This window comes from Hetaerina americana, unplaced genomic scaffold (genome assembly GCF_022747635.1).
Source record: "Hetaerina americana unplaced genomic scaffold, ioHetAmer1.1.p SCAF_16, whole genome shotgun sequence".
Classification (NCBI taxonomy): domain Eukaryota; kingdom Metazoa; phylum Arthropoda; class Insecta; order Odonata; family Calopterygidae; genus Hetaerina; species Hetaerina americana.
This window is the reverse complement of record NW_027286719.1, coordinates 5,060,425-5,132,513: the sequence shown is the minus strand read 5'-3', so window position 1 is coordinate 5,132,513 and position 72,089 is coordinate 5,060,425. Positions and strand designations below refer to the sequence as shown.

General features: G+C 37.3%; 1 protein-coding gene across 1 annotated transcript; it reads left to right on the top strand.

Annotated features, from left to right (window-relative positions):
* Window positions 1–20,251: 20,251 nt before the first annotated feature.
* LOC139687036 (cytosolic 10-formyltetrahydrofolate dehydrogenase) lies at window positions 20,252–56,461 on the top strand. The gene is made up of 16 exons (XM_071584140.1): window positions 20,252–20,347; window positions 20,481–20,622; window positions 21,206–21,440; window positions 25,709–25,874; window positions 25,951–26,055; window positions 28,676–28,900; window positions 29,869–30,080; window positions 33,558–33,834; window positions 34,707–34,822; window positions 39,534–39,755; window positions 42,288–42,481; window positions 43,607–43,800; window positions 46,717–46,836; window positions 50,671–50,921; window positions 51,329–51,528; window positions 56,355–56,461. Exons 1-16 carry the CDS (start codon window positions 20,297–20,299, stop codon window positions 56,408–56,410), a joined length of 2,766 nt encoding a protein of 921 aa, XP_071440241.1. The 5' UTR covers window positions 20,252–20,296; the 3' UTR covers window positions 56,411–56,461.
* The last annotated feature ends 15,628 nt before the right edge of the window (window positions 56,462–72,089 follow it).

The following is a 72,089-nucleotide window of genomic DNA, read 5'->3' as shown; positions in this document are numbered from 1 at the left end:
TCTGATCGAAGAAATGAAGCGTTACTCTTAGCATATCAGGAAGTGGAAGACGTGGAAAAAAACTTTTTATGTCAAAGTTAAATGAGAGAAAGAAACGTTCCCCGGAGGCAAATGACTGATCGTGGTGGTGGCGCCTGCATCAGGGAATAGCGAAGACTTTCGCCGGTACACAGTCGAAGTTCATTGAATGAGCCATGCTCAAAATTCAAATAAAATAGCATCTATCGTCATATTTACTGTCTTCTCCATAAATGGCATATTTAGCCAGCTATCATTTATTGCAGTTACGCATAACTTAATCAATTAAGTAAAATGGGATGTTATCACCAACTTGAGTTGTCGTCAAGGAATATGATATTCCAAAGGTTTTCTGGATTGTGGCTGGCATATAATTTTTCCTTAACAGATCGGGACAGCTCTCGATTTACAATGTATTGTTTTATTCTTTGGATGGTTATAAGAAAACGCTGTAGTACACATTAATGGTGCGTTGAAAATAAATGTAATAATTTTGGTGTTGATTTACAGAAGATAAGTAACTATGCCGATGTTAAAAAAATGTTTATGGGTAATTTTTATCGTTATCATTCGCACTGTTTCCCAAATACTATTTCGCATTTCTTTTTATGCATGTTTATATGTTCAGTGGATATATTGTTGTCTGTTTTTCGAAGGCAAAAGGTGTTTTTTTGTTATTAATTTATTTTATATGACGACGCTAATTACCCACTGAGCTCAAGGATGCCAGCGGATATTCCCTATTAAACATTGGGTAAATTTTCGTACTTGCAACTCATATTCAAAATTTACAAAATTTAGTGGTTTATAAAATGAACTTGTGAACAAAGCGAACACATTCATAAAGTAATTGTATATGATTAACTTCGGAAAAAATGAAAACAGTTATTCTAAGATTGTGAAGGATAAATTTTGTTAGGAGGGTAAATGTATTAATCGCGATATCATATTTATTAGATACATTGACCTGTTGCAGTATTTTCAGATGATATAAAAGTTGTAATTTTGCTAGCATTTACTGCTACTGCATATATCTTATAATTGACACAAAGTTTCCATGCGCACTTAAAATCCTTTTACAAGCAGTTTCACCTCTCTTTGTTAGGTACTTGAATTAGCAATGTGTGATGTTTATACTGATATTCTTTATTTTTGAAATCATGTACAAAGTCTTTAATAAATATTATATAACTATAAAACTCCTTTTCCTCCTCCTTAATTCCTCAGCTCTGCTGATATTTGCACAGTTTGTACCAACCGAAGAAATGATTTGCTGCTGTAATGAATAGTGAAATATATAATTTATTCGATGAGTTTTAGCCAACTTGAGCGTAGAATCCATGGTAAACTAAACCTAATTCTAAAATGCTGAAAACAAATCTTTTGATTCAGTCCCCGGAAAGTGCGCCAAATATATTTTTTTGGTTTATACTAAAATTGATATAAAATGCCATGTCTTGAGACCAACTTTGGCAGGATTCCGGATTAGCGAGTTATGGAAAAGGGTACGCAGGGTTAGAGGAATTGAATGCCCATTAAAAGAGCCTGCTAAGAACTGCCATTTTAAATGCAGGAATTTTACGGCATGAGAATCACTCGCCTTGGCCGGTATTCGAACTTGAAATCCCTCAATTTAAGGCCGATCGCGGTAAGATCTCGGTCATGGCGAATGATTTTTACACTGTATTATTCTTGCATTTTACCGTATACTAGCGGATGACCCCGTTCAGGTAACTGTTGCGGCGTCTCCCACAGTTGTTTGAAAATGCCATTTAATCTAAACCATCAAAAGAAAATATATCGATGCTTGCAAGTATAGAATAAATATAATAATAAATCGTTATTGTGACACTTATTCTCCCACGTGTAATACACGTATAGTACGATCACTGACTATGGGAAGACATTCATACCATTTTGATACCTGTTACCCGACAACGCAATGCGTTTTTCTCTTTCATTAATTTAATAAAATATGAGTAATTTTACAAAAGGCCAATTTACTCCTTGTGTTCAACAACCGAGGCCTCTGCAGACCAATTTCAGGTTGCACTCTCACAAAGCTCAGTCCGCGAACAATTTAACGGAGTCATTTCCCATATTTACACAGCCACGCTCTGTTCAAGAACTGTCCGCGAATTCTTTTATTGCTGGTCACACGGCGAGGGACAACTCCATTTGCTGGGGCGAGAGCCTCCGTCGCTGAAACCCGGGCGGAAAACTGCTGAAGTCGGCTACCGGCGCACGCTGACGCATCGCTGTTATCGCGAGTGAGAAAGCTGTGATCAAAATGGATACGAAATAGTCGAGAAGCAGACCTGATACGCAACGACAAATGCACAATGCGGAAACCACGAATAATATTAACAAATGCATTGGTTATGAAGGCGGTTTTTAAAGCAGACAAACAGTAAGTAAGCTTTGGTTTCATGGATTGGTTGGTTGGATGGAATAGTAATTTGGTTTCGTGAATAAAATAATCTTGTGGTGATGTCCAACCAAGTTTCCTGTTAACCCTAATTAAGTTGCGACGGAAACAGTATCGTATTCACTTAGATACATGCAGAGAATACGGTCGCCAATTTGGACGAGAAGCAGTTTTGTCAATTATACACATTCTCACGCAATCTCCCGTGCCCCAAATAGAAAACCAGTCACTCCCGACCACAATGAGATGAATGGTTTTCTATTCAGTCGGGGAATGACCCTGCGGAAATATACAAAGTATCTATCGTACGTCATCGAAGACTGGACTCGGGACGAAGTTCGACGATCGGGTATCCGGCATCCCGTAGGGGTGTGAGCGTCCATGAGTCAAGGGCTGTTCTCACGTTCGTCCTGCATGAGTAAGGATTCGATGGAAGGCATTGCTTTGCACATATAGCCTCTTCAGGCAAAAATTTACAACCTCAAAACTATTTAGACCAATTTTAACGACTAGTAATTACCCCTTGTCCCCTCTTCTCAATTGTAATCCTTTCGCTAATTGACTAAACATAACAATTTCAGGTTTACCTTTGTGGAATTCCTTCATTATGAGGGTAAAGAGAAACTTATCACTTCCACAATAAAGATTTCATATCTCACGATCATGGTTTCGATGCCGCGCAACATCACTAGGTGGTGATGATACGCGGCATCGAAACCATGGTCGTGAGATATGAAATCTTTATTGTGGAAGTGTTAAGTTTCTCTTTACCCTCATAATGGAGGCGAATAAGTTTATATTGTTTCGTAAATCCTTGCCTCAAGTCTTCAGCATTGTAGTGACTATTTAGGCCCACAAATATTTGCTAAAACATAATATCGAGCCATCCTCTTTTCGCCTATGGAATGATAAAAATTAATCTTATATTCTTCCTGTAATTGCATCGTCAGAAAATCAATGTAACACCCTGAGTGAGCAAAGAAGCGCCACAAGGCCTTGTGGCAGCTCTTTGGGTTTGTGTTGACTCGGTTAACCAAGAACTGCCACAAGATGCATGCCCCAGGAGACCGCCGATAAAAAGGGAATGGAAGGCCGAGACTTTCGCTTGGGCTTATTCAATTCTGCATCGGATCGAGTACTTAAATCTTTTTGACAGCCTATCTATATAATTCCGTCTCTATTTTCGGGCGTGCTGTGATTATTTCCTCCTCCTCGTAAACGAACTCGCACTATTGATACATATATTTTTAGAACATATAATCTAGAATTAGACCTTGTACTATTCTGGGACCTCTGTCATATATTGTATGTAAACTAAAATTATTTATTGTTAAGACATTTTTTGATATCATATTATTTTTGCTCAATTTTGTGGCATTGAACAAAGGTCGTTTTTTGGCAGACTAAAAGGATATAATTTTTTTAACTATTCATATTAGGCCATTATTATTTCTTGAGCTTGGATGTTTTCCACGAAGGTGTCCGACCCTCCTACCAATGTTGGCGAACTCGCTGACCTCCCTGATCAGATGAGGGTATTGGAGGTGCATTCCTATTTAGACCGTTGCCTCGTGGAAGTTTATTTCGCGCCTCGGTTGCAACATGAAATGTTGTGCAATGACCTAAGCCTTCCACTGCCGTATCTCATTTACTCTCCCACACTCTTCCAAGGTGTTCTTAATAGGCCGTATCTAACTTCAACCACAGGCAAGCCACATTAATAAGGGGGGGGGCAAGTCTTTTTTTGAGAATCGGATGTCTCATTTAGCAGAGTTAATGAGTCACCTAGTTCTTTGACTGTCATAGGATGATCACATAAACAACATTTTGGTGTAGGACCACCATAGGTGTCAAGTTAATGTAGCAATAGACATAAAAGGTCTGTCCCAAAAGTAGTAAAAAAAACCATAAACGCAGTAATCAACCATAGGTCGGTGTGGTAGGTGACGTTTGAGTTCACCCAGTACTAAGCCAGACGGCGTGTGAAATTCACACATCAAGGTAGGGGGGCCAGTTCCTTTCCCTGTGTCAGTTATGGTTTCCAAGGAAGATCTGGTACCGGAAAAATCACATAGCTTGGGTGGATCTGCAGTTTCCCAAAGAGCCTTGGCTGGGAATCGAACCTGGGCCGTCCGGTCCAACGCTCTACCCCCTGGACTTCCGTGACCCACCCAAAATTGGCATGACTTTTACGAGGGCAATTCGAAAAGTAAGGTCTCCGATTTTTGTCATGAAAAATCAAATTTATTCTCAACTGTGTGTACATCGTAGGAAAAGCTGAGCATTTAGCTATTTACTACATGATCGCCTTGACGATCAATCACTTTTTTCATCCTTGTAACCAGCTTTTTAATGCCGGTGTCGTATCTTTCTCCCGCCACGTCACGAAACCAACTGACGATTGCTCCTTGCACTACCTCGTCTGACTTGAATGTCTGTTCTCCAAGGTGTTTTTTGAAAGCAGAAAACAAGTGGTAGTCACTTGGGGCAACGTCCAGGCTGTAACGAGGGTGGTCGATGATATCCCAGCCGATTTCATTGAGTAGGGTGGTCGTTTGATGTGACACATGTGGACGTGCATTGTCATGATGCAAACGCACTCCTTCGATGAGACACCTTGTTGTAACCGAGGACCTCCGACACAATATTCTGCACGGAGAGGTAGCCACTCTCTTCATTAAGGCCTTCCTTTATCTCATGAAGGGTAATTCTCCGGTTATTGCGCACCATCTCGTCAATTGGAGCCACCGTTGATTCCGGCAAACTCGGCCGCCCCGACCGCTGCTCATCCTGGACGTTTTTCCCGGCCATCAAAAAACTCCCTGCACCACTTTCGCTCGATTTTGAGGTCCATACACTTCTCACCGTATACTTCCACTAAATGGCGATGAATTTATATCGGAGAAGCAGTCGTCAGTTGGCTTCGCGACGCGGCGGGAGAAAGGTATCACACCGGCATTAAAAAGCTGGTTACAAGGATGCAAAAAGTGATTGATCGTCAAGTCGACTATGCAGAAAAACAGCTAAATGCTCAAACTTTCCAACGATGTACGGAAAGTTGGGAATAAATTTGATTTTTCATGAAAAAATAGGAGATCTTACCTTTCTAATTGCCCTCGTATTTTCCCGGATAAACGGACGAACGTGCGGAGGTTTCCCTGGCTGGGTTCGAGGAAGGTGAGTCTCAGGAGAGGCTGGAGGCCGGTGGAAGTTGGCTTCCAGCCGTTGTGGAGAGCGGATCGTTCATTTACGTAACCTCTATAACGTGACCTAGTTACTCTTCGTCATGAAACGGTTATAGGAACAGCGCTACGCCATCAAATTTTGCATGAAACTGGACAAAACTTGGAAAGAGACTCATGGCATGCTCAAGGCAGCTTATGGTGACTCCATGGGCGTATCAGGTGTTTTTGAGTGGCACAATGTTGTTTCGAGAGGTAAGAGAAGATATTGAAGACGTCGAACATTCAAGACGCCCTTTGACCTGAAAAGGTGGTGATTATCTTGCCAGAGTGAAGTCTTTTTGGACAGGGATCGCAGAGCAAGTGTTCGCATGGTTTTTCATGAGTTTGGCCACCCTAAAAGTGATGTGCATCGACTTGCGACCGAACACATGGGCATGAGTAAAGTGTGTGCGAAGTTGGTGCCGCGAGTGCTCTCGGACGAACAAAAGGAAACTAGCACGCGAATCTGCCAAGAGCTTCTCCACCATCTGAGTAAGGATCCAAATGTTGTAGATTATGCCCCACCAGACTTCTTCCTCTTCCCCCGCCTCAAATCCGTGCTCAAAGGACGTCACATAGCTCGGTGGAAGCGTTGCAACAGGCCGTGACGAGGGAGCCTAGCAGGATTCCGGGCGACGCTTTCCAGAAGACGTACTAGGAGTGGAAAACCCGCTGGCAGCGGTGAGTGGACGCACAAGGCTGATACTTCGAAGACTTTTGAGTCAATGTATCAATTCTGGCAATATTTTTTTAATCTGCTCAGTCCTAATACTTTTGTAATAGACCTCGAACAAATTCGAATTATTTCAAGCATACTAGATGATAAACAACGCAAAATAACCTGGTAGGTATTTGAACGAGCTGTGAAAGTCAAAAAATTTCTTCAGCCTATGGCTATTTTAATTTTTTTTAATTTACTTTATAGATGGGGAAAACGATTCGTAATCTTATGCTACTCAAGTTAAGGGGAGGAAGTTAACACTCCAGTCTGTGCAATGGAAACAAATGCATGGTCTGCATTATACGACTCTAGGCCTTGTAGGCGGATTCTGGAAGGTCCTTACGGGTACGCTTGCAAGCTTCTTTGACGGCAGTTAGGGTCCCTTTATGATGTCCTTTGAGGAAGGGTTTTACTTTTGGGAATGAGAAATATTCGGCTCTTATCATTTCGGCACTGCAAGGTGGCTGGGGAATCGTCGCGATGTCGTTGCGGAAATTCCTCACAAGCAGACACTCGCCTCTGCTCTTGGTTGTCCGTCAAGACCTTAGGGAGGAGTTTAGTGCAGATCTTTCGCATCGCCAAATTTTCAGTGGTTATGGTGTGCACTGCCATCTTATTAATGCCAATGCAATCGGCGACCATGCGAACAATTAACTGGCCGTCTGAATTCAGCACTTCACGCACATGTCGAGAAAAAATTTGGACCGATATTTTTTGCAGAAACCTTGCATTTTGAGGTTTATCACTGAAACCAATTACCGCGGTTACAAGCAAATAAAAGGATAACTTTGAGAGATTTTGGCTCAAAACCACGAAAGTAAAATGCCAATCTCTCTTAATTTTGCATTTTTCAGGGAGCGAACTCAGATTAAGCGCAAGTTTAATTTATCGCTGCGTTTGCAAGTCCAATATAATTGTTTTTTTGTAAGTAGCAAACAATTAGGTAAATTATTGGAAAATATGGTTTAAACGTTTAAAATTATCATGACTTGAGACCACCTTTGGCGGGATGCCGTATTCGCGAGCTACGCGCAAGGGTTCGCGAGGAATGAAAAATGGTACGTATTCCCATGTGGAACTCGCGAAAATATTTTACTCTCTCTCTTGCAGTTTAGGTCGGAAAAAATGTTCGGAGGAGAGTACTAATAACAGTTGAGAACCCAGTCATATTTCTGGGAGATATTAGGCCTCATTTCCTTATTTAGCGACCCAGTGAGCCAGATGAGCTCGCGCTTGATGGCTGACATAATTGAAATAAGTTCGTATCCCGCCTCGAACATGGATTTGGTGGCCTCAAATGATACCCACGCGTCTTAAAAATCCAATTACTAATACATTTCTCCTTGGAATTCAGGTTAATGATGTCTGTCTAGATTATGCATTTACTTTTTGAGGTAGTCAAATGAGCGCTGCTGTTTGAAGTGTTCAGTTGCCACCTTCTTATCGGAACAATCGTGACGAGTGCATGCTTACATTGTTCCGCCTGAGCACATAACACAGACGGATTCGGAGGAAAAATAGCGAAGGAAAATGGAGGGATTCTCAATTTTATCTGTAGTTAAAATCAAACATCGTATACGCTTTGAACATGTGGGATCCATATGAGGAAAAAATTGGCTCAAAACTTTAACAAAATAGAAATAAGACCACTCGATTCATGAAAAACTCAAAAAAAGAAGACAAATTACCACTCACTCACCCAATAACCCGGAATGGTTGGCCCTGGGGACGCACAGCTACGATGTGAGTTTAGAAGTGTGACCGAAACATCAACCACGTATCTAAGCTGGCAACAAACGACGGAAATGCAAAGGAGAACATTATCCCTATGAATCACCACATCAGCCTTTCAGGCAATAAGTATTACAGAAATACGACAGGCAGTCTTTCGCCATGTTTCCCAGAGCAAATAGACTTCCAACAAAGGCATACCGTTAGGCGCACCTTTGGGTGGAATGTTATTTTGAAAAGGGCTCGAGGGAAGTGAAGGGGAGCTGATTAAAAAACTGCCACAAGATGATTACTGTCTTTGTACTCAAATCTATTTCCATAAAAGAACGAAAAGCAATTCAATACGCTGCTCAATAATCTTCTGTATTCTTTAATGATCTACGAAATCTTACCTGAGACACACCAAGGAAAACTTTATCCTAAAGGCACACCCGACAAAGTGGTCAAACCAAAGAATTGTGTAAAATGTGGTCTCACCTAATGGTTATTACCTGTAAGATTATCAATAAATGAAATGGATGGTTTCAGCTTTGGAAGGCCCTTCTCCCCTGCCACTTGAGATCTATCCCTCCGTTACATGAACAATCACACTGCTTGAGCTAATCTGGGAGTGTCTGAAGTCATGAACGGAATACCATCTCCTTAAATTAGTGCATACGTAATAATAGGAAATGGTGCTGCTTAATTTTTATGGACCACTATTTTCTCTGAGTCAATAAATATTTTCCCCAAAGAAAATATTCACGTTTTCGCTCATACGGCCCTAGTAAAGTTCAAGTGAGCACAAATGACAAGCATCTGAATTTGAAAAATAATTGTCCATAAGAGTCGAAGCAAAATGCCTCTCACTCTCTCTGCCACAATGCTTGGGAAAGTCCTGGGTACCTTCAGCATGAGAACTTTCGGAGTGTTTTCGGAACGGAAATGAGCATTTACCTAACCTCCGCCAAACATTCTTCTAATAAAGCTACCATTGTAATTTTAATCTTGAAAATGTTTATCTTGAGTCAACAGAAGGAAAACTTGCTGAATCGGAAACCCTTGAGATTTTGTTAAGACCGACCAGCGACGTGTAAGTCAACGGCATCGTGTTTCCCTCCCTATCATCTCTGCTGCTGCATCTTTCAAAACCCTCAACCGCTGAACATTACCTCGGTCGTCGACTCTCCCCAATTACCCCAAATTCTGGTCCGTCCCTCTCTCTCTCATTCGCTGCGTTTTCTTGCTCATATTACCCAAAAGACTTGGTACTCTCTCTTTTTGCTAAGTACGTGCACAATCTCTTTTAAGGAATCAAGGTACACAATATCAAATTTTTATTAAGTCTTATTCCCTTAATTACCTCTCATTGGCTCCCTCTTGGGGGGGGGAATATCATCATTTGCTGCACCATTAATGTTTCCAAACCATCTTCCCTCTCCCTTTTCTTACCTGAGGATTAAATCGATTCGATTGCTCCACAGGGAAATCACATTTTCGCTAAAGAAAGCACACTTTGTTTTAACACAAATTCACTTACGCGCCGTCGCCTTCGGTGCACGTGATAACAAATATCCAGTGAAATGGCAAAACGTTCTTTAATATATTATGATTAAATGATTTTCAGCAATTAAAAAGATAATTACAGCGAAAAATGCTCTAAAAAATAAACACTAAATAAATGCACAGAAACTAGCGAAATGGAAAATCCAGGACGGGGTACACGAAGCGTACTAGCGTATTTGTATTGAATAGAGTCTCTTCAGGGAGGGAAGAGAGATGAACCATTTGACATTTTCTTCTAAGCTCAAGAGCAGCCGAAGGTGATATTTGGAAGATGATTGCATTGTGTGGAATTAGCGAATGGTGGAATTGGTGCGTACTGGATACGATTTCGGCTGCTATGGGGCAGAGCACTCGGTTTCCGAGTAAAGGAACATATTTTTAGGCGACGTCATTCGGCCATGTGAATATAGAGTTGGTATGTTGACAAATGATTGCATTAATTCAAGGACTGGATTCGAATCCCGGCAGTGGCGAGCCTGAAAATGTCGCCCACGTCCTTCAGCATCCTCGTCTGTGCTCATTTCCCGTTTCAAAATATGAAATTGAGCGAAACGCAACCCGGCCGAATGCTGTTTTTGATCAGCCGGGCGAGCACGAATCAAAAAAATACGCAAGAAATTTGCATACGATTCCACGAGCAAGCTTCACTCTTCGCCAGATAGAATGTGAAACGCGGGTTGCTCTTTAGATGAAATCCAATTCGAAGAATAAGAACCGTGGGACTTACGCGTTCTCCTTTCAGAAAGTCCATACCCACTTACAAATTGAACGCAAACGGAATAGAATGCCATTTTGTCAATATTTTAATATTTTCATCTCATTTAAATAGCCAATCGTAGTTATTTTTGTTGTCTGTTTCCATTTTAATTGTCGTTTCGTGAGTTACCGTTTAGGTGACGCACAGCGCGGCTGTTTTCCCGGGAAAGGTTAAAATATATCTGGAAAAACAGGTTTACTAAAACTTTCTATCAATTAAAAGGCGTAAATAATATAATTTTCGACCCAGCGGCCAATCATGAGCAGTATTCAAGAAAATAAGGAAATATTACGATAAAATTTTGATCGATAAATTTGAGAAGGCATCGAAATGGTAATTAGTATTGTGCCACTTCCCCCTTGTTTAAAACCTAATAACATGCTCTACGAATAAAAATATTAAATATAAAATGTTGCGTCGGTCTGATAAATCGTTTTCTTTTGGATTTCCTGCCAACAAAACCTCAATTGTAAACTCAAGAGCTCTCACTCACGCAGTCAAATGGACATGCGAAAAATAGGCTGTAAAAATCATAACCCCTGAAACAAATAACGTTGTAATCTTGAATTCACTAATTGATTGGGGACAATATTTCACGATAAAATGTTGACATATTCCAAACCACAGTAGGTAATCAACTTGAAGGCTTGCCTTATGAGTGAGGGATTACTTTGAGGCAATTTGCGAATTCAGGGCAGAGAGGCGGTTTCTCTCCCTGTGCCACGTGCGGTTACGTCGAAAATGAAACATCTCGGGCCGCAGTGGCAATAGTACTATCTACGGGCTTTTATCAGATTTGAAACCGGGAACATCTGGAGCCGGGCGCTCTACCTTCGTGTAATTACACCACCTATGTACATTATGGGAATGTGAAGCACTAATTATTTAACAGTTAAGTCAATGCTAAAGATGGCGAAATGCAAAGTTGCGTTTTGGACTAACCCGCTGGGATTTAAGTAGGGCGTCATTATAAGGAATCTAGAATTTCTGTATGGTCAACACCCTTTTCCAGAACTTCACTGTCAAATCTCTTGAAAACTAAGTCTCCATGCCCGACGTTTTTCGTTGATGAAGAATTCAAATGTACGGTCATTCACAAGATTTTTATTACTTCTGATCACGAGAAACGCTTTGATTGAATAATTTGATTCTCAAAGCAGAAAATTTTGGAAAGATATTTCTGAAGTTTCACATTGGAATTCCATTGTGTTGAATTCTATATGATACGGATTTTCGGAACAATCAAGGTATGTAACGGAGCAAACTATAAACATTAAAGTTGACTTCCAATGCCATGGAGGCATTGGAGTAAAGAGTAGGATATCAGCGGCTATGTATTAGAATAATTAAAGGTGCACGGTTTAATATTGATTTACTAGCGTATGTGAGAAATACCCCGTCTATTTCTGTGGATAAAAGTAAATATTATTTAAAGTTAAGAAAACTTTTTTTGACGTAAAATTCAAAATATAAACTTGAATGAAGTTTCTCTGAATATATCATAGTTTTAAAATTAATTATTTTCTGCTAAAAAATACTGCTCACTGACGACTGAAATCTTCATACATTAAAACATTTTGCCAAAATTCAGTCGTGACGTTGAAGCACAGTATTATTGATTGCGATCTGCAGAAAGTTCGCTCCGCTTCCGCTCGGACTTTACTCGAGATTGCTCGGAAGTTCGTGGGCTGCTAGTGCTGTCACGTCGTGCCCATCTGCAGAACTAAATCTACGCTAACCTTGCGCGCGAAATTTTGCGATTTGTGTCCTTTAAAATACCTTTTTTATTCGCAAGTTTATCACACTCTAATGTTCTCGGCGAGTGAGTGCCATCATGTGAGCATCGGGATGATAAAATATACAGTGACATGAAAGTTGTAAAAATCAAAAGGCGAAAGGGTATTTCAGGTCAGTTTCATGGGATTTACACAGAGAGGAAGAAATTATGGAGATAATTTCATTGTTCCTCTCTCCTATTCTCCAGCCTGCTCTTCCAGAACAAAATTATCCCCTGCAGGCGGTCAATAAATTAAACCAAAAAGGAATTGCTACGAAAGGCGTCTAGATCGCACCCTAGCAAGAGCATGCCGGCATCTCAGAAATTTTCTCATTTACACATTCTTCAATTGGAGTAATATAATTATGAAAAATTATATTATGCGTTTATTCGGAATTTTATATCATAAACTTAGGCTTTCAATACAATACAATCACCGCGGTATCAAATTTTAACGATGAATTTTTAACACAGCTATAAATTCTCGTGCTGTCGATGAAATACGTAGTGATTGAGTACTTATTCATATTCAGAATCTGCATCGCTGCGATTCATTCTCTGCTCGTAGTCGGTGTCCCTTTGTTATTTCATAGAATCATCTTCAGAATTGCTCTTGCATAAGGAAAATGGAACTCGCCTTTTTTTCGAATCAATAATCCACCTTCAGCTCTATACTTGATGGAAAACGTTCGTACAAAAAGAAGAAAACCTGTTCACCGTTCAATTTAAAAAAGCAGAAATTCAAATTTTCAATCGCATTCATCGCCTCTACATTGACGGCTCTCATGCTGTGCGGCTGTGCAATTTCTAACTATGATATTATCTGCCTCAATTATGCTTAAAAGGTCGTCTCCCATGTGATTTCCTGGAAGGAGAGGGACCTTAATAATTTTGGCATCGAATCCGTAGCCCCTATAGGTTGTTGCATTTTTGGGAATTTTTCCCAACGCACTGAAAAAATATCGCGATAACCGGGTTTCCCTCTCTTTGGACGAGATTGAAGCATGAAAGGAGCAAATATAAGTCAGATGAAAAAGGCAGAAGTAAGCAGTCTCCGGGCATTAAAATGGACGAGAGCGAGAATTGAACCTTGGACCGATTATCTAGCTCATCCACGGGCAGATCGAATCCAAGTGTTCCGAGTCTTCGCCTATAAATTGCGAGGTTTGCAGAAGTATATCTGAGTCTGAAAATTGACTCCTGCATAGTATTTAAGATTTAAAGTATTCATCTTCCATGAGAAGGACATCTTTGAGTAGTTTCGTATCAAGCGCAGAAGACACGGAGGTTATGGAAATTCTTACGTCCTCTCTTATCGCTGGTAGTTCTAGGGGGTCATGCAGAGGTTAAACTGGTCCTGAAATAATCTTATTTCGATATTCTTCTGTACGTATATTTGGGATGTTGTCATTTGCGAAAAAAATTATGGGAGCAAAAGTTTACATTAATTGGGCAATTTCAAGCAGTGGTACAATGGCATCGACTTAAGCTGACACATCGCCAAGTTGCAAATTTGACGATGCCGCGGTTTCTATCGGCATGAATGCGTTGCATCTCCCAAATCTCATTTTACTTAATATCCCACAAACCCAGATGGTTAATCTCCTCCCTAACACATTTACGAATATAATACTTTGCAGATATTGGGGTTTTGCGAGTTCACGGGCATGAAACGGGAAAGTACAAATAAATGGAACCTAGAATGTGGAGATGAACATCACCTTAAAAAAGAAATCACAAAGTTTCCTATTTCAGCCTATTTAAACTAAAGGCCTGTAATGGCCTATCTGGTGAATATCACCATCTTGAAAATCAACAATAATATTACACAAAGTAACATATTCATTAATACCTAACTCCAATCTTAACTTTTCCATAGAGTCATTTCACTGATAAAACTAGCGTGAAGGTATATTTTTTCCGTAATCCACCCATCCAACTCCAGCTCAATTCATCCGCTGATGTACTTCCCGTTCCCATTCTTCCTATTCGGAGAAAACTTCAAAAGGATTGGATTTGGAGACAACTTCCAAAGTTTTGGATTATCAATTTATCTTTTCGCTTCTATTATTCTTCTATTAGCTTGTGTCCATCGGCCATGCTCGTATTTCTCTCTACTGCTGCACCCTCACGGAAATCATATCCGTGGAGAAGTTCGCTCCATTTGCATGCTTCACTCAGATGTTTGCTTGAGGTTTGACTTGAGGTTTCCGCCTTTACACGTTTTTACTTTTTGCTCTGAGGACATTTTTCTTCCTTAGACTTTCTACCTTCTTGGCTTTTTTTATTCCGCTAAATGCGCTTTTCTTCCTCTGTCCATCACCGGTGATCCTTATTGCCGAGGGGCAAAACTGCTTCATTTCTTATAGTGTTCACTCCTCAGAATCCTTTTCGTGTTGCATCCAGGCCTCCTGAAGCAGAGTACATCTCAGTTAATCATCGGGCGGTACCCATGTCTCGTCTTCGTCTCCTTTGCCAGGGAAATTCTCCTGGTTAGCTCAGTTTTGTTTCCTCCATCGTATTTGCTTCGAAGATAGTAAAATTTCCATTTCATTTAATTTAGATATATCTACATTAGATCCTTATTTTACTTTCGATTATATTCAGGTTTTAAATTCACGGGCATCAATAATAGGTACCACTTTCCCCTCCCACTAAAACTATGCCATCGGAAAAAGGCAACGTGCTTTCCTCACGAGTAGATCAGCATTCCCGCAGTGTTTGCTTTACGTTGCATTTGACGCTTCCTCTATCTGGACGTCGAAGATACAGAGAAAAAATAGCATCCCCGCCTTAATACTTTCTTTCTTACTATGCTCCAGATGCTACACTCATTCAGATTTATTACAGTTGCCTGTTTATTACACAAACACTATTGTCACCAGACACTCTTGCGGACAATGTAATTTATCCATTGGCTTCTCTAAAGCTACATATGACATCGTGTTTTTTGTCATTCGCTGACTGAAACTTTTGCCTCAGACTTTCAAAAATCTAAATTGGTGTTACTCTAATATTACTCTAATTTATGTTTTACAATTATATACACAATTCTTGTTAAGATTTTAGATGCATATGCATCGAGCTGTAAACCAAACATTTTTTTCGATGATCTTTCGTTTTTTTTGCTTGGGAATAGGTACCATGCTTTTCTGAAAGTCGATCAATATTTTTCAGTTGGATCCATCCTTGTCATAGATTAGGTATTTTAAAGTTCTTAATAGATTTTTAATTGATAATGCATTACCTGAAAGAATGAGGACTCGAATTCTCTCCTTAATAAAGTGTTCAGAGGTTTGGTTCTGAGCACTCCTATTTTCACAGTCACGTGTGTTTACATCAACAACGAGTTCTCATCTGCTTTTAAGTAGTTCCACATACCTGGAGTCCTCCATTCTTGATTGCATAGTTGCTTTCAGTTGGAATAACTTCGATTTGTTTTCCACACTGTTTGTTCGATGACGTTTAACCCTCTTCCATCCATCCCACGTTATCCGCGTCATGACGCTTCCGAGGTCGGCTTCCGCATTTCATTTTCGCCAACGAATTTTTCTCCCTCTTAGTGCAAAAACGACCTTCAATAACTCTTTGTGGCGCATAGCAGATATTCGGAAAAAATTTTGTTTTAGTAGGTAAGTACACTGGTCACGATTATAAATTACTAATGGTAGACACTTTGAAAATCCTTTAATTAAAGAATACATAGAACATGTTAGGAGATAAAAGAAGATGTTGATCTACCTACACTATAGTGAAGTAGAATTTCGTAAACCAAGATAGCACTACTGCTGGAAAATACTGGGACTCGTATATTAATCGTAACTGCTACTTAGTGATGATGAAATCATAATCCAAGGCTGCGAAGCTAATGAAATCGTTTAGGCGAGTAAGGAAATAAGGCAAGAATGGCCTTTTCATATCTTATTCTAATCCAAGGAACCAGAATTTTCTTTACTTATTTGGTAATCTACCAGTTAAGTCAGGATCAAATAAATATCTTGTCTCTCCTAAAAAAACACAAGCCAAAATCCCAATCTACAACAAGCCCCTCTTCATCTCCTTATACTTCCTGCCTCCCTTCATCCTATTCAATATCTCTCTTCTATCCCTGCCCTTCCCTCGTTTGCCCAACATTATCCCCTCTATCACAGTCTACAACATTCCATTTCTGATCAATATGCCCTTCATCCATTTTTCCTTATGGGTCCTCACAACAATCCCTTCTCCTCGCCCACCATACTGTACTGTACTGGCACTTAATCATTTGTTTTCCTCTCTGTCCACTTCACCTTCTCCATCCTTCTCCACACCCTTATTTCAAATGCCTTTAATCTATGGCTATCATTCTGATTCAATGGCCATGTTTCCGCACCATGCATGAGCACGCTTCATATCAAAGTTTTAGCAAGTATTTTCTTAACATCCTTACTAAATGACCCTGTCACCAATTCCTGCCTACTTGTAAAAGCTTCTTTGACTATCGCAATTCTTCTCCTTATACCACTGTGACCATTTTGGCCCGAAACACTTACGAGGTACGTAAACTGTTCTACCTGCTCTAGTTTTTGCCCTCGTATTTTAATGCTTAACTCAGCCTTTCTCTTTCGTGAAAATCACATAACCTTTGTTTTATTTATATTGATTTTCATCCCATATCTATCGCGCTGAATTACCAAAACTCAGCAATGCTTGTAACCCCTTGGCTGACTGACAAATTAGAGCTTGGTCATCGGCAAACCTAACTGATTTTACGAATTCCCCGCCCACTTTCATTCCTACCTCCAGTTTTTCCCATGCCTTTTTAATCATTTCCTCCACACATACGTTGAACAGCAACGGTGATAATGGACAACCCTGCCTTACACCTCTTCCTAGCACTGCCCATCCGGATTCTCCGTTCCCCACTCGCACCTGAGCAATCTGAGACATGTACAGGTTGCGGATTAGCCTCCTGCCCCTCCAATCTATTCCTATTTTCTGCAATATACTCATTAGTTTTTCCCAATTCACTCTATCAAACGCTTTTTCGAAATCTACGAAATAGATTCCTGATTGAATTCTATATTCCTCTCGGTTAGTGGTCTCATTGCTGCAATGGCATCACGCGTGCCTCTCCCCTTCCTAAACCCAAACCGAAAATCCCCTAAGTAATCATTTGCCCTGCTCGCCATCCTTTTGTTGATGATCATGATAACCGCTATATCTGCTAGTGAAATCAAACTTATTACTCTGGGGCTTAGAATATGGTATGAAAAATCATCCGTGAAAATCAAATATGAAATTCAGCCCACGGTAATTAAACTCTCAACGAAGTTTCAAGTGGAAGGAAATCCATCGAGAAGACGTCATGGATCATGGTTTTCAGAATTATATCCTCTTCCACCACGAAAAGGATCAGATCTGTATTCTTTTGGGATTCATGGCTATCGTAAATTACCTATTGGGTAATCCATGTTAATTATTTTCCCGAATCCCAATTTTTATATTTAATTTCACTGGTGGTACCTTAAACGACATTATTGGGATACAAAAGTGATACGAGGTTGAGGAAAACGAGTCGCAATTTGATAAGCTTCCGAAGACGTAATTTAGAATATAGAAATGGGGGATCGCTTTAAAGCGCAGTAACCAACCGAAAGATTGGCATGATAGGCGTTGGTATAACTGACTTAATACGCACAATGCGGAAAACTGTGAAAACCACACGTGAGGAGGCCAGTTCCTTTCTCTGTGCCGCCGATGGCTTCCCAGGAAGTTCTGGTACCTGAAAAGTCACACATCTAGGGTGAAGCTGAGGGTCCTCGAGGGTAGTCATCCCGAACGGTCTTTCGATCAGTATCCCAGCGCTTTACCCACGGGCTTAACTAGCCCCTCTATTTTCCTTTGGACAGTAAAATTGATGATAGCAAGGGATAAAACATTCCTTTATCGATATTTCGGTCTAAATAGGTGGATTAGAGGGTGAAATGTGTTGATGAATCGACAGTTGGAAGACATCAATGCAGTAGTACTGCCCACTGTCAAGTATCACCTGATAGCGGTAGGCAGTAGCACTAGTGTAGCCACAGTTGGAATTCGACAGCATTAATGTCAGGGCCGGTCCGAAAGCGATCTCACGCGGCCCAGTGCTTACCCTGGCCCCGCGCGGCACGGCCAGTTTAAAAATACATTTTGCTGATATTTTTAAGAAATATCTCACATTTTAACGACTTGGTTCGTACATCCAGCTCCTGTGGATCTAATTTGGGAATTGCGAATCAATTTTCAATAGATTACCCTTAATTTTCAAAATTACGTATTGCAAATATTTTGAAAGCATATACTTTTGTTTCAGCATTTCATGCAACTTCATTTCCCTCTTTGCCGTCAGGATCATCTAGAGACCTCACGCATTTTATTCCCCTGCCTCATTTGTTTATATCTAAGCTTTTGTCAACACTCCAACACCATTTCTTTGGCGAAAATATTTATAGATTTGAGAGAGACAGCATTCCTGCCTAACACCTCTACCTCAACCAAAACAGTCTGGCCTTTCATATCCCAATCTCAATGATACCGTATACTTCATTTATAAGCTTTTAATTAGGGGTCTGTCCTTCCGATGCACCTATTTTATCTTCAATGTACACATCAACATATCCCACTCAATCGAACATCTTCGCTAAATCTACAAAACACATAATCATTCCATTGACTTTTCCCAGACATCTCCGTCCAGTAATCCTTAACATGTCATCAGCATCAAGAAACAAATGAAGAGGAGATGGAGAAATTCCAGTTACTTGGCCAAAAACATATTAGAAAAAATGGAAAGGACGATGCATTAGCATCCAATGGTACAATAGATCTCTTCAATTAAAGCGCATACCTTTTCATTGAGGTTTGGGTTGGGTAGCATTAGAACGCATCGGATGAGCGGAACAATTGTTTTGAAAATGTCCAATTATTTTATCGTTCATGTGGAATTTTACGTGCCCCATGAATATGCAATATTCTTGAGTAGATTAAATACAAAGCCAAAACAGTAGTCTTTACTTGATAAAATTATGACTTTGATATGCAACTTAAATATGTTTATGCTTAAACTGCTAGAAATACTAATTGCACTAAACGGTATTGTCCCGCAGTGCGACTATAAGTAGGATGCTTCACCAGGGATAAGGCTACCCTTGACATGCACACATTTTGGATGAAATTATTTAATTTCTGTTTTGAAAACTTGGCGCGTGCATGATAGCATTCTTTTAGGGTAGCAGATTTTCCTAGGGAAAGGAACACTGTTATTCCCCTCTCCTGGCCTGATGGGTGCACCTGCTCCCCATGCCCCGGTTTGCGAATTTCACGAAACGTTGGATCTCTCCGCTCGACTATCCAACAAGCTATTGGGTTAATTACCGGTGATGTGATGCAACACTGTGCATCATATAATACCCGTCTCAATCACGTCTAATCCAAAGGGACTCAATCGTATCGTAAAATCATTTAGTTATTGCTTGTTTCATTTAGTGGTCATCATTATAATGAAATATTATGGCTTTGCTGGGCAGAAGCTCTCAAAAAGGCATGACTAAAAGATTCAATTCAGAAATCAGAAAAGGACACGAGCTAAGGAAGAATTCGGGAGAAGGAATGCTCTTCCTCCCTAATTCACCTACGAGTGAATTCATGATTAGAAAACAAAGGCAATGCCATATGCCATAACACATGCGGGGAAACAGAACTGTGGCCCGAAACAGCGGATAAATTTTTGGAAGAGTTCAAGGCAAGCAAGCAAGCTTGCTCAGCTTTTACAGACTCTGACGCAGACACGGGTAGGATAAGAAAAATGACTTCAAAATAAAAGCCTTTGCCTGTTTTCTAACTCATACAGCATAGAAACATAGCATATACAAACGGGTTAATGTGCTTCCCGAACTAGACCAAGGATTCAAGATTAGGACAGACGAGGAAGCCAGCCGTCGGAGAAACTGGTATTTCATTACCAAGGTCAAGGTCAGGATAAAGGCAACGAACTAGTTTGTCAGTTTTCGTCGTTTTTTTGTGGCTCTGCCACCACGACGCTGTGGTAGACGTCAGACTTCGAATACCGTATCGCATGATGTTCGCTTCGTCTGCACTGTTTAATAAAAGACTATTTATTTCTAAGGTAAGGGAACTTACTTTTACTACATTCTAGGCAATATAAACTGTTAAGTAAGGCTCTTTCATCCAGAGCAATGAATTTATTGATTATGTTCGTGTCGACGTGGTTTAATGCTACAAATATTTTCTAAATTTAGATACCTTTGAGGGATTTGAACATCGCTGTGATTGGACAGTCTCTATTTGCTGCCGAGGTATTCAAACGTCTAAATCAATGCGGCCACAAAGTTGTTGGCGTATTCACCATTCCAGACAAAGGAAACCGTGAAGATGCATTAGGTGTCGTGTTTATTATTATTTCTATTAAAATGTAATCAGGAATTTTTGACAAGAATTTGTAATATTTATGTTTGAATGAGGTTTTCATTATATCCGCGACCAATTACTTGCAGCCGTATTAATTGTCGTCGTTAACCGTAGTTCACCCGAATCCTTTAAATAATTGGCATTCCTGATGCCAAGTACAAATACGGTAATTATTTCGTACAATTATGTAAATTAGTGGATAAATCAAAACAAAAAATCTATGTACCATAATACTCCTTACTAAACCCGTATTTATTTTGCTGTTGTCCATTGAAAGTGAGAAAATAAATTGATTTCAGCTTGAGGAGAACATTCAAATTTGCAAAAGAGGAATTTAAATGTATCTAATGAAAGTCGTGGAATAACCATGGTGAAAAATTTGCATTATTTTCGAAATGTTACGAGTATTGAATCCACAAATACAATTTATGAAAAATGTGAATTTTAGGGTAAATATTTACTCTTAGATAAAACGGTATCAGGAAGGGTTAGAGGTTCAATAATTTTGGAAATTTCTTAATAGTCGGAAGAGTAATATCATGCTATCCAATTGCAGCTGCTACTGCAAAGGAATGCAATACCCCCGTTTACAAAGTGAAAACATGGAGAGATGGAAAACAAGTCAAACCAGAAGTGTTTGAGCAATATAAATCTTTGAATGCAGATCTAAATGTGCTGCCATTTTGCTCCCAATTCATTCCTATGGATGTAATTAATCATCCAAAGTTAAACAGCATCTGCTATCATCCTTCACTGTTGCCCAAGCATAGAGGAGTGAGTGCCATCAATTGGTATGTATTGTATTTTAAAATTCAATTGTGACTTTTACATTTGCTCAAGTCACATCCTTAGTTTTGGCTTAATGTAAATATATTGGAAGACCTAACATTTATACCTATTATTTTCTTTTAAACAGTGCATTGTTTTGTAATTCCAAATATGAAGGAAATATGACTTTTAGACAATCTACACTATGGAATGCATAATCAAACTCTGCTAACTGATTGAAGGCTTCTTTATAAATGAAATAAGTAAAATATGTTGTAATTCCTTCGTTGTGATCATAAATCACAGATTTATTGTTTTTCTTAACGCATGTCCTTCAGAAAATGTAAACATATTCAGAATATATTGGAAGGATTAACTCTATATATTTATAGTTAAAGTGTGCTTGTTACATATCTGCAAAGTTTTGGCATTCAACCTAATAAATGAAATTCTAAGAAAATTGGCAATTAATAATGTTGAATGAAAGTCAGAAATCGTTGTTTTTTTACCGGTAACCTTTTATCATACTGAAAGTTGGAAAAGTATTTTTCCCCCTTTGCATGGTTCATTCATACCTGTTACAATTTGGTAAATATTAAATACCATGCTTCAATTCAAATATCTATTCAACTATTTCTTACATTAAGTACATATATCCAAGTCATCGTATGTTAAAAAAGATGAAGCACACCGAAAGCATGAATGAAGTACTTTCTTTATCTCACAAGGATAAATCATGTAATAATAATTTCATTAAGAAACTCAACAGTATCTAATACTCACTTGTTGCATGCCCTTGTCTTACTATTTGGCACATGTTCAGTTCAGGGTCAATTATGATGAATATTCAGGGAGTGATTGAAACATTTCTGCCCCATTTAAATGGAAACTCCATGACAGTTTGTTGCCTTGACTCCCAGAATTGGCATTTGTTCAAATTATTGGATTTTGTGTGAGTAAAAACTTTCCTGTCATGTTCCTTGATATGATATGACTTTTGCACCTGATACACAAAGGAAAGCACAACATGCAGATCATATTCATGATAATGTTTCTCCAGCATATTTCTAATGATAAAGAGGTAGCTGAACAACTGTTACTTCATCTGGGAAAAAATGATTGTGTTATTCACATTTTATCTTTTCTGTTGCAGCTTTCAATTTTTCAGTTATTTTCATTAGAGAGTACTACATCTAAAATCGTTACAAACTAGTTAATCCTTTGAAATGAAATGAAATAATTTACTTTGTAATTCCACACACTTTATTTAAAAAAAACACCACCCAGGTTTCAACGTTGAATGTCATCACCAGTGTGTGGAATCACAAAGTAAATTATTTCATTTCAATATGTTATGCAAATTCCATAAAGTTATGCCTGAGACAACAAATTTTAATAGTTCATCCTTTTTTGAGAATATTGCATGTAATTCCAGTGCATTCCAGTACATTGCAGCAATGGCAGTTCTTCCATTGTATTGAAGCTTGTTTCTTGTTTTCAATATAATTGTGAATAATCTGTGTACAGCATCCATGACTGCCTTCCATCCATATCAGAATGGCTTATCTGTTATTTTATATCCTCCTGGTACTCTATTATTATTCAGTTTTTATATTACTTCCTACTTCTTTCTATATGGGCATGCTTGCATGTTTTTGATAATTATCTTTACATATTTCAGTATTGAAATCATCCATCACCATTTTCGTGTTATAATTTTATGACATGGTTCCTCAAATTAGTCTTAAAAGTTTTCCCCTTCTCTCTGTTATCCTGTGAGAGCATGTTCGGACATTAAAGTTCTATTCCTGGATTGTTCTCTATACCTTATCTTGCAGATTCTAGCATTGATAGTTCCAAATATTTGCAAACCTTTCCTGATATCTTTGTCTAACATGTGAATCTCATGCCCAGTGGACCTGTTTTCTTTCTATATCTACTACTATACATCAAGGCATATTCAGGTTTTTCAATCTCCATTATCTCATACATCAGATTTATTTCAATTAAATCATATCTATCTAAAACTTGTAGATTTAATTAGCTATATCTTGCATTCTCCTAGGTTATGCCATCATTTGAACAGTCCAAGCTGCCATTTTCACTTTCCTGTTCCATTTTTGATGTTGTTCCTTATTACTTTTGCATGTTTAAGGTTATTTTTACCATGTAACTAGTGCCAATATAGTGCACTCTAGAAAATATCAGATATACTGGTAATTGACTAAAATTGTCACATTTTTCCCCTTACACAGGTACAATATTATCTTCAATTTTAATATTCATCATTATAATTCCAAAGCCTAGAGGCTCTTACCATTTCCTATTGCACAATTTATATTCTGCCTAGTATGTTCATGCAAATGGCAAAGGAGCAAATCAATATGAGATATGTCTTGAGGCATGAAAATCTATTTATAAATCTGCTAGGTAGGGCATGAAATCAGCAAACAAACTGAAAACGCCAGGGCCTTGCTCACTGTTCCAGTGGTGTTTCTCAGTTCCATTGGTTTTCCATGATGTTTGATCATCTCCTCTTGAAAAAATCAGGATTTTACACTCCATTCAGGCTTAATGTATCCCTCCTGCCCATATCTATTGCAATGATGAATTTTCTTCATGAGCTTACCAGAGTGGTTCTGCTACGGTTTCTTGCTCATCTTTCCAGATGTGTTCACTTAAGAATATCTTCTAGAGAGTAATAAGACTGGCTGACTACAAGCAGTACCTGATCTACTGTCTTGCGGAAGTAACTTAGTTTGGATAAACTGAGAGATTATGTGAGCTTCTGAGTTCTCCGATTTCATTCTGTATGGTTCATACTCTGCTGGTATTTTTTGCAATATGACAATGGCTATCACCTCATCATCTAATCTGTAATCAAAGGTGCTGTAGTTTCTGGACAGTATTTTAAACTGAAGTCACATACTCATGCATACTTGGATGCTAATCTTGCCTCTCTTCCTGAAGCAAATCTATTCAGGGATTCTCACCCTTATCTGCATAACCTTCAGTAATACATGCCAATTTACCTATTATATGGGCATTGGATCAATGGTATTTGGATCCGGAAGATCAATGGAGCAACTGGCCGAACTAGTGCATTCAATTTTCAGAACATACTTGGATTTTATTTACTTATGGTCTCAATCATTTCAAAAACAAAAGTGTATTGATATGATGTCAATCAATATCATCAATGAGTACATTTTTTACCATTTGATATGGTGGAGTCCTTTTCACCTCTAATGTGGAGTGTCTTAAGATGGAGAGAGACAAATATCCTATTGTTCTTTTGGGATTCTTCCTGCAAAATTGTAATATTCCATTTTCCACATAAATTGAACAATTATGGTCAAATTGTATTTGGGTATTTATTTGTCATTAGTAGGAGCTTGAAAACTTCTCTTGGTGATGTTATCCTAGGAGTTGCATTTCACTGTATAACCATTGTCAGCCACATTAGTTTCTGATCATTTACAAGTCTTTAAATTTTTTTACCTGATGACATATTGGAGAAGGGTAAAATCTCATTAAATCATGGAACCGAGTACATCAATGCTTGCTGCTTCCAGGTGAACCCATTGCCTTCATTTATATGATCATATCAGATTTTTAGTTTTCATCTGGTGTAACTGGAATGGCTTCAGCATACACCCAGATTCCCAAGCCCAATGTTTAGTGTAGTTAAATTATCAATTCTGGATGTCTTTAAATATGTATCAAACCACTCCAGTTTATATATTCTTAAAATATTCAAATTCATCGATAATACCTTGAATCAAAAGGCCCCAAACTCTATTCTGTACCATTTTTTATAGCTTACTGGAAAATTGTGAATACATTTTTTTATTTCTCATATTTCTTTCTCGCCATCAATTGGAACGAATCACAGCCTAATTTACCTTATCATATTTCAATTCAACTGAAATAATTACTCAAATATTTTTAGTTTTTGTTTCTTTTATTATGCAGTGTCAATAGTTCTTGCTTGGGAGAAATACATATGAAATTCATTCTAATGTTTCAAGCTCATAATCCTCTGTGAAATATACACTAAAATGATCCCTTCCAACTCCCTTGCCCAACTATATTGCTGCTGGATCTGACGCCTCTGTGATAAGCTTCACTGTATTATGTCGGAATTTTATGTGCATAAGGCTGCCACCTAGCTAGTATTTGGATTAATTTTCACTCCAAAAAACTCCCGGCATCCATTTTCAAAACTTCCACATAATTGTGACAACAGTGTATTCACTTGAGGTTTTATATTTTTTTTATCTATTTACAGGACTTTGATAAATGGAGATAATAAGGCTGGATTCTCCATTTTCTGGGCAGATGATGGCCTTGACACAGGCCCTATTCTATCACAGAGCTCCTGTGACGTTGACCCTAATGACACTGTTGACTCAATATACACCAGGTTTTTATATCCAGAAGGGATTAAGGCCATGGTACGCATACTGGAAGAGTAAATAGTGCACAAATATCATTTGCTTCAGGCAACATTAATTTTTGGCTCTCATGCAGGTTGAGGCTGTCAACATGATAGATGCTGGAATTGCTCCAAAAATCCCACAAACTGAAGATGGAGCATCGTATGAGCCATCTTTAAGTAAAAAGAATCTTCAAAGGGTATGTTTCATCATAGTTTTATGGCATGGTTCTTTACCTGATTGGGATGGGGTTGCGACAAGGAAGCCCTAGGAGAAATAAAGAATCCATATTGTTTCATCACAAAAATCCTTAAGTTCAAGGGCAGTCCTTCATCCAAATGGGAGTGGGGCCACAAGGAGGCAGCCCAAGACAAAACGAAGAATGAATATTGCATGTGATCATTTGCCTGGATGGGATGGGTCAGAAAAGGAAGACCAAGACATCATCTTTCATCACAAAATTGCCCTAATTCAAGTATATTGTACTGCACCCCATTGGGAGGGATGCTGTAATTAAGAAATCCCTGGTTATATGAAGAATGTATATTCTGCCATCATATACTAACTTGTTAATACTCTAATTCAGGTTTATAGTACTTAATACACACAAGAGTTATTGTGCAATGAGAAAATCCTAGGCATAACATTGAATAATTATTGTTTCATAATTGTTTTTCATAACTTAGCTTGTACCAAATTTAATTGGTGAGTATGGCTCACAGACATTCAGCAATCAGAATGAATAATGTTGAATCAATATGATATAGTTTTGATTTGGGTATGAATAAAGTCCTGCCTTTTGGCCTTTTTTTCTTCTTTCCCTCACATGACTCACTTTAAATATGGAATTATACTTCCTCTGGAAAAAAATCAGCAATTTCATGCACTATGAAAACACACCTATTTATTTAAAGTACATAAAACATTTTTTCCAGAGCAAATTATTATTCATTCATTTAAGATTGTACATTACATTTCCTGGAATGGCTAAAATCAGCCCCGTTCTTACCAGATACTAATATTTAAATGACCAATATTGATCCCCATATCCCTATAAAAATCCCTTCCCAACTCAGAAGGTCTCTCCCACCTACAATACCTCCTATCCCGACACTATAGGCCACACATACCCAGGACTGAATTTCTTCTTAGCCTTTCTGATTTCATCCTCACTTGCAATTCCTTTTCCTTTATAAATAAATCTACCCAGAGATTAAGGGTTAAGCCATGGGTAATAGTTTCAACCTTTCCTGTATCTCAACGTCTTTCTTGGTCTTGCAGAGAAAGACCCCTGCAACTTCTATTGTGGCTTATATACATTGGTGATATTTCCCTTCTGTGGTCACATGATACCAAATCCCTAAAAACATTCACTTCCAATGCTTCATCCTGTGTTCTTTACCTTTACCATTACCGCCACCCAAATCACGTTCCTAGATGTAAACATGTTATTAATAGACCAAACATTCAACACTACCATGCATATGAAACAACCAGCCAAGATTGCTTACACTAATACAGTTGCTGTCCTTATCACACCAAATGTTCAATTGCATGTGAGGTCACCAAATCTGCAATCATCCTGACTCCCTTGATAAATCTTCTCAAACCTACTCCATTCCCTCCTCCAAAAAGGACATTCCGAACCCATTCTATACAAAGAAATCCGAAGACATCCTTACTTTCCCAAACTTTCCTCTACCACAGAAACCCACCCCATTTCAATTTTTACAAGCTACTTCTCTGGCTGAGTCTCTGAGATGCATCCTAAGAAACCTCTGAACTATCCTCAAGGACCACAGTTCCACCACCAATATTTTTCCCAAATGTCCTGCCAACCTATGAGATCACAAATCAAACAACCCACTCATTAAATCCTCACCCCATCCCGAGGCCACTGCCATGGTCTGCAATAGGCCAAGCTGTAAAATATGTTTTATTTCCAAACCCGAAATTATGTCCCTCTCCCTCCCACTTTTTAACTCCCTGCCACCATTTCCCTACTCCTCTTGAACCTCCACAAATACAGTCTTGTCCCCTTGTCCTCTCCTTTTGAAACCTTCTCCTCAGCTCTTTCTTTCTGCAGAGAGAGGTTGTCCAACCACCACAAATTTGGGAATAGGTGTGAATGCCTGCACTGAGATATGCGGGTCTTATATATTAACCAAATACCCCGATTAGTTGGCCAAGAGATGGCGTAAGGGGGTTCCAAGTGAATAAATATTTGTTCGCTATATGGTGGGATTTTGTGTTTGAATGTCTATTTGGCCAATGTGGCTCATCTCTTTCTTTTGGCTATGCGTGCCACAAAACGCACTGTTCCTTTCCTGCATGATGTTGTATGAATTCTAACCCACTTGCCTTTCCTCTTGTGTGTTGTGTATTTCTCCTTTGGTGGGTGAAACAGCCCCCTGACGCCATCTCTTGGCTAAAGAATCGGGGCGCCAGGTGACACACACACATACGCGCGCGCACGCACTCATGCATGCACATGCACAAACGCACGAACGCACAAACACACACTCATACGTGCACGCATGCACACGTGGGTGCACGCACACACACGCACACACACGCACACATGCGCACGCGCACACACACACACACACACACACTCTCCCAGGTATACACACACACATGCACATAAATGTATAGATGTCTGAATGTGTCATATTTTTGAAAATGATACTTTGCTTATCATTTCTGTTCATCTTTATATTTCCTTTGCTGTTTGCTTTTACCCTGTACTTAATGTGTTTTCAAAAAATTGCCTAGTTCATCTCTTTGTTTTTTATTTAATGTCTGTGTGTAATTTGCAGATCAACTTTAATCAGCCCGCACATATGCTGCATAATTTTATTAGAGGAATGGATAGTTCTCCGGGGGCCTGGGCTGTAATTGATGAGCAAGAAGTGAAAATGTTTGGCTCTCACTTGTGGGATCAACCAATCCCTGAGGGATATGAGGCTGAAATTGATGGCTGTGAAGTGAAAGGAATTATACACTCCGGAGGTTTGATAGTTGAAGGGAGTGATGGGAGGTTGGTAAGTGAGCTGAGAGGCATAAAATTGAATGGGAGGCAGGGATTACTGGCCAAAGAGGGTAACAGTCATTGTAAGGCCACCTCTGCGCGTTGCCACTCTATTGTAACTAGTGGAATATGCTCACCTTTTCCAGACACTTGCCATTACCTCATTATCCCTTTTGGGTGGCATGTATCTCCGAAAATGTTTAATGAGTTCTATAAAGAGAAAATCCTTATGGAATTTTACATTCCTGTGATCCTTCTTATGTTTAATTTTTTGCGACATTTGTGTAACTTCGTTGGTCTGATGGGGATAAAGCAGATGCTATAGATCTTTGAAACAAAAACATGGTTTTCTGAATGACCAAAAATTTCTTCAATTTGGCCTAACTACATTATTAAAAAATCTTATACTCATGATTGAATGTGATTTTTAACAAATATATATGTAAACTTGGTAGTTTGTTTTGATGATGGTTGTAGTCACATTCTTTGAATTTCATACTAAAAAAGGTAAATCTTTTTTAAGAATAATAAAGTTGGATTGGTAATCAATGAAATGTTTTGCAAAAGAAAATTATTTCCTTTGATGGGAAATTTTGGAGGGTGGGACAGAATGACAAACAAATGAAAATTGAAAAAAACTTGCATAGAAATTGTTCTGCTGATTATCCCATCATTTGCATTTCTCTTAAAAAATTATACATTTTTGTGGATATCAAAGGCAAAGAGAAAAATGTCGCAATTCATAATTTCTGTCCAGTCACTTTTTAAAAAGATGAAAAATTTACTCTGAAAGTAGCAACCTGTAGAGGAACTTCTCTAAGAATATACTTTTGGAAGAAATGATATTACTTAATGAAACAAAAAAACTGTGATTGCCAATCCGCATCCATGGATGGATGGATGATAGTAGGTTAAAGTCAAAGTTGTTTCCTCTTGTAATTAATTGTGTTTTTGATTATCCTCTAAATTTTAAAATTTTAGATTAACATTCAGAGGCTATTAGTTGATGGAAAAATGATACCAGCATCGCAATTTGGAAATATGAGTGATGATAAAGAAGTGATTAATTTAACTGAAGAGGAAAGAGGATACATTGTCTCCCTGAAGGATATTTGGAAAGGAATTCTTGCAATGGAAATCAATGATGATACTGACTTCTTTTCTTCAGGTGCAGGTTCTATGGATATAATAAGGTACAAATTTTGTTAAATAATTTGATTCTGTTTTATCATAGTAGAGTGAATGATTTTTGTCTGAAAAATTTTGAATTTAGCAATGTAAATAATTGGGAATTTAGCATTTTACATAGACTCAGCATTACTTTTAGTTCAGATTTTGATGCATAACCATACAATTAAACTAACTAATGATCATAACTGAAATAGCATGGCTTCTTCCTTAGAGACAATTTGGCGTTGTTCAGATACTTCAGTACATTTTCAAGTTTTTGAGTGCAATACATAGCAAATCAAAAGCTGAAAATTAAGATCCTATTATAGGAAGAGAGGCTGGATTTTCTTTGTATAACGGAGCATGGCCTAAAAGAAAATGAAATAAATAGTCTAAAGCTGAGCGTTATGTTCTTATCAATCATTTCTGTATGGGAAAAAACAAAGGTGGTGGTGTTGAATTTTTTGCCTAAACTTGTTTTGAATCAGTCACCAGAACCTATGAAAACTTAAAAAAAAAGAATTGGCAAAGAAAAGGGATTTCAAATAACCTTGGACAAATAGCCCAAGACAAATTAAACTTATTTTTCTAATGGTCTGTACAGATCTCCAAGTGCACAAGTCGATGACTTTCCCAATAAATGGATAAAATACTTGAGAAAGCTGTCAAGAAAAATAATTGAATTATCATTGCTGGGGACCTGAAATAGATGTCTCAAAATATAACAGCTCTAGTCGGAAGCTAAAAGAAATACTTCTCTGCCATAGTGTTCAGCTAACTATTTATACCCCAACCAGAGAGTCATCTCACTGAAAAACTGTTATTGACAACATAGCTTCATATCTAGCTGAGCATAACTTCAAATATCTAGTTTCAGAAGCTACAATCTCAAACTGCCGTGCTCAAAATATTAAATTAAACCCAGACACTTTAACAGATAGAAGTGAGGGAAACACAGATACAGTCTACATGTGTGCACTCAAAGGAAAATATAAATTTATTCAAATGGGGCTTGAAGAGTGTTGACTGGGCAGCAGTACTAAATGCAAATATTGTTACAAACAAGCTCAAAAAATTTAAATCAATTATTAAATACTACTGGAATATTTGTTTCTCATTGATAAAGGTAGCCATAAAAAAATAAATCAGCAAATGAAGGATCTAACTGGATAACAAATGAGGTTCTGGATGCTAGAAATAGGCTTAACTACTTAACCAAGGCTATTAAAGTGGATAATGGTCTGATACCCTTAAGAAATTAATTGAATTCCGAGTACAGAATGCTGCTTAGGAAAGCAAAAAATGACCATGTCAAATTTTATTTCAAATTCAATCCAATCAAACAAAAGCATTATGGTTTGTGGTAAATAATGAAAATGCCAGTAAAATATCAGAGCTCAGAAAAAATAAATGCTTCTCAATAACAATTGAGGGAAAAGAAATCAGGGATCCTCAAAATATGGCAAATTAATTCAATAATTTCTTCATAGATATTATTGGCAAAACCACAGCACAGAAAACAGACTGAATGGGAGCATAGAAAAAGTAATTTGTATTAGTGAATCAATTTACCCAAATCCCGCTGTAGAAAATGAAGTTTGAAATGTAATCTAGAAACTAAGAAATGAAAAATCCAGTGGGCATGATGGCGTATCAAATTATCTAATAAAACTTTGTGAGAAAATGATTCATTGTCAATGTAGCCAATGAATTGTTTCTAACTGGGCACTTTCCTGAAGAATTAAAAATAACCAAAATTATTCCACTGCATTTAAAGGGAATCAAAGACCAACTGGATAATTACAGGCCAATCTTACTTATTTCATGCAATTCAAAAATACATGCAAAATTGATGAAAGAAAGACTATTAAAATTCCTCATAAAAAATGAAGTTCTTTATAAATTACAGCATGGTTTCACAAAAAATTAAAGGGTAGAAACTGCATGCACTGATTATGTGACTAAAATTGCCCAAGCTTTAAATAATGGAAAGCATGTTATAGGGATAAATGTGGATACATCAAAAGCCTCTAATTCTGTGAAATCGGGCATTCTTTTGACTAAACTAGGACATTATGTTATCAGGGGAGTTGCTCATCTCTGGCTTCCATCATTTTTGGAAAACAGGAAACAGTATGTAGAAATTGTCAGAAAAAATGGTACTACCTACTAATCAACAATGAAAACTCCTAAATATGGTGTTTCACTAGGTTTTGTATTAAGGCCTTTACTTTTCCTGGTGTATTTAAATGGCATTGAAAAAGCCATAATATCTCCAGTGAATATTAACATGGTGCTCTATGCAGATGACATAATTTTAATAGCAGGTCATGCTGAATCTTCTCAATTGGAAAGAGATATGGATGTTTTGGTGAATTCAGTCGCTCAATGGCTGCATGGTCATGCTGAATCTTCTCAATTGGAAAGAGATATGGATGTTTTGGTGAATTCAGTCGCTCAATGGCTGCATGACAATAATATACAACTAAATGCAAGAAAAACAGTTTACTTCGTTTTTATTACTAAAGACCTTCAGTCAAATATTTCTGTAGAAATAGGAAACCAATTGATTTATGAGTGGGAACTTACCAATTTATTGGGTTTAGAAATAGATAGTGTTAAGCTTGAGGTTCCAAATGGAAAAATGTAGTAAAAAATTATGGTCTAAAAAATCTTGCTGAATCTAAAAAATGCGGAAGTACTAATCCCATGGTATAATTGAATCCATAGCTCGATATGGCATCGTCTGCTGGGGGAGCTCAGCACATGGAAACATCAATGAAATGGCCACCCTTAAAAAACATGTATTAAGGGTTATATTTAAATTAAATGCAAGAAAATTCTACAGGGAGTGTTTTGAATGTCACAAAATCATGACTATTCCCTGTATATATGTATGCTTAATGTGATTCTGTATGCCTTCACCAAAACTTCTTCTCTGGTCAGAAGCAGGGATGTTCACAAGTACAATACCAGGGGTAAGGCTAATTTTTATAATGGCCATTGCCGAGTAGCAGTACTACAAAAAACCCCTGAAGTTTCAGGATACTGCTCTTTTATCAACTTCCTGAAGAGCTAAAACAAACACTTCCCCAAGAAAATAAATTTAAAACAATGCTAAAAGACTTCTTTGTAACTTATGCGTGTCCAAGAATACATAGAAAGAGCCAATGCAGGGAAGTCTTTTTTTGAAATCTTTGATACCCACTATTATGTAATTCAAATCCATCCATATGTGTATGAATTTGTATATATGTAAATCTAATGCACCTGTGAAGTTGATTGCATCTTTAATGAAGCCCATACAATTATGTGTTGCTCTATGATGAATAAATCTATCCATCTATTTATCTGCATATCACAATTGGATTTGTATACCCAAATTTCAGATTATATGCATCATAGCTCAGTGTTTTCATCACTTTGAACATACAATCCTGTAGTATTGTTATTCTACATAGGTGGTGCAATATTTTGATTTCATTTTCATATTTTCTCAGACTCATTGAAGAAGTCAAGGAGAAGCTGAATATTACTTTGAAAAATGAAGATGTATTCATGGCATCTAAATTTGAGGACTTCTTATATGTGGTGGTTATGAAGTCTAGAGGTGATCATTTAAAAAAGGCTATTTCATATGAATCATTCAAAATAAATGTGAACAATATGGATATAAGTTTCCCAACTCAATTGTTCATCAATGGAGAGTTTGTCAACTCATCATCGTCGAAAACATTGAAGTCTATAAACCCTAGTGATGAATCCTTGATATGTCAGGTAATTTTTTTCCTTTTATTAGCATAGAAATTTAAAAATATTTGTTCCATGAATTTTTAGTTGCATAATCAACAGTATATGATTATCATATCAATGTTTATTTTCATGTGTTCTTTGTGTAAGGGAACATGTTTTTTATAAAATGAATGCAAATATAGAAAGTAAACTTTTAAAGTATTTTTTTGAAATATGGAAACATTTGTTTTTCATATAACATGATATATATTTTTAAATGAACAACATTTAGTCAGACAAGTAAATTTGTGTGTGCTTGCTCTACCAAAATTCATGTCAGGAGAAGGACTCTGTCTTTAAAGCATTGCCAGTGACCTGATGGAATGTCCAGCTGTATTAAACTTCTACTCCAGAACGGTATATACATTGACAGGTTTATAGAGTACATTGAGGATTTATGAAATGTACATTGGAATCCCTTTAACAGCCTGATGCTTTATCTAGTCTTGATTCATTCAGGAGGAGAATTGTGCGCATTATGAATGAGTAACATTTGGAGCATTAAGATACAAAGGTTAACACTTTTGAATGAGCAGTCAACAATTTAATCTCCTTTCTGTTATAATAATCAAGCATACCAAGCCATAAATATTTTTTATTCAATTTATAGCCCTGAAATGGTATTTTGAATGTTCTTTCATACTAACTCATGACTGTTCTAGTCTAACCTATATAAATACACTCCCTTACGACTACAACACTTGTCTTAATTTTTTTAAATTGTTTCAACTTCTCATCTATTTTCTTGGGTGATCTCTTATTAAACTTAATTAGTTTAAATACCATGTTTTACATCTTTCAAGACTTCATAAAATAATTTGCCTCATAGCATCTGTACACTCTACTTGTGATTGTAGGTTCAAAGTGCATCTGTTGAAGATGTGGATAAAGCTGTTAATGCTGCCAAGTGTGCATTTGAAGAAGGTTTATGGTCACAAATCAGTCCCAGGGAAAGGGGCTTAATGATGTTTAAGTAAGTACGCAATCTCATTATTTTTATGAAGCTCTAAATCATTGATCTACAAATTCTATTGAAACTCAAATTAAATTAGCAGTCTTGATTCAAATCCAAATCAATTAAAAAACTTGCATAGGTACTCTTTTTTTTAATAGAGTTCGTAAAAGGTTTGGGAAAATTTTACCACCGCCTTCCCTTTATTTAATGCTTTGTGCTTATTACTTGTTAAGCCCTACCCTCACTTATTAAAATAACCATTGATAACTGGGTATTTTGGTTGATTGGCTTGTTATCCGATTAACATTAATAACTGACATTCAAATCCAGAATTTTTTGTTTAACTTATACAGGTTACTGTATATTCAGTATACAGCTACAATACCTATGCTACTTGTCTTTATCAGCCATACCCTCAGTGTATGCATATTGTATACATATGCTGATATAGGTGGGGCATCTAGGAGAGAACTTAACCACGGGCTCCTTTCATGCAAGTAAATGTAGTCAGCCGAGTCAGAAGGAGTTCAAATAAAGTAAAGCAATTAGAACCATCCTAAATTTGCCTGCCAAGGAGTCATGCAGATTTTTCATTCATCAATAAAAAATATTACCTCTACCAGCAATATATGTATTAGAGGTAATATAATTTGCTAAGGAAATCTTTTCAAACCTAGAAAGGAATTTCAATACACCCGGACATGATACAAGAATAAAAAACAATATCTGTTTTGACTCTAGACAATATGAGGAAAACAGCTGATGGCCCTACCACTTTGGTGTCAAACTATAAAACTATCTACCTAATACAAGGGCGCAATTAAGCAGTTCTTTGACATGAACAAATAGTTATCGCATATGACTTTTTCATGAAATAATAATCATGACTATATTTCTCAATAATTGATGAAAAGACACTAACTCGTAGAAGAATTGTTGTTGCTCACGTAAGCGTCCTCTATTGCCTGTGCACTTCTTAGAGGCAGGTGATGTTTTTACCATCTGCCATAGCGGAGGTGCTCAAGTATGATCAGAGGCAGAGATAGCACCTAAAATTAAGTTGATTCGAACAAAAGGAAAGCAAATTTTCACAAAGACAGTTTTATTATTGAAGTATATTGTGAGATTTGGTCCTATATAGTTGTCCCAAACATGAAATATACTTTCAAATTGGCTTTGCCATTCATGTGGAAATATTGTAAGACATATTTGGAGCACAATATACCATATGTTTAAATCCATACTAAAAATTAAATTCAAAAATAATTTCATAAGATGTTGTTAATCTGACCATATTTAATCACTGAACTCTGATAAATGTTTCATCATTCTAATTGTCATGATAATCGCAGTCGGAGGGTAGTTGTGTGAATCAGTAAGTTCCCAGATTTAAGAAAACAGTAGGTGGCATAAACTTTTAATTAAGTAATACAGTAGGGCATTGTTTATTCTTTTCAAGTGAGTGAATATATTTAGTAATATTGGTACACATCAGGAAATTACATTGTTCCCATTAACAGCAACTTAATTCATGTGGTAACTGTCCATTTTAAAAGCTATGGAGACACAATTTGCCGTACAGTTTCCATCACTCTCATCCCAGCAGTGCATTGATCTGGCACTCTTTTACCACCTCAATCTTAGTAACAACATCAATGGGGGCATGGGAGATCTTATTCACTGCCAAAGATTTTCATAAACCCTGCATGTACAGGGAAGGTGAGAATGCAAACATTTTTGTGCAGCTGATACAAGGACTTCCCATGAGTTCTCATGGCTGAAGATAAGTTTAGTGCTAATTTTATGGTTTGTATGTCTGAAAGTTAAGAACAATATAATCATAATGACAAGCCAATAGGAGATAGCATTAATTGAAAAAGGTGTTTGGAACTAGAAAAAGGCAAAAACAATTTAGGTGAACTCAAGGATTGGTATTCACTTGGAAACTATTGTAAACAATGCATCAAGAAATGTTAACAAGTATCACAGAATGACTTTATGGATAGATTCGTTCTTGGAAAAACATGGACAGTTTTTTATGCTCACATCCATTCACTTTTTTTTCCTGGCAAGGGCTTGTCAAATACAAGGACACTAGCAACCTCAGGGCAGCTGCCTGGAACTTCTGTCCCTTACATCAGATACTTACCCAGGTGATTCTGTTTAAATGAGAGAGTCTCAATCTGTGTGGTTTGGACAATCCTCTTTGGGATTTGTTGTGCACTGAAAAGCAGAAACTCAAATTATCGTTTCACAGAGGTGTTTATTGACAAATAAGTTATTTACAAGGCGTAGCTTCCTTTTCCAGCTTGAGTCTCTTTCTTGAGCCCATAAGAGCTAAAGTGTACATGTATATAATGCCTAAATGGATAGCATGCTGTTACTATGGGAGCAGAATGTGCTTGCTTCCTGACTGGTTTTGATTTAGCGAGGGTCATTAGTGGTCACTATATTTAATAGGTGATCTTTGCCACCTGTGAAAATCACACTCTGAGCACAGAGTGCTTGAATGCATTATTTTGTGTTAACCTGAGGCATTTCCACTAAGTGTTGTATGGGGAAATCTCCCACTTAATTGTCTCCTCTCAGTTCCCCTATTGACAAAGTTTGGGCCAAAGTTTAGTTGCCGCGGACAACAAACCATTAAGCAGTTGTGATTCAGCCTTGACAAAACACATTCAGGTTAGAGGACCCATTTCCTTGGAGAGAGCTATGCCACCCTCCCCTCCTCGAATTACCTTCCATGATATTGTATTCCTTTTATTTTATCACTGGAAATTGTTTAAAATTACCAAACTTTAATAAAACTGTATACATTTGATTTTAATCATGCTTTTACACTTGAGGTCTTATTGCTGTTAGTCTTCAGCTCTCCTTTCCCCCACTCAGCTCTGTTATCTGGATGGTCTGCATTTCTTGCTCAGCATTCCAATTTCACCCTATCTCTGCAAACTCCCCTCCATATCCTTGCATTTTGCTTTCTGCCATGTTTCTTTCATCATATTATTCTTTCACCTAAAGTGTAGTAATGTGACGTAAGACTTTATAAAATACGATGGTTGTTTGGAAGGTTCCAGGAATCACCACTAGATGTCAGTGCTAGTGCAGAGTTTCCTACATAGTAATAGGTAATCCTTTATGAGTACCCATGAAGCACGTCAGTGTCCTGGAAAGAGATCTGTGTTTTTTTCCCAATCTACGGATTGGTGAAGAATGAAAAAATTGAAAATTCGAGCATTGATTGAAAATACTTTGTAAAGAAAGATATGGAAACAAAGGAAATTCATGCTGAATTTCAGCACACTTTAGAGGACTCTATTCCTTCATATTCAACTGTTTCTAACATGTAAAACAAGTTTAAGTTTGGTACGGACAGATTAGATGATGATGATTCACATTGTGATGGGCCAAAGTACGCCGCAACCCCAGAAATTATAGCAAAAGTGAATAAAATGGTATTGAAGGATTGCCAACTGAAAGTGCAAGAAATTGCAGGAAGTGTTCGGATGTCATCTGAATGGACATATCACATTTTTACCCTGGAACTGGATGCGAAAAAATTATCTTCTAGACGGGTGCTGTGACTCTTGATGCAGGATCACAGACGCATCAGAATGGAAATTTTCCAGCAAAGTTTGACCCATTTTAGGACAACCAACAAGATTTTCTGTGGCAGTTTGCGACCACAGAAGAAACTTGGGTGCCCCAGAGAAAGCTGTGGTTGAAGCAGTGGAAACGTGATGATTCACCACGGCCAAAGAAAGCAAAGGCAATACGGTCAGCTGGAAAGGTGATGGCTTCAGTTCTATGGGATGTGAAAGGGCTTCTGCTTAGATATTAACTTCCCTTCGGTCAAAAAATTGCTGGACAATACTATGCTAACCTCCTGGACCAACTTCAGTAACAGAAGCATGAAAAAAAGCCCTTGTTTGGTAAGGTAGAAAGTCATCTTTCATAGCGACATTGCACACCCACACACAAATGTTGTTGCCATGGCAAAAATATGTGAACTAAGATACAAATTGTAGCCACACCCAACTTATTTGCCTTAATTGGCAGATTTCCATCTCTTCCCCAAGCTCAAAATTTTCCTCAGTGAACTCTCTTCAAACAAAGAATTTCAAAAGAACAAGAAGCTGAAGTATATAGGTATTTTTTAGACCTGAAGGAATCTAATTTTTGAGATGGGATGAGACCTTGGAACATTGCTGGACCAAGTGCATTAGTGTTCAGGGACACTAAATTGAGAAATATATAACATTCACCGAGATTAGTGTTATATTTTTATTCCATTCCGAGAAATTTTCTAATTGCCTTCATAACAGGAAAATCTCAGAAGTAGTCTTGCATAACAAGTGCTTGTATGGCAACACAGTATTTCATCTAAAGTGAGCGATTGCTAGAGGTATTATCAGAGGGTGTGTAATCTTGAGTTGCGTTGGAAATGTATTGTCAAGTTTACTGATGTGATGGGTGCAATAGCCTTGTTATTTATATGATAGATAGTTTTTTTTTAATATTTGGAGATGCAAGCAAATGTATTTCTGTATAATTGAACATTTGTATATTTTTGTGGCATTGAAATTCATTTTACAGTTTCATTTTTGGTAATTCTAACAAACTCTTCATGAAAATATATATTTAATCTTAATATAAGATAGAATATATGAGAGTAAGTACATCAAAATGGGAACACTCATACCATCAATTTAATTTATTTTCCCCGTAGGCTTGCTGATCTGATGGAAAAACACAAAGAGGAATTGGCTACCATAGAGTCATTAGACTCAGGTGCAGTTTACACTCTTGCACTTAAAACTCATGTTGGAATGTCAGTTGAGTCTTGGCGTTACTTTGCTGGATGGGCTGATAAAATTCATGGTGAGACTATACCAATATCTCGTGCCCGGCCCAAGTGGAATTTGTCTTACACTAAGAAGGAGCCATACGGGTGAGTTTACATGAAAATAAATGGTCAAACTGACAATAAAGTGAATTATTGTCTTGTGTGCCACAATATCCATGAATCTAGTCACAGTTTATTAGGATATTATTAATTACCTATCTAAATTTTAGTTTCTCCATTCATAGTATATAGAAAAACATTTATGAAAAAATTGGCCTTTGGATGTCAACATGAATGTATATTTTGTCATCTTTGGAATTCATCATTAGCGAGGCTTTGTTTTCAGATTTTGTTGGCCTGTTAACTCAAAAACAATGAATCTAATCAACACAAATTTTAATCCATCATGCTATTACCCTGAGAAAATGAACTCATACTTTTTGCTCAGTCCTGACTCATTGGAAGTGACACTTTATCAAGTTTATTTAATTTTTCTCTTGACACATATTAATACAAATATTGTTAATAACTCTAGATTTAAATTCTTGCATTTTTTTTTAAATTCTCATCTAATATTTTTCCTAAACTTAATCATTTGCAAAATGAAAACGCCAGCAGTAATGGTGGAAAAATCAAAATCTTATGATATATCCTATTTTAATCCTATAGAAAGTATCTGAAATGATTTTATCAGATTCATATTACTGAATAAAAGTAAATGTCTTGCGCTGTTTTAAGTGAAAATTTTAGGGGTGACATATCCAAAGATATTTATAATTAAAACTACTGTTCATATTATCTTAAAATAATCTAATTTAGCCTCTTGAAATTTATTTATGAAATGAGTACCGTCCTGTATCGATATTTTGTGATACAAGGGTGGTCCCAGAAGTAACCAGCCTGATCTGTTTCAATTGAGTGTTTAGCAAAGTTTCACAGCGACAAAGCAGAATTTTCGTCCCGTTTTATAATCATGAATGAATGGGTCTATAACAATGCATCCATTACTTCACATCCAAGTCCATCAAACCAACCAAGAACCATAAAAACAATGGATTCAAAAGGGAGAACCGGCTCCAAAGAAGGCCAAGACTGTTTCATCTGCAGGCAAGGTCATGGCGTTGGTTAATTGGGATACTTTTCATTGACTATCTTAAAAAAGAAAAAAACTATCAACAGCGAGTAATATGCAAACTTATTGCAATGTTTGAGCAAAGAAATCAAGCAAAAGCAGTCACATTTGGCTAAAAAGAAAGTGTTGTTTCATCAAGACAATGCACTAGCCTGCAAATCCATTATTGCAATGGCCAAAATTCATGAATCAAAGCTTGAATTGCTACCTCATTTACCAGATCCAGCCACCTTGCATTATTTTCTGTTCGTATAAATGAAAAAATGGCTCAGTAGTCAAAGATTTTCCTACCGTGAAGAAGTGATGTTAGCAGTTAATGGCTATTTTGAGGAGTAAGACAGTTCTGTTTATAAAAAGGGTATCGAACTCATTGAACATTGCTGGGAAAAGTGAGTAAAGCTGAAAAGAGATTAGGCTAAAAAGTAAATACATTCGTTTCCAAAATTTATTGTTTTCTTTGTTAGGTCAGGGACTTCTGGGATTACCCTCGTGCATGTAATACAGGAACCTTAAGGTATGATAAGCTAAAAGAACTATTATGGATTCTAAGTACCATAATTGATGAGTTATTCAGGTAGTTTATTTGTAGTAAATGAAACATTTGTTTTATTTGGAGTAATTTAGATTGTAGCTATTCAGGTCATTTATAATATAATTTCTCCTGAATAAATAGAAATACATGGACATTCCTATTACACATTGGCATTCAGAAGATTGTAGAGTAAACAAATGTCAGCAGCTCTTTAGGAAACTGGTAAAAGTTCATGTTTTGACATTGGTTCTTTTTCTTTTATTTGTAATTTTATTAATGTGACTGGTAGAATTCTAGGTTATCAACCCGAAACTTAGCATTTTGAATCCTAAATATATATAATAATACAATGTTAACACAAAGTTAGAGCACAAAATGAGGGTCTATATTTTATTATTAGAGCTCAGGGGGTCATAAAATATAAATTTTCTTTCCAATGTGACATTCTTCTAATTGTTATTAGAATTCCCTCAGCTTTGAAAACAATTGCTTCATCTTTTTGGTTAGGCACTCTCCTTGGCTGACCATTCTTAATTTTGTTTCTTGATAGTGCTCTTCTTGAAATCTTTTTTCCCACTTATAGATCCTCTATGTGTTGAGTTCTTTTGCAATGAATACAGTGTAATGTGCTTTGAACAGTCCTCTCATCTTTCATTTCTCATCCTACTCTTTATGCTCACCGGAAGTGCCTGAAACTTCACATGGAGGTAAAAGTGACAGGAGATGAATAGTCCATAAATAAAATCACAAGAATCATCAAGAGGGTTTACCATGATGACTCTAAAATATCAAGTATATCCAGGCTCATTCACATAGCTGGGAGTGAAAACAGAAGTATCGTACATCTTGTTTGAATAAGCACTTTCAAGGAATACCACATATTTTAAAATAGGAGGTTAGAATATCAAACGAAAGGAGCACCATTATCTTTTTCTATGATAATTGTATGAATTTTACTTTGTCATTTGTACAGTGTCTGTGGCATCATTACTCCGTGGAACTATCCCTTAATGATGCTCTCTTGGAAAATGGCTCCTTGCCTGGCAGCAGGGAACACAGTTGTGATAAAGCCATCTCAGCACTCACCACTCTCTGCTCTAAAATTTGCTGAATTAACTCTTGAAGCAGGCTTTCCACCTGGAGTGATCAACATTCTAACTGGAACAGGTAAAACTAAATAATTAATTAATTTTTGTTATGGCATCCAATGTTATCACAATGTTCTGAACATTTAAGTTGTATCTCAAATCTTGTCTTAATGTCTTACCTCAAAAGCGCTGTATTCAGAGAATGAAACTTTTTGCTCTTAGAAAAACTGATATGATTTTTTGATGTGTTATATATCTGCTGTGCTGGTATGTGTTATGTATCCGATGTGTTTAGTTTGACGAAGACTATTTTATACCTACTTAATGACCAATAAAATTATTACCATGGTGCTGTGAATTGTTTGGCTACTGTCCATGAGGGCCTGCCATGGGCATATCATTATATAGAGTAGGATGTTGCTTAATGAGCAGCTCACAGAGGGAGTTATTCACATTTGGGCATTTTTTATTTTTACCAAAAATGAGTCGCTCAGCGAGTGATTGTTTACATAATGATTGATGAGGAGAGGGGAACTCCCAGAATGATTGTGCACCTGCTATTTCAGTTTGTGTTTAGCACTGGCTCTGCTAGCATCTTAGTGTCACTAGTGGTGATACATTTTTCCAAACTTGTTTTCAGATGCATTATTTTTTATTTCTTAGTGCAATGTTTAATAATATTTGATCATAGTTTTAAAAATATCCCTGAAGAAAATGCCACAAGAAGTTATACATAAGAGAATAAAAATAAACATAGAAAAAAATTAAAAGTAAAATCACCATTACTTGAATTCTTCTTGAAGTTCTTGAATTCACGCACCAGTCAGTAATGAAGGCTAAATTAAATGAAAGGAATGAGAAGTAAAATATTAAATATGAAAATAATATCACTATATGCTTAAACTTGCTCCAAGCTCCCACCGCATTACAATGTGATACACAGGCCTTGGGACATGCCGCAACCAATGAAGAGGAACTATACTGTCATGCCATTATCTATTGTCTTTTCAGTTCAATTATGGGTTTCTCAGTTGCTACACTTTTTACAAATAGTCTCTAATAATCTTGCAAGTTCTATTACATAAACATAGCTCCACTCTATGAGTAGAACTGTGCCATATTCTAAGTAGCTATTAATAGAATTTTAACTCAGTCTCCATCACAAACTATAATTGTACACTATTTGCTGCTTGGGATTCTACAGGTTCTTTAGCTGGCCAGGCTTTGGCGGAGCATTTGCAGGTGAGGAAACTGGGATTTACAGGCAGCACCTTTGCTGGGCAAAAAATTATGCAGGCATGTGCCAACTCCAATTTGAAGAAGGTCTCTTTGGAGCTTGGAGGAAAGTCACCTATGATTATCTTTGAAGACTGTGATCTTGACTTGGCAGTGACTATGGTATTTATACAAACTAATATCAAGTTCTTATGATAGCTAATATAAAATGTGTCTGAAAAAGTTTAATCAATTTTTATGCATGGGATGTACTAATAGATGGAGACATCTCCCAGCAAAAGGGGTGGCAAAACTTTTGTGCTGACGGGAAAATTTAACTGCTTATATCTGGATGCAGTGAAATTACAGTATGGCAAGTGTTCAAAATACCCTCATATTTGCTAGCTGTATTAAGGGCTAGCAAATATTAATTTTTGATTGATGGAACAATAATTAATTAATGATTTGATAATCACTTAATAGGCAATTAATGTAGCTTCTAGATACACTGGACAGCATATGCTGGGAATAATTTAAGAGAAAGTTACCAGGATGTTAACCATGAAACTGTTCATAATAATTTATCATACAATGAAATGGTTATGGATTATATTTATAGAATGGATTGTCATGATGCAAGAATGTACTGTAATTCACATACTAAGATGAACTGTGATTTTTCCAGTTACAATTTACGAAAAATGGTTCAATCAGGCTGAAAAGGATCATCATTTTTTTAATATTGACACTTTATCTGGAAGCATGGAATTGTTAAATTAAAAATTAGCAACTAAATAAACATTTAATCATCATAGAATCCCAGAAATTTGTCATCACTGCTGCTAAAATTATATTTTCAGTTATTTTTACTGAAGTTGTCTCTTTCGTCATTCTGGATATCATCTTCACTTCTATCAAGTGAATTTCAAATTACAAATATTTAAAAGACTTTATAATAGTTTCACTTTAAACTTTCTGCCAAGACTTTTTCATCCAGTCACAAACACTAAAAGTAGACAGCTGTTTCTATCTTTCCATCCATGTGACTTAGACTACTTCATCCAATATTTATACATAAATCCCTTGAATGGGTGTTTGGCTGAAACATCCGGGGGGTGTAATGGAGAAGTTAATCCATGTGGAATCGCAGCAAGTGCATCGTCATCAAGTGCATCAAGTTCTCTGGCAAGGCTTTTTGCCAATTCCATTTTCTGGGCCTTAAACTGACCGCACTCTAATGAAGATGATTTCTTCAGAAGAATGCCTGAACCATATCTTTTGTTAACACATCACCTCGCCATCAATCCAATCTATGTGATGAACATGAATATAAATTCCATGTGGATTAATACATTTTTGTTTTGAACTGTCAGCTCAACACACAAGAACTCTAGTATAGTGTGTCTTCTCATTACCTGAAGTCTTAAATCATTACTCTCTTAACAACTTAAACAATCACTGTTACATTTGATGAAATGTAAAATTTCAAGGGTACCTCATTCATGTTCCCCATTTGTCCTAACTTGAAACATACTTTTTCTCATGTTTATGATGTCTGTGTGTAATCCTTTAACTTTTCTTTCATATTCAAGTGGCAGTTTTTGTGCCACTGTAGTTCTCATACAAATGCAGATATTATTTATCTTCCTGAATCCCCCTCAACATCAAATTGTCCTGGACAAATTGGCATTGTATGCACCTATCACTAATTTTCTCAGTTAATTAAAACTATATTTGTGGAAACATTGATCCCCTTCATCCTGTGATTTATTATCCAGTTCTGAATATGTTCCTCAAACTTTGGCTGATTAGTAGCACATTAACATAAAGTTTTTTACTCTGATCTACATTCACTAACTCGGCTTTCTGCTTCCTCAATTCTCAAATCATTGTCTCAGTCAGAGGGGCCAAACTGCCTTTCAGCTGCCCTGTTTCTTTGTGACAAAGCATAGCTCATAACTTCAAGTTAAATTGCAGTAGCGCATGAAAATCTTCTTTCTTTTGATCCCATGAGGTTTTATAATTTTAAATTTGTACAGCACTTAGTTTCTGTGTGTTAAAAAATATATGCATACTAAATAGAAAGGAGGGTATTATGCATTGAATGACTATCACAATACTTATGGTTGAGAGCATGTACAGGTATGTAGACTCTTTAGTTTACTGTGAGAGATACAATATTTGCATAGAGGGGCAAAATCCCCATTAGCCCAATGCATATGTGTTTCACAGCGGCACCACACATGAGATGAAAGTAAACACCCTCCTTTGTTTATATTTACGATTTATTTAGGAAATTGTTAAGAAAGTGCCCCCAAGGAAATAATAAAGCCCTATGCTTACAACTGGCTCAAAACAATGTTATTATTAACATTTCTAATAAATGTAACCATTGTCTATGCCTAATGAGGGAAAAATACTTTTTTGTAGGTGTTTACTGTGAATCAGCTTGAAACTCAGATGATGAAGTTATATCCATATGCCCTCAGCCCATAGGACATAATCTGATTTTAAAATAAAGATGTGCATCTTATGGGCCAGGAAATATGGCAATTTATTTGCTTATTTTGATGATGGGCATCAAAAACATGTGGCATCATCGGCTACAGGTTATTCATCATGTCTTCAAAATATATTGATTTCAAGAAGACTTAAAATTTTTCAGCATTTTTCTCTGCAAACACTCTGCTTCCCAGTTATACCTAAGGGGATTAGTGCGTAGGGTGAGACCCCTGTTTAAGGTAGCTGTGCTTGCAATGCCTAAAAATTTTATGAAAACATTCATTTTCTAATAGTCTGAGATGCATTTTAATCATCATTTTCATCATTGTAGACGTGCAAGTTGAAGCTTCAGGTACAAAAATTCCTTCGAAAAAATTGGATAAAAATTATATGATAACATTCACAAAGAGAAGGCAGTTGATGTACTTGTATGCATAGGTATTCATTACTGTGTGGCACATTTCTGTTCAGTTTTGCACTTTTTGTAAAATGCTTAAAATATCATGCATATGTTTGCTTAATTAATTCATAATTCTCTTTAGTGGCTTTCATGATAATGTTGCAATGTTTGGTATCATTGTTTTTTCTGTTTGCTAGGCCATGAGTGGTGTGTTCTTCAACAAAGGGGAAAATTGCATTGCTGCCGGAAGAATCTTTGTTGAATCATCAATACACGATGAGTTCATCAAGAGGGTTGTAGAAAGAACCAGAAAAATGGTAAGTTGCTAATGTAAGGACAATTTGGTATCAAAGGACATGAATTGCGAGTTCTCTTGTCATTTGCCCCCATATGTATTTGCATGATCAAAAATAGGATGTTGGAAACCTTTCCCAAAAGCAAGAATATTCCAGTTTATTCCATGATTTAGTTTCCATGAAAAGTTATGTAGAGGCACAGCTAGTGGAGGATGCATTAATTAAAAAACAAAATTTCATAGCTTGGACAAATGATTAAATAGTTGTGTCTTAATTGATGTATTTAAGAATGTGGGTAGGTGAATGGATTCTCATATGAGGATGGTCCCAGAAGTATCCGACCCAACAAAGAAAAAAATGAATTTATTTTTCAACAATCTCCTTTCAGCTCTATGCACTTTTCTCAGCAATGTTCAATAAGTTTGATACCCGTTTTTATAATAAGAACTGTCTTGCTCCTCAATATAGCCATTAACTGCCGGCATCAATTCCTCACGGTTGGAAAATCTTTGACCACCAAGCCATTTTTTTTTGCAAACAGAAAATAATCCGAGGGGGCTAAATCTGGCAAATATGGTGCATGAGTCCCCTTGACTTTGGACAGTGCCTAGTGCATAGTCTTCCAAATTCAAGGCCCCATTTGATTCTCCCCGTAGATGGTCACCAAGTGACCGAAATACCGGTATTGGAGTTCTTCTTAATTATTTTTATTGGCTGTAGCATTCTCTTCTTGTGACAATTTCTTCAACAGCCAATAGCTCCACATCCTCTATATGCTTTATAGATTGCATACTTTCTAATACAGTGATATTTTTTAAACAACTGCTGCCATCTCTAGGTCAGGCTGGGTACTTATGGAGCCACCCTCGTATGTAGGTCTGTTCTGGAAAGGCTGATGATATATTTTTTAATTTCTATAATTCATTGCACAAAAGTGTTCATATTTCATCAGTGTAGATTAGTGGTCTCCCCATTGATCAATGGGTAGGTGTAGATTGGAGGCTTTTAAGATGCTTGAATGGAGAAAATAAAATTGACCTGAAGGAAAATGAATGATAAAGTCCCAGACATAGTAAGGGATAGAGATGGTGTTTGAGAGAAATTCTGAGAAGGCAGGTGAAGTGGATGCAGGAGATACTAAGAGGCAATGGGGTTCTGATGACTGCAATAAAGGTGAGAGTTGCAGCTCACTTTCCCAGCATTCTACCCTCCCATCATTTGCAGCTGCAGCCTTAGCTTCATGCCACATTACTCATTGTTTTGCAGTCCTTGCATATGGCTATCTTTCCTTTTTTGGTTTGGGAACTGAAACTGAGCTAACAAAATCTTCCAGACTGATTCCACTTATATGAGTTTTATGAATTGGTCTGTAATAATTATTCCTGTCACACTTTTCTAAACCCTTAAGAGTTCTGCAAGAATGTTATCTATCCCCACAGCCTTATTTGATTTTATTTTCCTTAATACCCTTTCTATCTTGCAATCAAGTATGCCTTGCTATCCTCGTCTATGGCATATTCTCTTTCTATGTCTAAGGTTGCTGGTCTAATGCCTTGACCATATAAATCCTCTGCATTATTTCTATCTCTCTTGAATGTATCCAGAATTAATTAATAATATTCCTGTTATATCTTTGATAGTGCACTGTATTGTACTTACTTTCCTGTGTAGTAATCAATTTCACACTGCCTCTGTAAACTCTCAATCACCTTTCACTATGTCTTCCATCATGATTCTTTTACTGTATTTATTTTCCTCCTGAATTTATTATTTATCTCTTTGTATTTCATTCTACCTAGTTCTGTTTACACATTTCCCTATTTCCTTGCATCTTTCCTTCCATCCTTCCATTTATTCTTATCTTTAGCACTTATCTATATTCCTAATAATCTCATCTGTAAAACTTGGTTTCCTTGTCATTTTCCTATTTACAATTCCTATTATTTTTCTTGTGGTTTTTGATATCCGTTTTTGAGATTTCATCTTTCTTTGACTGTAACCAACTTCCTGTCCTCATTCATGAATTTTTCTCTCCTTCCTTCACATCCTGATCATTGTTTGTACATTCCATTTCCTCATCCATCTACCCTGTTAAATGTTCTGGAATAACTTTATCAGCACCAAATTATGATCTGAATATGCATTTCTCCTGGAATGCATGTACAATGTGAATCAATTACCCTGTTCCTAATTCTATACCTATCCACAATTTAATCAAAATGATATTTCTCTGATTCCCTGGGAATTTTCCGTGTATACCTCTGTCCATTTTGGGGGTTGAAACCAAATTTAAGCCATGCTTACACCATTTCTCTTACAGAAATCTATTGCTTTCTCCCCATGGTCATACGCTGCTTCTAATCTGTAACATCCTGCTTCACCCCACTTATCCCTTTACCCACCACCATATTCTAACCCTCCATTACCATCAATTATTTTCTCCATATGAGTACTTATTGACACCTATGTTTGAACAATGACCAAGTTTGTTTCTTCACTTTTACTTCTACTGATAATATTGCATGAATCACCTGCTCTATGTTTACTATGCTTTCTCCTGCCCTTTTCCCAATAATATTGTCTTCCATTGCTGGCTCTCATCCCTTGTGCAGTATATTTCTCTATAACTGTTCCTCCAGTGTCTTTTCATCTCACCTCCCACAGCCATAACATGCCCATATTTCCTCTCTCCATCTCTCATTTAAATTTTCTAATTTTTGTGGCCTCAGCATTGTCCTTTCTTTCCAAGTCCCGGTTCTAAATAGTTTGGCCCTCTTCTCCCTTTCTTCTACTGCCAATGTTGATTCGGCTTTGCGATGAATTTGCATGACGAAGACCATGGAAGCCTTGCCTCTCCTGTTGATGGGCACCACACACAGCTTAGTGGGTTGAGCTCTGAAGTTGTCAGGACTCATTCTCATAGTTGTATCCATCAGAGAGTTGTGGGAGAAATAATTGAGGTTTTCTCCCATTGCCTTCTTTAATAGTTTTTTTATGCAACGGCATCACTGGCTACCCCAATGGGCTCAAATGCATTTACAGCCATTTCACTGAGAAATATACCTCTATGGTATGCTAACTACTTTTATCTGGTTTCTACCCATTTCACCTATTTGGCATTGGTGACCTTACCAAGAGCAATTGTCATTGTTCTCACCAGCTCAGCTCATAGCTCTATTGGTCATTCAAACATGCAAATCTTCCCACAACATCATGGTTGTAGTCCATGTGGTGAGACAAGTAAGCATGAAATTTGAAAGTATTTCAAATGAATTATGGAATATGATCATCTTCAGGTTTTTACTTATTGCTGTCCAATCATGTCACCACATGCATTTGAGTTGACTAGAGAATTAGTTACTATGCATGTTTAATGGGAATAGTAAAATTTCCATCAATCATGATGGATGCATCCTTGATTTGCAATTCATAACACGTGTGACCAAAATGAAACCATGAATTTGAAGATGTGAAAATTTGGGTAAAATTTTCTGAGCTTGAGAGAAATCAAAAATGGATGCCTATAATTTTGTTGAGCTGAGTAATGCATACTTTCCAGGGTATTTTGTTATTTTTTTGAATAAATAAATATTTGGCAGATTTTAACAGTCTTTACTATACATGCTTATTGTGCTAATGAAGTCATTCTTATAATTAAATTAGGCATATCATTGTCCAAAATCATTAAATTTTCAATTATTATTCTGAGGAAATACTTATATGCTGAGATGTATAGCTCGAGCCTAAGGAATATGATGTCTTAAGATCTAATTATAAATTAATCCACTTATTCTCTTTGGTGCTAGTAAATACTGTTGGTCCATTTTATTGCTTAGTCATCAATTTTTGGAACAGGTCATTGGAGATCCGTTTGATAGAGGAACACACCATGGACCGCAGAACCATGCAGCTCATCTCAAAGCTCTCTTGAAGTATTGTGATATTGGAGTGAAAGAAGGTGCTCAGTTATTGTGTGGTGGGAAAAGAGTTGACCAACCTGGATTTTTCATGGAACCCACAGTGTTTACAAATGTGGAAGATTATATGACTGTAGCTCAAGAGGAATCTTTTGGACCAATTATGCTGATCTCAAAGTTTAACTCAGGGTACGAGGTGTAACGCATTCAACAATTTTTCAATGATTATCTTGGTAGCTGAGTGATAAATGTATAATACCATTAGCTGAATTATATGATTTGGATATTTCTTATATTAATTCTAACTTAATATAGTAATGCTTATTTTGATGCATGAGAATAAAATTATCCCTTTATTACTGTAATAAAATCACTGCTATTCATGTTACCATGTATCCTAATGTGAGCATAGGAATTTACTTTAAAAAATTATGTTGTGTTCTACCATTTCATAAGTATAAGCCAAGTATTGGAGCTACTCAGTGTGTAATTGAACATTTTCGTAATATCCAGTGCTTGTGTTTTATCTTCTATTTATTTTGAGCTTTTTATTGAATGAATATGCATCATTGTTAAGTAATTTTTTTTCTCCACAGTGATATTGACTTATTGATACACCGAGCTAATAACACAGAGTATGCCCTGGCTGCAGGAGTCTTTACAACAAATATTAATAGAGCATTGCTTGTTGCTGACAAAATAGAGGCTGGTACTGTTTTCATAAATACCTACAACAAGACAGATGTTGCATCTCCATTTGGTGGTTTTAAGCAATCAGGATTTGGTAAAGATTTAGGTAAGTCAATGGCATTCAGAGCTCACCTGACTACATGTAATTATAACCTGAATGGAATGAGACAGTATATGTGTTCTTCTTTCTGTACACCTTCTTTTAAACTTTTATCCAATCACTTTATGGGTAATCACTTTATGCCGCTAATATGGGCCCTTTGTTCTGAAAAAACTATATTTTTGAAACCGTGCTTAGTAAGTGTTTGATGGAAAGTTTTTCTTAGAAGTCAATATTTTTGCAGTATATTTTTTTAGGATACCCGGCTATATATTAAGCATATTTTCAAAAGACTCAACGTTTTGGCCTTCAGACTGATAATGTCATAAGGAGCTGATTGAAAAGTTCATTTTATTTATTGCTCTTATATGTGTTGACTATCTTGATATCTTCTCCAAATAGATGAAAATTATGTTCCTCAACTTTTGCCGAAATATTGACCTCATTAGCTTGTTTCTTAGTTCTGATATGAAATCCTCCAAAATGACTGAATTCACCCACTGGATTCAATCAATCCTGACTGAATTCACCCACTCAATCACTCTTTCATGCCTCCGCAGCCTGATATTAATTGGCCATTTGGCTTGTCGTGCATAGATTGAGCCACTGGCACACTGAATCTCATACAGGAGAATTGAATGTTTGGAGAAGTGGGATGGTACCTTTTCCAATACACTTTAGATCTATAAACATCCTCACTGAACCAAATCTGGTCTCAAACTTTCTATAGGATATGAGCTATGCAATTAGTTATTTCCAAAATTTATTGCAGCTTTGTGAAGACTATCCATTTGATTTGAACTTTTATGAATATAAAATTGTACCCATTTTCATGTAAAACCAACAAATAAGCTCCTTTTCCTTTTGAGTCTTTTGCAAACATGTTCAATGGAAAGCAGAAAATCCTGAAAAGGTTATGAAGCAAAAATATCTTTTTCATATTTACCATCTTTCTAAATTGTAAATAAATGGAGAAAAATAACCACTGAAATAATCCATCATCATTGTGGGTTATTAAGCATGCACTATATGTAAATGCTCTCCAAGATATCCGGTAGTCTGTAGTCATTTCATTGCCAAATATGTAGTCACTTACCCTAGTACTGGCAATGGGACTGACAGAAAACAGAATATCTGGGAGAGTGTTTATATTTGCCTGATGATGCTGGGTTATTATTGGTGCCTGTCATTCCTCAGTTAAATATGTTTTTGAATATCCTCACTCTGATGTCTTTAAATGCTTTCAAAATATAGTTCTTCATTGGCTGCCATTATTGGTCTTCCCTTCTCTAGTTCCTTCCATCAATATCTTCAGTAGACTGCTGGGCATTATATAGCCGCCAGTTATTTTTCCTCTGCTGGTGTTACCATCAGTGGTGGTTGGTGGGTTACACTGTAGTGAGAGCTGGGCCAATATTTACTCTTCTTTTCCAATCTAATGTATATTAAGTGTGTTTGTTATTGTTAATCATGATGATAACATGCATGGTGGGTAACATACTAATATTTAAAATCTCAAAGGGAAAGAATTTGGCCAACAGGATGACTTGGGCTTCTGGCAAAAAAGTATATCATGTGCTCCAACCAGAGGTTTTTCTTAATTTTGTTATTTTTACATATTTTAATGTGTTTACTAAAAATTATATAATACCTGAGATTCCTTATTTTTGATTACAATTATTAACACAATAATAATAATAAATATTTATTTGTATAGGTATTATATCTGCGATAAATACATGATATAACTTAGTTTTTGACAGAAAATATGACATCGCAAGTCAAATACAAGTGAAGTAGAAAAACACCAACATTAAATAAGTACACTCAAATAGAAGTATCTCAAATTATGGCAAATAGCCTTATCCATTTGAAAAAAAATCATCACTCTCCAAGAATTCATGAGTTGAGTAAATGAGTGAGGTCGGTAAAAATTGCTTTACTATGTCTTTAAAGAGATGGTACTCACCACTTCCTGGCTTTAATGCAATAGAGGAATGTCAGTGAGCATGCGAAGGAATATTTAAAATTTTTGTAGAATTCTTCTCATAAATAAAAGAAGCCTACATAAACTTTTGATGATTGGAAAAGAAATACTTAGTTATTCCACCTATATTTTATTAAAAATGACCTAGATTTTGACTTACGAAGTCATCATCAAGTGTCATCATCCTGATGATGACTTTGTAAGTCGAAACCTTGGTCGAGTGTAATAAAATATAAGTGGAATAACTAAGTATTTCTTTTCCAATATGAATCGCTTCCACAAAGTGATGCCTCAACCCATTCTATTCAACTTTTGTTGATACTCTACCAAAAGAATAATAACATTTAATGAAAGTGAATATCACCTCTTACTGAAAAAATGACATCGTAACATCATTTATCACAATTCACAAATGTGAAGTCAAAACATAGACGGGGGGCCAAGGGAGGAATTTTCCAAGTGATGGCAATAGCCATTTACCAAACCCACATCTCTAGCTATCCATCTCTTGGGATGTAAAATCTTTCAATTCATTCTTTGAAATGCCAGTGGGTTTTGGGAACAGGGAGACTGAGCTGGTGACTGTAAGATATTGGGTGTGGTGAAGGCACTGTGGAGCTATGCCTATTTTGCTAAATAAACATTCTCAGTTGTCACCTTGATAAAGGACCTCTCAATTATGAAGAGAAGCAGACAGCAATAGCTAATAATTTAGAAAATTAAATGCATATGGGAATGTGGGAAATGACAGGAGTAAAGAGAAATTGTGCATAGTAGTAATTCAATATAGTGAAATTGACCTGTTGCACAGGTTAACTTCCTATATGAATAGGCTTCTTTGGTAAGGAGGCAGGAAATGGTTGATGTTCATCTGATTACAATTCAGCAGTGTTTGAATGATAGCCATGAAGAGGAAGGAAAGAATTATTAAAAAGTTGGTTTGCTGAAATATATGAAAAGATGAGGCATGTCAAATATTTACACATCTTTTAAAGTTAAAACAAGTTATTTATTTATCAGTTGCTTCTTCATTAAATGGAAATATATCAGTGATTTCTATCTTATTCAAATATTCCGTCTGGAAAATACTAACTTTATCTGGTGTCCAGTCTGGGGTTCAATTCTTTTAACCCTTTTCATGTAGCATAAGGGTGAAGGTATCATCTAGCAGCCTACTGTGAGAATTTACCGGAGCAAGGGCCGTTCAGTAAGTCCATAGGAAAAACAGAAAAACAAATTTATTTTTGGTAGATTTTTCAATGTAATCCTTATAGCTCATATAATTCCTTCTACAATTTTTTTTAGCTCAATACACTTTTCCCACAATTTTTCCAACTTTATTGAGCCATCCAAAAAGAAAGATTTTGGAAGTTTCTCATATCTGTGCTCACAATGACCTCCTTATTAGAGGTAAATCATTTTCAGCCGGACCATTTTTTCAAGTTTGGAAATGGAAAAAAGTCACTGGTAATCTGAATCTGTTAGATAAGATGGATGTTGTGCATGATAATTTGAAATTTAATTCCATAAATTTTGTTATTGAATCTGCCCAGGTGTGTAACCTTGCTCTCAATTTGATGGGAGAGAATCTTTTTGTTTGTATAGGTGGACGTTTTTTCTTAATTTCTTTGATCAACCGGTGCAATTGTGATTCATAATACTATCCATTTATTGTTTGCTCTATTTGCAAGCAATTTATTTAAATGATTCTGCGTGCATCCAAAAAAACATGGCCATCAACTTATCAGCTGACTTCATGGTCTTTGCCTTCTTCGGAGCTGCATTACGTTAGAAATCCACTGTTTCTTTGTCTCTGGTGTGTAGTAGTTCCATATGCTGTATTTTTGAGGCAGAAATCCATTAGGATTGCAACAGAGAAAACAAGTCTCTGAATCGACCACATGATTGTGTTTTTTATCCACTATGATCAAATGCAGCACTTATTTTACCAAGATTTTTTTAATGCCCAATTTTTGTGCAAAATTGAAAACAGTGTACATACCTAGAGATATATATGCCTATGGCCCTGACTGTTCCATGAGCTTTGATTTGTCCAGGAGTGAAAACCATGTCAAAGATTTTGCCAATCATTTCGTTGGAAGTCACTTCCACTGGATGTCCCGACCGATGTTCATCATGTATGGATGCACTGCCATGTTTAATCTCATTTGCCTACACCTGATCCAACTTAACTTTGATCTATTTTAGTGTTAAACCTTTTAAATAGAAGTGTTTGTTCACCGCACGAAACATTACTTTTCATTTTTCTAAATAAACAAAAGTATTTGTCTGCAATCAGCCATGAAAATGAAACCATGTGATGGATATAGATGAAACAGCAATCTAGTGAGAAATGAGACCAAGTAAAAGCAAACCTTTATGGGTGCTATGACCTCTCATCTCTCAAATACTATCTACATCTCTCAAATCTGCTAAGGGCTTATTGAACGACCCATGGATGCTCACAGTATGGGAAGTGTTAATGTGGTTTTTGAGGACATAAACTAAAAAAATCACACATGTTATAGTTTGATACTTAGAAAGCAGGTGCTCTAAAAGTAGTAATGTGCTCACATTTCATAGAATATGGAATACAAATAAATATTATGTATATTTTTAATGATTTCAGTTCCCAAAACTTAGTGGTTATTGCATTGGAGAGAGTTTAATGGTTTTATGAATATTTCAATGTATTTATGGAAAAGTCTTTTATGCTCTCTTCCATTATTTACATTGAAATAGTTTTAAAAGGAAATAATACTAACTGTGAAGATTCTTAGCATAAAACCTCTCAGTATAAAATGATTTTGCAACCTACTTTAATTAAACTTAATTGATATTTCAGGAATGGAGGCTCTTCATGAATATATGAGGACCAAATGTGTCATTGCGGAGTATTAGAATTCTGTGATTTTTAATAAATTTTCAAAGTTTATAATAATATAAGTGGTTACTGCTTGTGACAAATCCTTCCCTTTTAAAACCCTTCACTTAAGATTTCCTGTTTTAATTGTCAGGATTTGGTTATAAAAGCCTTAAAAATCAGGTGGAACAGGAGAGATGGGCAAAATACATTGTAATTGTAATTCAGATGCATGGTTCCAATTAATCCATAACATTATGTCTATGATCCATCAAAAAATTTAATTTATTGAAAAAATAGTTTCAAGATACGAAATAAATCTGTTGACCATGATTAAAAATTATTATTTAATAATAATCCATTCATGGGCTATTCTTGAAAATGGAGAGGCTCAAATATTATTGCAGGAAATATTGATGTAATTTAACCATTTGTAGACAAATTTCTGGTCTATGGTAGCATAATTAAAAAAAAATGCAGAATTAAGGGCAGCATATATTCATTTCATCATTTTTGTCAATTTATCTCAGGAATAAGAAATGTTGATTTCCTTTAAGAAACAATAACTTCTTAAAAAGAAGTCTGAGAAATTTTATCTTCTGCGCTCATGGATATATCCTGCAAAATAATCTTTCAATAAGAGATAGCTAGCATGAAGCTGAACAAATATTATTTTTACTCTAGGATATTAAATTAATATTGACAAGCATTGGATTTATTTTGAAGAAAAAGTAAGAATCCTATTTCCAGCTTCATCTAAAGAGGCAGAAAAGCCATCTTCAAAATAGCTTGCATCAATTTTGGAACAAAGGGACTTCATCATTTCACCACATTACTCAGAAGTTGCTCATCTGCTAATTTGGTTATTATATTATTTATTTCCTTCCGTCATCCGGCTGTGCTAGTCTCGTTCATCCCTACTGCAAACCTTCCTCTTCAATTTTTTTTTGGTTGAATTCCTTAACCCATGGGTTTCATGCAAGTCAAAAGCTTAAACATGTCATGGTTGTTATAACTTAAATTTAAGGTTATCAGCATTAATTTTATTTCTCTCAAAACCTTAATCTCCATGCAATCAATTACGCTTCTGAGATGTTTTTAGAATAATAATAATAGTACTACCATTTTCTAAAAGGTATAATAAATCTACAAATATTATTCATAATCATGCTTGGAATTTATATGAAAATTTGTTATAAATAAAAGTATGATTGCAGTGAAGATATGAATTTCTGTTGAAGATGAAAATTTCTGTTTGCCTGAAATGTGTTTAGTGAATTGTCATGGCTTCGCAAAGCCCTCTTCCGGCGGTCACTGCTCTTGGCATTTCGTAATGTGCTTTTATTTTCCCATACAAATCCTGAATGACCTTCAAGTGGTTTCCGCCCAATAAAAGGTTGTATAAAAAGTATCGGGAACAATTTTTTTGCCGTGAATGTACATGCGATGTACAGGCTTGGTGGTGGGGGTCATAGGTTCAACATGCGCCAAGCGCCAGTCCTCTGTGAGAGTTCGTTCGGGCTAGATCGTGTTTTGAGTGGACCCCTGTCGAGTGACTCGGTGTAAGCACAATATGCAGCTAACGATTGAACAGCGATACGCCATCGAATATTTGGTTGACTGGGGAAATCGGGTACTGAGACGTTGGCCATGATTTGCCAACTGTTTAAGGATGAATACATGTCACAAATTGCAATTTTGAATTGGCAAAAGCTACTCAAAGTGGCCGAGGGGGTGTGGAGGACGAACCCCACGCTGAACGGCCGTCAAGAATCGATGACAACTTGAGCGAGAAGTGCTGAATTTAGACCGTCGCTAAAGTGTACGCATGATCACGCATGATATTGGCATTGATAAAATGACAGTGCACACCATTGTCACTGAAAATTTGGTGATGCGAAGATTTTCGCTAAACTCGTCCCGAAGGTTTTGAGATCCCAAGGTAACGAGCTACCTAACGAGAAACGGCATCGCGAAGATTTCCTAACCCTCTTACAGTCCCGACTTGGCACCAGGTTGTATATTTACCATTCCCGAAAGTGGATTCCTCCCTCAAAGGGCACCACCATGGACCTTAATTGCCATTCTGGGACCCTAAGTGCGAAACTTTTCCCGATACTTTTTATACAAACCTTGTATAGCTCATTTTGCTATCCTATCATCATCGTCCGACGTCACTCCCTTGTACATCTAGGTAAATTGTGAAATCTAAGCCGTTTCAATATGCCAAAAACGCAATGGCAATTACGCAACAACTACGAGTGATCACGCGACAAGGTTTTGCAATTTTGAATTTTGAGGCAACATGGTTACGGAATGAAATGGGGATGTAATGCCCCACAGATGGCAGGATAAGACATCTCAAATAATTCATATTTTATTTGTTAAACAGTTCATTTTTGTTGTGACATGAACGATAGCATTTTGTATTAAAATGTATTAAACATACGAGATATCGCTTAATTGTATTTCAGATGCAAGGTAAACAAAGAATGTGTATTCGATATCAATAAAGTATCGAAATTTCGTCATTCCGCCGCGTGCTCTCGTTAGTGCCAAGTGCTCTGCATGGAAAGTCCCTTTCAGGAAATACTTGCAGAACACTTACGGTAAGTCTTGAGTTGAGAGAAATTGACTTATCTACTTACTTTTTCATGTTTCAGTGTTGGATCATGTTATTCCTGTACCCGTTTTCAAAATGCATTCAATTAAAAATTGTCTCATTTGGAGTTGAAATGTTTATCCGATTAATCATATCATAATAATGATTTGTTGAGGAGATTATTGCATGCATGTTTGATATAGTCGAATAACAGCTGAAATTTACCGCCTCGTCTACTCTTGGCAAAATAGCCGCTACAATATCGGTATTTGTTATTATTATAAATCCTTATAAGGAATAGGGAATTATATGATTTCAATTCCCTTAATACTCTTTCTATCTCGGCATCGAGTAAACATGGACTCAAGCTCTCTTCATCCAAGTCATTTCCTTTTTCTATGCCTAACCTTGCTGGCCTAATGTCTTTACCATACTTTTCTTCTGTATATTCCTTCCATCTCTCTTCCGATACTTCTTTCTTGTTATTCCGGTTAATGCCTCCAAGTTCCATTTCCTAAACCGTCTTCCCTGTTTAATCTTCTTGAATCGGACGTCACAATTCATTGTTACTAAATTATTAACTCAATACAACCATAATACCATTACCTATTTAAAAGTTTTTGTCTGCGTGCTGCTCAGAAATGACTGGTTGGAGGAATTCTGTATCTTTCATTTATAGAGAAACGTTTTTTCGCCGGTAGATTTTAACATGTAGGTAACACAATAGGATTACCGTGATGGCATATATTATTAACACAGAATCAGTTTAACTTAGCATATTACGTGGAGGATCATGGTAAAATGTGTATCAATATCATAAATTTTGAAAAATTAAAGACCTGGAAATTTACTCAGTAGGTCTAGACAGTCGTAGATGATTCGGAATTTGTTTGTCAGAGAATTTGGGGGATCCCTGATAATTCACCAAGGTGTTGAGTTCTTAAGTTAAATCTATGGATCTGCCTACTGATGTTAAAACTCTTGGGGTATGCCCCAGGAAGACGAGTGAAACTATGAACTACGCAGTACGAAAATAGCCCGTTCAAGGTCATTCCTAACTCTTAAACGCACAGCGCCGCCATATTCCCTTTGGACTTGTGTAAAATGGAATAAACGGGGGCTAGTTTTCAAAACTGTAAGCATCTTTTAATAATTCTTAGACATTATATATATTTATTTACAGGTATAATATCAAGAATAAAAATATATTTCTACGTATTAAGTCTAGGAATAAACACATTACAATCCCACAAAAATGTATTTTCGCCTTCAAAACCGTGGTAGGTGATATATTATCGTGACAGAATATAAGTTTCTTTTTCCAAGTATTAATACATCCAGCAAGTTAGGTGTAAGGATGTAGCATAACTGTTGCTGAAAGGTAAGAAATAAACCTCGTTTCATTCCGCCAAACCATCCTTGATCGTGTGACTTTCCTTCAAAAAACAGAAAAATTTGCACGCACATGAAATTTGGAATAGAATCTCTCTTCTTTTGTGCATCAGCTAATTTTTATTGATACGTACGTCATTAGCCTCGTATGCCATCGGACATGCAATACTCCTCCGACCCACTGCTTTCCTCTCCAAGGCGAATGACGATAGGCTCCACGATATTGTTTCGTGCGCATTGCATTTCTTGGTCCCTAAGTCCTTTAGCATGCCGACCGCGTGCAATACAATCTTTCTTCGTCACCCTATTCAACGCCTTATGGCTAAGTTTTTTCTTATCTCTAAGTGAGTAACGTGTTCTCTTCTGGAACATCTCTCTTCACTTAAGCCCGCACCAGCACAATTGGGCCGTACCGGCAGTGGTTGGGTGGCAGACACGTAACTTCATGCTCCATTTCCTTGGCAAAGTTGTGAAGCTAGTAGGTGTTTTCGGCATGTTTTTATATCCGGAAGTGACGGAAATTCATCCCGTGTAACTATTGGATTGTGTGCTAAATAATTTTCCGGTCAAACTGCTGAATAATATCTATCTTTCTCCAGTTAGGATACAGAGGCCGGTGGCTTCTCTATCTGCAGGGAGTGGCAGCTGGCGTTTTCCAAAACAATCGCACAGCCTTCCTCTAAACAGTTTCGGAGTTTTTCATCTCGGGATGCTGTCAGAATTCGTGGAACTCTTTCCACCTCGGAAAAATAGCTTTTCTTCCACATTGAATCCTGTATCGGCAGATCCTTCGAGTGCTGTTATCAATAGGGAAATTCGACGGGTTGGCACTTTCTAAACATCATCCCCTAAAGATTCTTGCCTGATGTATGTTTTTTGTATTTTTCTGATATGTCCAGGTCTCGTTCAACGCGAATTTCTAGCCTGCCGCATTCTTTTTTTAGAAAAGAGATTTTTGGAAGAAATTCCGCTCTTGCATTGGCCATGTCTCCTGGTTCCACCAAAACGTTTCAAATTGGCAAATTCGCAGAAGAGTGACCCCAAATTCTAAAGAACAGAGCTATTTGATCCCTTGAAATTGATTTTCTCTTCAAGAATGGTTCAATTTTTCTGATGATGTGAATTCAACCTCGTCGTAGAACTGTAGCACTGTTCTACGAACGACTTCCTTGTCGAAGTTGCCCATTTATTTTCATCTTTTATTTTCCCTTTTACTTTCTCCTGGAATTTCAATGGTTAAGTCTTCTCCCTCGGGTTCTGCTGCATGCACTACTCGCTTTACAATACACTTTTTGCTACAATTTTTCTTCCCTATGTCCTACAGCCTTCACATGGTGGAAGGACTCGTGCGTTCTGACGACCCTTACAGCTGTGCTGGCGGGGTCGTGACGTGTGCAGTGCAATGATATTTGCTCCTTGTAGCCGAAAAAATTTGGGTCGGCATAGACTTTGCAAATTATACAATTTTGTGTTTCATTAGTTCTCGCGGAGAAAGGGATTTAAGCATCACCAACATTTGGTTTAGACCCCACAGAAGGCGAAGGTACGCATGGAAAATGCGGGGGGAATCACTAAATTATCAGTTAGACTATACACGTTTTGCATAAAAAATATTGGAAAAAGTTCCTGGAAAATAGATTTACTACCTTGATCAAAAAGTTCCCCGAATAACCACCGTGTGGCGCTCCCATCGTTCCGATTTGAGTTCTGTTTTTTTTTTTAAATTGGTACATCTGTTGTTGATATTCCCTTTAAATCTTAGTGTCATAACTTGACATTTGCAAAAGTTACGTAGCCAAGAGTACATCTATCTCTGTGTGTGTTGGCGATTTTTTACAATTGCAGAAATGGATTTAAATCTGCAACTTGTATTAAATTTTGCGTAAAAAACGGATTTAGTGGCGCACGGACGTTGGAAATGTTGGAAAAGTGTTTCGGCAACGATTCTCTAAAAAAAAACGGTCGTTTACCAGTGGCACGAGCGGTTCAGAAGTGGTCGTGAGTCAATCGAAGATGATGAACGCAGTGGCAGACCATCGACATCGAAAGTCGGTGAAAAAATTGATAAAGTAAAAGAAATGTTGGTCAATAACCGCAAATTAACCATCAGAGAAATAGCGGAGGACTTGAACATTGCCTATGGATCCGCCCAAGACATTGTGGTTAATGATTTGGGTTTCCGTCGTGTAGCATGCCAAAAGACCTCAATTTCATGCAAAAAAGAGACCGTGTTGACGTCGCAAAAGACATGATTTGCGAGGCTGAATCCGATCCCACATTCATCAAAAGGATCATTACTGGAGACGAGACGTGGGTTTATGAGTACGACACGCAATCCAGACATCAGGCAAGTGAATGGCGTTCACCAAATGAGCCGAGACCAAAAAAACCACGTCGTTTTCAGTCAAAAAAGAAGGCAATGCTGACGGTTTTCATGGATTACAACGGTGTAGTGCATCATGAATTTTTGCCAGAAGGCCAGACAGTAAACAAAGAGTATTATTTGGGCGTTATGAGACGTTTGCGTGAAGCAATTCGCCGAAAGAGACCAGAAATGTGGGCAGAAAACTCGTGGATTTTGCACCATGATAACGCACCGTCGCACAGTGCTATCATTATTCGTAATTTTTTGACGAAAAATGCAACAAATACCATCCAACAGCCACCGAATTCACCTGATTTGGCTCCCTGTGACTTCTTTCTGTTCAATCGAGTTAAAAAACCATTACGGGGAACGCGTTTTAGCAGCCGAGAGGAAGTAATGGAAAAATCGCAGGAAGCACTGATGGACATACCGAAAACCGAATATAAAAAATGTTTCGAGGATTGGATCAAGCGCTGGCATAAGTGTGTTGCAGTCGATGGGGATTACTTTGAAGGGGACAATATAGATTTAGATGAATAAACTTGTATTTTTAATTTTCTGAATAAATTCCGGGAAATTTTTGATCAAGGTAGTATTTCAAATATTGCTACAACTCCTCGAAATTCTTCAAAATACTCGTACAGCCCTTGAGCCAGCTTTTCCACGGCTCGAAGGCTCTCTGGTAGGTGGGCTCCGGAAGGTCCTTCAGAGTCCGCGTACAAGCTAGGGTCCCAAGGTGTTCTCCTTTGAGGGAATCTTTCATTTTTGGGAATAAGAAAGAGTCTCCTGGGGCCAAGTCTGGACTCTCCAAAAAGTCGGGGTCTTCTTCAACGCATTGCAGAAGGCCTTCGCAGGCAGACTCTCGACTCTGCTCTTGGTCGTCCGTCATGACCGTCGGCACGAGTTTAGTGCAGATCTTTCGCATCGCCAAATTTTCAGTGATAATGTGCATTATCATCTTATCAATGCCAATACGATCCGCGACCATACACTCACTTAACAGACGTTCTAAATTCAGCACTTCACGCACATTTAGGGACAAAATTGTTGCTCATATTTTTTATACAAACCTTATGTTATGGTTAGGCACAGATCGAGGAACAGCGTGATCCATTCTCACAGTTTCCTGGGAGCGGGTGTGAACTCGGATCACTGCTTAGTAATTGTGAGGTGTAGCGTCCGATCAAAAAAGATAAAACAGGGAAGACGGCTTAAGAAATGGAATTGGCAAACATCAACAGGAACCGCAAGGAAGGCGTATCAGTTGGGAAGAAAAATGGGAACAGATCAAAGAAGGGATATCGAGGGCCGCACACGAGATTATAGTAGGGTAATGCCTAAGTATTCAATTGAGTCTACATTTAACATTTCGGTGTCCTTGATGCAGTAGGCGTTTGGGGAGGGAATTGCCCTTTTTCCAAAAAATTCTCACTGCACCCTTTTCTTTTTCCGATTCTTTTTTAAATTTTCTGCTAATATTTTCTGTTTGAATTCACTTAACGCTTTTCGAAATTCCTTCCCAGCCCGAGATATCTTATAATCGTTAGTGATGTCATTTCTTTTGTTACTAGAGATATCATTCCTAATATGTTTCATCTTAGCGTCTCATAGCCTTTGATGTCAAAATGATTTTATAACATCCGTGTTGTACCTTGAATCTAGGTTCCCTGTTTTATAAATTTGATTCTGTATTATCTTTCATGAATTTACTGGGAATGAACCATTTGACTGCTGAGCGCGTGATTCCAAGGATATTATCCCACGTATCCTCAGTATTATGGTGTTGACTATCTTTCTTGAACTTTGCAAATTGAATCTGTAGCTCGCATTTGAAGCTATAATAGTCCCCTTCTTTTACCAAGTAACTTTTCCTTTTAGGCTTCTTATTTCGGAAGTAAGATGGAAATTTATTGAAAATAAACAAGGATAATTCAGGAATAATCCTAGCCGAACCAGAAAAAGTCAGAGAGATGGAAGGAATATGCAAATAAGCTGTAATGTGTGGCATTAGGCCAGCGAGATTGGGTAAAGAAGGAGAATATGACGTAGATCAAGACGCATAGTTCTAGGCCTACTCGATGTTGAGTTAGAAGAGGGCATCAAGGGAGCTGAAGTCATATAACCCCGTGGGGCCAGGCAACATTCCCGCAGTACTACCTACAATTTTATGGAAAGATATGAGGAAGAGTTTTTATGGACTAATTTATGGCATTTATGAGGAAAGGTTTGGCCGGATGACATTGTTAGATCAGTTTTAGTTCCAATCCCGGAAAAGGGAAAGGCAACCATACGTGAGGAGCAGAGAAAAATGAGTTTAGTTTCGCAAAAATCTAGTGTTTCTCAGAATCATGAATAATATAATGGTAAGCAGGGCATATGAATACTCAGGGGATGGTTAATTTTGATTCCGGGAGAGAAGCTCGCGTGATGCCATAGCGGAAATGAGGTAACTAATAGAGAGGAACATAGAATTCAATCGGGATGTACTCGTATTTGTCGGGTTGCGTTCATTTCGAGAATGCATTTCATAGAGTTCATTCTGTGTAATTAATGAATATTTTGCAGAAAATGGGGGTGTATTGGCGGGATAGGAGACATCCGCGACCTGTGAGTGACTCATATTGACGAATGGAGAGCTTTTTTATACAGTCATAATATAATAAAAAGGTTGACCAAAACGACAACAACTCATTTCGGTGACCCCAGCCACCTTCATCAGGAGAGGAGGAGTCAATGGCAATAGGTAGATATATATATATATACACATATATATACATATATATATATATATATATATATATATATATATATACTATATATATATATAGAGGTCTTTATTTGGGTGAAATTGAGACGTAATGGTCCCTTCTTCCATTAAACCCATCGTCGTGTACATATTATATAAGGCATCAAATTTATAATTACATGCATATATACACATAAATACATATAGACAGACACAAATTCATTATGCACAGATTTGCAATGGATATAGATAGATAGATAGATAGTGGTCTTTATTTGGGCGAAGGAGCTCTGTGGGGGTGTTAAACAGAAGGTTGTGCGTAATCAGTGATTGGTTGTTGAAAGAAAGGTGTCAGCTAATGTGAAAATTTCAGTCCGGGGGGGTGGCAGGATTTAAACGGATAGTACTTACCGTATTTTCCCATCGATAACGCGCACCCAGAACTTCGTAGTTATCATGAATTTGTATAGATACCGCGCGTCCAGGGCTTCATTGTTATCTTGAACGCGTATATGCTTGAACGAGTATATGCCGCGCGTTTATATATATATATATATATATATATATATATATATATATATATATATATAAACACGCGAGTAGTATATATATATATATATATATATATATACATATATATATAAACCATAAACACAGTAATCAACCCGAAGGTCGGTTTAGTAGGTGATGGTAGAGTTCACCCAGTACTAAGCCCTATACGGCTTGTGAAATTCACACATCAGGGTAGGGGGGCCAGTTCCTTTCCCTGTGCCGGTCACGGTTTCCCAGGAAAACCTGATACCCGAAAAATCAATTTAGCTTGGGTGGAGCTGCAGGTGCCCAGAGTGCCTTGCCCGGGAATCGAAACCGGGTTCCTCTGATCAGCAGTCCAACGCTCTACCCACTGGACTACCGCGACCCACGAGGGCCGAGGTGCATTGGTCAACGTAAAAAGCTGGGCAGTGGGTACATTGCAGGAGGTATATGATATTTTTAGGGAAGCCGAATAATGAACGTACTGTAGATATGCTTGCTCATAAACATGGAGTAAATTAGTTTGAGAAGTTTAAAAACAAATTGAGAAGCTTCAGGCGTGAGGTGGTGGAAGTTGAACGTAACGAATAGATGATGACAATAAATAGATGATCGTAGCACTTTTCCCCTTGATAAAATTTATTTACGACGGTTTCGATGTATTACATCATCATCGGGTGACAAAATGAAGTTGTGTGCCGTCTGATATACATTTACGATTGCGGGAGGAGGGGAGAGGACGTGGTAAGATACGAGGGGAGGGAGGGAGAGAGAGGGGGAAAGAAGGGGGGGAAGAGAACGGAGACGTTTACAAAGGTTAGCGGAATACAGGGTTTCGACCTGGTTAAAAACAGCATACATAGTCTCAGGGTCCGAAGTGGTCCACTTGAGTGAATGGCGGCAGTCGCCAATCACCCACCGGCAGCCGGGACGACGCCAGTCGGCGGGCCGAGGGTTGGAGTCCAGGCAAAGGGGATCAGGCCCCTCTGGAAGGTTGGCGGCGAAATACCCCACACTTAACTCACACACTAGGGGGGGGGGGCGGTTGTGTGTAACGCGTGGTCAATGTTTGCCAACGAAAGTTGATGGAAAGGAGGGGGGAGGAAGTAGTGAACTGCATGTCATTGAGGAGGGGGATATTCTTCTTCACTCGTTGGACAATTTCCAATTGTTCCACGTGGTTTGTCTCGAGTATATGTTTAGCGATCATTGATGTGGCGTTGCCTAAGGTCGTGCACTTCTCATGTTCATTGATTCTGGTGGAGAAATTCCTACCCGTTTGTCCCACATATACTATATGGCTCACACTTTATCGCATACGCACCACTTTCCTTGTATTGTCAATGGTATCTTTGTTTTTGTGCAGGAGTTTCGATATATTGAAGGGGGTGTAGAAAGAGACTAAATTTGTCCTTTGGGAGTGCATTGGCTATCTGGTACGATGTGTTGTTGATGAAAGGGATTTTGCACCATTTCAGGGTTTCCGGGTTTGCAGGGAGGTGGTTATGTTGGCGGCGAGCTTTGTCCTTTTCTTCCGGAGTAAGGAGTTCATCAAATCCTCCCTGAAGCCATTGTTGACGGCGATGTGTTTTATTGTATTTAGTTTGCGTTCAAAATGTGTTGTAGGCATGGGGATTTTGAACAATCTATTTATCATGGAGGGAAAGCTAGTTAGTTTTATGGGCAATGGGGTGGCATGAACCTGAGGGAATCATCAAGTCTGTACATGAGGATTTTCTGTAGATACCGAACACGTGTTTACTCTCTCGAAAATCGATGGTAAGGTCGAGGAAATTTATTTTCCCATCCACTGCCGGCTCCATAGTGAACTTTAAAGAATAGTCCTGGGTGAACTCTACCATCACCTACCAAACCGACCTTCGGGTTGATTACTGTGTCTATACTGTATTTAAACATTGAAATGATTTTTCCAATTGTCTATTGCCGTCTGTCCAACAGCATTTGATGTAATCTACATATCTGAACCATTATCGAATGTTGTCCAAAAGTTTTTCTTTAGAATTGAAAATTTAAGGTTAACACTGATGTGTGAATTTCACACGCCGTTTGACTTAGTACTGGGCGACCTCTGCCATCACCTACCAAACCGACCTTCGGGTTGTTTACTGTGTTTGTCTTTGTATATATATAAAGAATACGTAGCGTAGGAAATCTGAGGTGTGATTTTGCCGGGGAATGCGTGCGATCAAGATCTAACGAGAACTCTGCGAAGTTGAACATTTTCGCAGAATATTCCGAAAATATTATAATATTTTACGATAACTTATCTTCCCTCCCAACTTTTTCACAGGGATATAATAGTTTCTTAGTGCATATTTTTGGTTTTTTCATGATCAAATGCTCAGTATGATTGTGATTCTAGTAAGGGTTACCACCAAAAAACATTATTTTTCCCGCACCATCATTATGGAGTAACAGTGCGAGTGATGGTTTATAATATGTCTCAGTGCTATCTTGTTACCTGCCAATCTCTTCACTTCTTCGTAACCCCTCACCCTTATGTCGTGAGTCTCTCTTCCTTGCATGGTTCATTCTTGGTGTTCTCCTGGGAATACTTTTTTCTACGATTCCTCAATACTAAAAAGAAAGACTCGTACTTTTCCACAGATTTTATTATATGGTACATTATTGTACATGCATTTGTACATACATTATTGTACCGTATAATAAAATCTGTGGAAAAGTACGCGTCTTTCTTTTTAGTATGGATATTAAATACTTCCACGAAGTGAAGCCTGAAACAATAGAATGGTTCGTCAAGCTTTCGGTGAGCCATCGTGCCTTATGCGAGCGCATGCTCGTGAACGGTCCGTTTGTGGCAAGGCTGTCATTGGCGATGGGAGGAATAAATGTGGGTGGGGGGAAGTGTGGGGAAGGGGGGAATGCATCAGACGCAGTCTGGAATTTTGTCCCGCCAAGTCTAATTTCAGAACGCTGCCGGCTGAGGGGAAGGGTTTTATTTTTCTGGCGATTCGCATTAAAAAAAATGAAAACGTGTATCTTTAAGTTGTACGACTTGGGCCACCTTTTTAGTCGTGTAGGGTTATGGAAACAAATCACATAGAAAATTCCCATTGAAATAAAACACTCAGTATTTGTTCTTCCTCGGACTCATTCGGGTGGGACGAGGCGTATCACTGCACCGTGGCATAATCACGGGCATAGAAGGGAGGTTAGGGCCGAAGCATGTAATCCAGGTGGGAAGGAAGGAGTGGGAGAGTTGGGAATTCGGAAAGGCGGAAAATGCGAGGGATGGCGTACAAGCGGAGGACCCCTTATTCCCTCATTCAACGATTTTCTTCTTTGAACTCATAGTTCTCCTCGAACAAGTTCGTATCCCGTACATTTCGAATGCATAGCAATTCTTAAGCCGGGACAGCACTGTAACTGTAACTGTTAGCAGAATAGCAGTGATAGTAGTAGCAGCTGTTAGAGCCCATCTCTCTTCCCGGATCCGTCTTCTCCTTTTCCTTTTGCATTCTCTTTCGCGGCGGAATTTCATTGAGAAATTACGGGTCCACATGCTAATTATCGATGCTCATATCCATCTCATTCATTCCTCATCATTTTGGCAAGAATGCAGCATGACGCTCTATTTTAAAATAGCAGTAGTTAGAGTGGCTGAGATAGAGTACTCCTTGGCGTAAGAAAATTTTCGCAATTTGTATAAGAACCTTTATCCAGGCACAATAGTTGCAAATATACAAAGAGAACTTACCAGTGATTTTTATAGCTTTTAGTGACAATGGCGCAAATCGTTTCCACGGTAGCAAAATAGTTACGTACATTTCAGCCATAGTGCATTAATTAATTAACCTGAGGTCTGTGGCATAAGCTTAAGGGGTAATTGAAATCTATATTTGTTCATTAGCATAAAATTTTTTTAAATTTTGAAAAAAATGATCTATTTCATGGAGATCATCTTAAAGCTCATCTTCACTGTATATAGGACCCACTCTACATAATTATTGCCTGTCCTTAAATTACGAAAGAACATTTGGGGTGTGTGCCATTTCTTCGCGTTTCCTTGAGGTACGTTTCCGTGGTGAGGGTATCAGAAGGGATCTCACATAGGGTTTAACGTTAAATTATTTCAGCCATTTTGGATACAAAGAATTAAAATTATTGTTTTCATTAAAGAACACATTGCACAAGTGTTCATCATTGAAACTTTGGCCTCTGCATATAATCTAAGAATATGCCGACTTGGTAAAAGAGTTCTACAATATTAGTTTGAATTCGCTGTTTAATGTATTCTAACGCCACAAAAATTTTGTATTTCATGGTGGCTTAACTGCTCTTCTGGTTTTTCTGAGCTTTCGGTTGCACTTTGCCATAACTGATCACTGTTAACATCCGGAACTGGGTAACTGTGGCTGGATTTTATTTATTTCCTAAACCATTGTTTAACGATGATGAAATCAATCTGATATCTTTTAATTTTTCCTGGTACTTCCCGAGTGTATCTTTTTCACAACGATACTTCAAACAATGCATTTTTTTATGACCATATTGTGTTGATCGCAGAATTCAAGCAGCCGTTCTCCTCTACCGTTGATGTTCCCTAGAACGAACTTCACTCTTCTTCTGAACTTGATATGGGGAAGTATTCTTTTGTAATCACCAACTAAGTAGGCATGCCTTTAATTTTAATCACCATTAGTCTATCATTTACCGTATATGAACTTGATATTTGTTTAGCCGGCTTAGGATTTAGAATTAGTGCTATCCCATTCTTTCCCCCCTTCTCACCTCCGCTGTATATTCCTTTGAAAGCATCACTCCCTAATTCTCCATTTCCCCTCCACCTCCTTTCACGGTTCACGGGTGGGTGCATGGAAATAATGTATTGCTATCTTTGATGCTTTTCGTACATTCATTTAAATGTAAATATTTATCCCTTCTTTTTGATATGCTTCTATATGATGGATATTTGGGTCTATTTTTTGGCCAGGTGTAACCTATGTCATACGAGTACGTTGAGGACCCTCTTCAAAAGCTTTTACATTATGAGATTTTTTTAAATAATTCTAATACGCGAGGAAAATAGGCTATAATCTTATACATTATGATGAGAAATATTTTAATACTCATTTAAGCCGGAGGAGCAATACGCTAACACCTGACTACCTATAACCACACAGGCCACTGCATGCAACAATGATATAGCCAAAATTGCATTCATGATCGTGGAGTACAAAAGAGTCGAGGTCGTAATTGGTGAAATTGTTCTGCCTTCCATGTCTTGATTAAAAACATTACACTGCACTCCGATTTTGATGACCCTAAGAAAGTGTCGAAAAATTTGGGCCATTCTAGAAAGATAGAAATGGAAAAATAATCCACAAAATTCTGCATGAAAATGTCGTGGAATCCTTTGAATATTTATTATGAAATTTATCCGCGGACGGACAAGAGAAGCAACATAGAAGTGAATTCTATAGTTTTCGGCTCAACTTGATGGAACTTCGTGTTATTAAGTAGTATTCTGACTATTAGTCCTGTATATTTGACCTGATGATGTCGACTATTCGGCCGAACCGCTCGTTTTTAAAATAAATATCAGTGGAACTTACAAAGTTGTTATTATTATTCACTTTTCAACACGGAAGTATTGACAGAAATTAAAGGGGAAGTGTCTTCAATAAAAGAGATGGAGTAAAGGAAAATTGAATTTGTTGGGCATGTTATCAGACATAACAACTTCCTGGAAAATATAATGGAGGGGAAAAAAAGGAAGAGGATGGCCAAGAAAAAATTTATAGATGATATAAAAAGTATTACGAGATTAACAACCCAAAATGAACTGAGAAGAACGCCAATGACTGCAGCGACAAGGCTCCGCCTATAAAAGATGATAACTTAAGTAATTACGACAAATTTACGATTCTTTCTAAAACTCAATCACTCGACAGCCCGCAGGAGACTTAGCAGCGATACACGAGACAGGTCACCAACTATGACACTACTTAGGTATTTTTCAATGTACACACAAATTGTTAAAATAAATTTAAACATTAAAATTGTTTAATTCCCTCTTTTGCCATAGTATGAAAA

Bases quoted from the DNA above. Each gene is read 5' to 3' on its own strand.
- LOC139687036 (XM_071584140.1), top strand. From the start codon at position 20,297: ATGATGTTCGCTTCGTCTGCACTGTTTAATAAAAGACTATTTATTTCT. The intron at 30,081-33,557 runs GTACAAATTTTG...ATATTTTCTCAG, and splicing joins GGTTCTATGGATATAATAAG to ACTCATTGAAGAAGTCAAGG. The intron at 43,801-46,716 runs GTATTTATACAA...TCTGTTTGCTAG, and splicing joins TTGACTTGGCAGTGACTATG to GCCATGAGTGGTGTGTTCTT.